The sequence below is a fragment of the Grampus griseus genome (assembly GCF_964374135.1).
Source record: "Grampus griseus genome assembly, chromosome: 1".
NCBI classification, from domain to species: Eukaryota; Metazoa; Chordata; class Mammalia; order Artiodactyla; family Delphinidae; genus Grampus; species Grampus griseus.
In genome coordinates, this window is record NC_139017.1 from 41,203,436 (window position 1) to 41,264,383 (window position 60,948).

Below are 60,948 nucleotides of genomic sequence, written 5' to 3' on the forward strand. Positions count from 1 at the left end.
TGTCCCCCTGTCCCGATTTGTATGTTAGAGACCTAACCCCACACTGTGGCTATATTTGGAGATGGGGACCCTAAGGAAAGAATTCAGGTTAAATGAGGTCATAGGGTAGGGCCCTGACCCAATAGGGTTAGTGTCCTTATAAGAAGAGACACCAGATAGCTTGCCCTTTCCCCGAGCACATGCAGTGAGGAAAGGCCACATGAGGACATAGCAAGAAGGTGGCCGTCTACAAGCCAGGAAGAGAGCTCTCACCAGAAACCAAATTTACCGGCACCTTGATCATGGACTTTCCAGCCTCCACATCTGTAAGCAAATAAATGTCTGTTGTTTAAGCTATCCAATCTGTGGTATTTTGTTACATCAGCCCGAGCCAAGACAAGCGCTATCAATATTTCCATCTTATAGATGAGGAAATTGCAGCATAGGGAAGGGGAGTGGTTTTCTTAGGTCACCCTGTTTGCCTTTGACTTCGATCTTGTCACTTCGCAGGGTCCTGCTTTTCTTATAGGAAGGGGGTAGGAGGAAATAAGTCAGGGGCCATAAACTCAATTGTCAACAGAGGTCATGCAGGTAACAGAAACAGGTGAAGCTGGCAGAGTGGGGACCCTGGCACGCTGGAGACCACTGCCCTCTCTAAAGAGGAGGGAGGCCCTAGCCTGCTTCCACCAATCGTTGGCCAAGTGGTTACAGTTTTTCAAGACAAACTCAGAAGTCTGGATCTTTTGGGGAAATGTTCTGGTTTTTCAAATACTGGCAACAAATTACATCATAAAAGAGTGTGCAGGCCAATTAAAACATGTCTACAGGCCATGTCTGGTGTACAATGTCCCCTCTGGACTAGGTGATTTTTTTACCCTCCCTTCTCTTCCTTCCTCTCCATTATTGGCCATGATTCTCTGCCTTTGGAGATATTCCTGTGGTGTCTCGAAGTCCCTTGTCTTCAGGAAAATAACCACCAGCATGATCCAGAAGTGTTTCCAAGCACAGTCCATGCAAAGAACGATGTGCAGACTTGGCTGAGCCATGAAACCTGAGCCCATTTCCTCTTCTGAAAACTGGTCCAATGATACCCACCTTGCAGGAGTTGTGGCAGGATTAAATAAGACGCTGCAGGAGGAAGCCACTGGCAGATGATAAATTAGCTGTGTGGGGAGCCCCTGCTGGGTTCAGAGGCACTGTGCTCAGCCTTCCCATACATCATCAGGTGTCTCAGTGTTGTGTGTGAGCTCCTTACCCACAGGATACTGTTGGCTGTAACATGCTCGAAAGAGAAACCATCCGCCAAGTTCTACAACTCAGCAGAGGGTGACCTGGAGAGCCCAGGGACCTGGCTGGGAGGTGGAGAAATTGTCAGGAATGAGAGAGCACTGATTTCACCCCCGGAAGACAGCCCTCTTCTGCTCGGGAGGGCTTGGGAGAATTAGTAACAGTGTTTGCAATAATGCACTGAAAGTTCTACTTGTGCTTAATAGCTACCTGTAAAAATTCCAGTGGGTCCATTTTGAGTTGGGGCTAATGAGGGTTAAAAACTCTCCAGGCTGCTCAAAATAGTCTCAGACAGGCTCCCCTAGGAAGGGAGTATTTACTGAGCTGCTGATTAAGGAACAGTTTATTTACTTTGTATCATCTTTCAGCAAAGCCTCTGTCAGTGTGTGTTTTTGGCTGCTGGTGGGGGGTTTTTTGTTTGTTTGTTTTGTTTTTTTAACAAATGAGAGCCATTATGTGTGTTCCAGGGCCATGACTCAAGTTAGCTGTTTGCCAGTTGGGAGGGAGACAGAGTTGGTTTTCTGGGGCCAGCTCTCCCTTTGCAGAGCTGGAGGGGAGTCACCAAGGAGGAGAAATGCAAAAGAAGGAGGCAAAACTCACTCTCTGCCAGGTCTTGCTGGTGACAGCTTGGGACTGGGGGTGGGGGAAATGCTCTGGTGAGGACTTTGACCTGGAGAAGAATGAGTGGGTTAAAGGCAGGTGAGGTGGAGGAAAGAAGGCCAGAAAGGAGCTGGGCAGCGGAGGCTAGTGGAGCAGACCCTCCCGGAGAGGCATACAGGGAGACCTCTCCCAGAAACGGAAGAACCTGCAAGTGGTCATAAAGGGAGGACCTCACAGAGCAGGAAGGAGGACCTAGGTGAAGCTGCGTTGGGGGCTGCACTGAAACTCTGTATTAAAGCTAAATCCACTCTGGGCAGATCAAGGAAAGGCTTAAAGTTCCTCACCTTGGGAAGAACTTTCGGCCACAAAAACCGGGAGATCGAAAAATGCATTTTCAGAAGAGATGATGGGGAGGCCTTTGAAGCAGAGAAGAGAGCTCACTGGATTTGGGGCTCATCCCTGCCACGAACTGGCTGAGTAATCCTGGGCACCCCCCCCTTCACCTCTCTGACGCTCAGTCTATAAAACGAAGGGATTGTATTAGATCCCTAGTTCTAAACCTCAGCTGCACATTAAAAGTACCCAGGGAGCTACTAAAACTTCTGATACCTGGCGACAGCCCAGACCAACTAAATCAGAATCTTTCCAAGAGCAGGTCCAGGCATCAGTATCCCATAAACTAAAATCCTGTATGGATCCAAGTTTGAGATCCACAGGGCTACATGGTCTCTCAAGGTCTCAATCAGCCCTGCTGCCATATATTACGTCTTTAAGGAAAGGAGAGAGGGGATGATTGGCAGGCAGTCCTCAGTGGAAGCAAGGCATGGACCAGATGGCCCCTTGAGAGTTCCACTGCCCATAGCATTCAATAATTTGAAGCTCCAAGTGGACAGGCTCTTGCTGCCAAGTTCCAGCCAGCTGTTTCTCCTTATCAATTCATTCCACAAATACTTATTGAGCACCTACTGTATGCCTAGCACCATTCTAGGGGCTGGAATGAGACAGACCCTCTTCTGTGTTCAACTCTTGGGACAGACCTGAAATCACAAAGCTAAAGAGGAGGGTGTAGGATGGTGCACAGAGTGGGAAGGAAATTTTGGGAATGTGTTGATTCATACAGAGTTCCCAAACTTACACATTATTTCATCAAACTCCTAAGGTTATCAGGGGTCTGTCCCTGTTGTATTAATCCCATCTTCCTTTACTCCCTACCTCCTCCTACAACTGTGGGATCATCATATCTGCAGTTAGCAAGCAACCTTAGGGCCAGAAAAATTCTTTTGCATGAGCCCAAATCCATACTCCCAAGTACACACCACGTCTTCCCAACTCAGCTTAAGCCCCTCACAGTCGAGGACCGGGGCTTGAGTCTTTGGCGGGCTTGGTGTAGTTTGGAGTGTGTGGGCTACAGACAGGCAGTCTGGATTCAGATCTTGCCTCTGTCCTCCTACCAGAGGTTATCACTACATGACCTTGGGCACATACTTAGCATCCCAACCACCCACCTCAGATGTGCATCTGCAGAATGGGTGTTATCATAGCACTGCCTTTTGCATTGTTACAAGGAACAAATGAATTCATGAAGGGAAAGCAGTGTCTGGCCCATGAGCACACTCACTAGGTGGTGACTGTTGCTATCCTAGAGCAGGAGATGTTAAATGTGCTTGTTCCGATCAGACTTGATGGAGCGACCAGCAAGGTTGTAGGTTGTATGTGGTGGCATCTGCTGTCTTTCTCCCTTCCCATGTCTGACACATTGGTTGGGGAATGCTACATCCTGTTGCAGGTAGAGCCTGAGATCTCAGCAGCTTAATTCCGTGGGAGTTCATTCTTCTCTCATAAAGTCTAATGGTAGTGGGGAAGGGGGTGCTCTGCCCCATGTAGTCATTAAGGATGTTAGAGGTTCCATCCTCTTCAAGGTGTGGCCCCCAAGGCAGCCCAGGGCTTTGACAACCACATGGCACACAAGCTAAGAGAGAGAGAGAAAGACTGTCTTGGGAGCTTTTGTGGGTCATGTGGGAATGGCGTCACTTCCACGGGCATTCCACTAGCCAGAACCCAGTCATGCCACAGGGAGCCTGGGAAAGGTGCTGTGAAGAAGGGCTGGAGGGCTTCCCTGGTTGCACAGTGGTTAAGAATCCGCCTGCCAATGCAGGGGACACGGGTTCGAGCCCTGGTCCGGGAAGATCCCACATGCCACAGAGCAAATAAGCCCGTGCGCCACAACTACTGAGCCTGCACTCTAGAGGCCGTGAGCCACAACTACTGAGCCAGTGCTCCTAGAGCCCGTGCTCCACAACAAGAGAAGCCACGTCAGTGAGAAACCTGCTCACGGCAACAAAAAGTAGCCCCTGCTCTCAACAACTAGAGAAAGCATGTGCGCAGCAACAAAGACCCAACACAGCCAAAAATAATTAATTAATTTAAAAAAAAAAAAAAAAAAAAGAAAGGCTGGAGGGAGCCAATAGGATTGCCTCCCATCTCAAGCCCTAGCACAGGTAGTGGTTATCCCGTCTGGGGCAGCACGGGGACCACTGCGCATGTGCAGGGCTCGTCTTCTCTCTCTTTTCTCTCTGACCTTCTCCAGTTACTTTCCTCCAATTCCTGTTCTCTCTCCAATGGCGCCTACCCTCTGTTGGGGTTCTGTGGTTGCAGAAAGGTTGATTGTTTGCCCACTGAGGGCTTCAGTGGAGACATGCTCTAGGGACAATGACAAAGGATGTTGGGAGGGGGATAGGGCGAGAAATGCCGGCACAGGAGCCTTACAGGAAGGACAGCCGTGGCCACCTCCACCCACCTCCTGTGAAATCAGAGAGTTTGATCCCACGGGGATCAAAGGCGCTGGGCTCCCAGGGGCCTGGAAGGGGTTCTTAGCCCCTGACATTGTCCCCTGACCAGCAGCCGCCATATCACCTGGGAACTTGGTAGAAATGCAAATTCTCAGCCCCACCTCAGACCTGCTGAATCAGAAAATCGGCTCAGAAAGATTAGTAACCTGCCAAAGTCACACAGCTAGTAAGAGGCAGGACAAAAGCAACTGAACAAGCCCTTGGGTGATTCTGGTGCACACAAGTCTGAGAATCCCTGCTGTAGTGGTGGAGCCCCAGGTGGAGGGCGCCGACAGGACAGTGCTTCACTCTGCCACCCAGTGGCCGCGGCGTGAACAACAACCCAGCTTCCAGCGCAGGACAAACTTGGGGTTGAGGAGGCAGCACTGCTAATACACAGATTAGGAAGCAAGTTCTGGAAAGCACTGGGGAATCCACAGGCTCCGCAGGGGATTCACCCAAGGCTGCCTCACAGGCACTTTTTAAGACTTAGAGAGTCCAGCCCAGAGACAAACCCAAAGTCTGTTTCTAGAAGGGCAAACTCACCTGGGGCTTTCATGGGGAGTGGGCACAGCTGGCTGGAAGAGGCCTTTATGTTCAGACTGATGACCCCATTAGGGGTCAGGGTCCAAAAGTTGCTGTCAAGTTCAGGGGGTGCCAGGAGAAGCAGAGCCCCTTCTTCCCTGGGAGAGCACACAACTTCAGCCGGATCCTGTGAATTAGGCCCCCAAGGTCCCAGGGCTCACCTGGTTTGGCCCTCCCTGGGTCTCTGCCAGGAGCCTGGGGGGAAGAGAACAAGAGATGATCCCTCAGGGCGCAGCCACCTCCAGCCTCTGTGACCAGCACTGCAGAGATGCGGTTCGCCACCTGAGCTCAACCAGAAGGAAACGTCCAGAGACAAAGGTCTCTCGCTGTTTCCCTTGACCCCACCCACCCACCTCAGACTCAGCAGGGCAGGAGGCTTAGTGCTTGGGGGACTGGCTCTGATTTTGCATTTTTATGGCAGGAGCTGGCAGCTGTGGTGTTCTGGGGGGAGGTGCCCGGCTTGCTGAGTAGGATGTTCATTTGGTCCTGACACATCTGGCTTGTCCTGACTGTGCTCTGGAGACTCTGAGGGAGGGGGAAGGGCACGAGAACCAGTGTCTGTAGGGCATCCTGTGCTGTGTGGGGAACCCGTGATCACCGTCTCATTTAACCCACTCACACCGAATTCCCAGCAAGACTCAGCTCAGAGAGGTTAGTAACCTGCCCAAAGTCACACAGCTAGTAAGCCCCCAGCTAGTAAGATCGAACACCAAAGCCTTTGTATTCTCTGTCCATCTCCCTGCTGCCCACTTCCCCACCGCAGAACCCTTCTGGGCTGGCTATCATGCCAGGCAGTTCTCACACCCAGAAACCTGTGGGATCCAACAGCAAGAGAGCATCCTTGCTTAGCTGCCCTGCCCTCAGCTCCCAGGGCCCTCTTTGGTGGCTCAACAGCAGCTCTGACAAGGGAAGATGCTCCAACCAACTCAGAACCAGGAACACTGGCCTGTGTTCCCAGGTCAGAGGGAAAACCTTCTCACCAGGGCAAAGCTACATGCGGAGGGTGCCCGTCTCCACCCTCAGGGCTCCCAGCGGGGGCTGCAGAGCAGAGCCCAAGGTGGGGAGGGTGGAGAATGAGGAAAAGCAATAGCTCAGCTCTTCCAGAGGAGGGACAGATGAGGCCCCTGGTGCAGCACGGAGCAGCCTGGCCACCATGAGCCCCAGGTGCGGGTGCCCAGCCCAGCCGAGCTGAGCCTGGGATGGTGATGTGATGCCCAGATGCCCCACTGTTCTCCTGGGTCCATCAGGTGGGCCACAGCCACCTCATACTACAGGTCACTTGAAACCAAGGTAGCTTTTTAAGATACATTTTCTGCTGCAGACTCCAAACTACATAACTATCACTAAAATAAACACATGAAAAAACACAGGAAAAGCATGAATGGATTTATACTTTAAGCTTTATTCAACATATGGATGTCATCAAAGAGCCTAACATATATGAACCTCCTGCCCCCTCAGGGTGTCTGACTCAGGAGCAGGTGGGTGTGGCTTGTTGGAGCCCCAGGATCCCCAAGGGAATCATCAGCGTGGCTTACAATCACTGACATAATTCGCAGCTCAGAGTGTCCACCGCCATATGCCTGACTTCGAGGCCCAGAGGATGGAGCGGGCATAGAAAGGGGACTGCCTGGAGGATGCCAGCAGTGGCTGCCCCAGACAGGTCGGGTGTGGGAGACCTTCCTAGAGAGTCTGCACGGGACCGATGCCGGGGAGCAATCCAGGCAGCTGTCCCGTGGGTGTTGGAAGGCAGGAGTGCCAGCAGCAGATTCGTTCCAGGGCTAAGAAAGCCAGCCCCTGATGCCCCCCAAGCCTGACGATCAGCGCTGACTTCTCCTTAGAGACGTGCGTCCCTCTGGGTCACCGGGGTGGGCTGGTGCCCGCCTGAGGCAGGGGCAGCTGCCAGCATCTCCCAGCTTGGGTTTTCTGACCCTTCTTTTCCCAAGGAGGCAGCACGGAGCAAGGGAAAGGCCTGCCTTGCAAATCTTTCCTAGTCCCAGCTCCATTCTTTTCTAGCCCTGCAACTTTTCGCAAGGCTGAGTCTGAGTTTACTCTTCTGCAAAATGGTTGTAATCAGTGAGGCTCCAGAGTTCTTTATAGGAGGCACTTATGGGCCCTAAGGAAGGAGGTGTGGGAAATTGTCGACAAGCACATGTACATTTTGCTTAGCTTACAGGCTTTTTGGGGGTGGGCTGGGGAACGGGGAGCCAGGGCGATGCTGAAGCCTCCTCCAGCCATCTTTTAGCGCTGCCATGGTTATAGGAATCAAAACCTGCCTCCCACACGTGGTGATTGTAATGGTCACATGAGATCATGCAGTGAAGCCCTCTGGGAATTGTAATGCTCTCAGCAGATGGAGTATGTTATTGCCTCCTCCTAAAGAAGGACCTTAGCCCTTCACCAGGAGCCTGATCAGCGTTGCTTGCTAATGGATCAGTGATGTTGCTGTGGACCCTCCTGCAGCGAGGCCTCCAATAAGCACTTTTCCCAGCTGTGGACGATGCCCCAAGTGGTTATCTGGCTCCTTCTTACGCCTCCCAACCCCCCCAAAGCATTGTTTTCTGGAGGAATCTCCCTACTCATCAGCAGCCCAAGTAGTCCTCCAAATAGGTGGTAAGAACCTTCAGAGGCAAAGGCGGCCAATTGCTTCCGGAACCAGTGCTATGCTTGTGAAAAATTCCACAGCCGCATCCTTGGTGTAAGGAATTAATTTCTGGGAGTGGGCTGGAACAATCTGTAAGGTTTTTTTTTTTGGTTTGGTTTGGATTTTCATCACAAGCATCCCTGGTTATTGTTGTACAAACTGAATTTGAGTTTTGGAAAGGATTTTGCATGGGATCTGGTGCCCTGCCCAGACAGAGTTCCTGCAAACCGTTCAAATTCGGGAGAATCTTTCCCAATTTTAAAGTACTCGCTTAGTCCCTGGGAGGTGATGAAGTGACAGGAACACACTACATATACCAGCCACGTGTTCCTTTTGGAAAAGTCAGTTGAAATAGTGTAGAAGGAAACTCGAGAATAAAAACAGAACTAGGGAGATAGGGTTTTAAATGCATTAGGGCAGAAGCTCCTGACTGGAAAAGATAGAAAACTAGGGAAGGTCTCACAGGGGGCTAGGGGATGCTCCTGGAAGACTCAGCTCAAACAGCAGCTCTACCCCGAAGCCTTCCCTCCCGAACTCCCTGCCCACCGCACCGGCACCTCCGCCCACAGAGTTCATCCTGGCTAATGTGCTTCAGCACGCGGCACAGATCCCCTCCTTAGCACTTTCTCACCATTAAAATTCTCCATACCAGACTATGGAAACTGGCCTCAGGTCTTGCTTGGCTCTGCAACCCATCCACTGGCCCAACGTACTGTTTAATGTTTGTTGAACGAATAAACAAACAAATCCCATAATTAACCTGTGAGACAGAAACCCAGAGAAGATCTTGAATTTTAAGAGAGAATTTAAAGAAGAAGAAAAAAATGGAAGTCTAATCATACAATTCATTATCCTCATAAATAATAGAGGGAAAACATAAACAGGCAGAGGAAGGGTTAGGCAAACCTATACTTGAGAGTTTTAGAAGTGAATATGTAATTCAGGGAAGTGGTTGTCTTGTGTGGGTCTGACCCAGTGTGGCCATCCCAGATCACCATGTGACTCCTAGACATTAAAAATCAAGACCTCAAGCATCGCTTTCCCTCCTCTAGTCTCTCGGAAAGAGGCTGTAGCATCAAGCCTAGGAGGTTGCCCTGTTGCAAGTGGTGGATTTTGCACGCAGTTTCTGGGGCAGAGCCTCTTCTCTCCTTTGCTATCTTTTCTCCAAACCAGGTAAGGGTGATTCTTTTCTTTTTTTAAATTTGTTTATATTTGGCTGCACCAGGTCTTCCTTGTGGCATTCGGGATCTTTAGTTGTGGCACGCAGACTTCTTGGTTGCGGTACGCATGCGGATCTAGTTCCCCGACCAGGGATCGAACCCGGGCCCCCTGCATTGGGAGCGCGGAGTCTTACCCACTTGACCACCAGGGAAGTCCCGGTAAGGGTGTTTCGTGCCTCCCTCCCTTAGTGGCTGCGGGAACAGGGTGTGTGTTCGTGCTGTCTTCACCAGGGAGAAAGCAGCTTTCCTGGAAGCTGGTTTTTCCAACCCTCCTTTCCTTGAAGCAGAGTCCTTCGCTCGCATCTCAAATCCACCCTGTTCTCTGAATTGGTCCAAAAGCAAGGGGAGGGGAGGAAGATAAACGTCTGATTGGGAAGAGCGCCAGCCGACGCTCTCCAGGGACCAGCCTGGCCCTCCCCATGTCTCCCGTGGGTGCTCGGCTTGTTTCTGCACAGAAGCAGGTGCCTGGCGGTGGCTTGTGTCCCGGGCAGGCTGGAGATGGGCCCCCTGCGCCATCTGCGTGCCTTCCCTCTGCAACCACAGATGCACCCGCCCGCCTTGGAACTGTCCAGGTGGCTAAGAAACCCAGTCTCTACCTTGTTCCTCTTCACCAGGGGAAAGAAAAAAGCCTCCCATCCGGATCATGAAAGAAACAGCTGGGGCCTGTTTCCAGTGAGGCTGGAGGAAGCATTTCTGGGGCAGCCAGGAGGCGCATGCGTGGGGAGGGAGTGCTGAGCCAGGGGACGCCCCCCTGAAGAGGTGATGTGCGCTCAGCCCACCCAGGGACGCGAGGCCAGAGGCAGCTACTGTAGGGTGGGAGTTCTCAAAGAGTGGCCCCCAGTCCTGGAACCAGCATCTACATAACCTGGAACTTGTTAGGAACACCAATTCTTGGGCCCCACCACAGACGGGCAGAATCACAACCTCTGCGGTGGGGCGCAGCACGCTGTGATTTAACAAGCCTTCCAGGGGATTCTGAGGCAGGCCCGGATTGCCGGGCCGCCGGGGAAGGTCTGCCAGGATAGGGAGCCCTGAGCCCTGGTGAGGGAGGCAGGGTCCAGGGGCTGGGGATCCCCCCAGAGGGCCTCCAGTCAGAGCAGTCTCAACCATCTGCCCCAGTGTGTTGTACAAAGAGTATCCTTTTCTAGGTGTGCTGGCAGGTGAAAAACGTTTGAGAGCCCGCTGAGAAGCACATGACAGGGAGAAACGCTGAGGAAAGTCACCTACTGAAGGATGCCTTCCCTCTTCCAGGTGCAGATGACCGTTTATCCCAACTTGGAGAATGTGTTTCCACAGATTCCCTGGTAACCTGGCTTGGAGACTAACAGTGTGTGCAGATCCTTTTGCCCAACATAAAGCTGTCGTGTTTCATTCAGCACAGGCCCGCTACTTCTTGATATTTGGTCAGCAGGTGTGGAGAAGGGAGAAAGCCCACGGCCAAGCTGAGGGGTGTCAGTGGAAGGAAGCCCACCATTGAGCTAGCGGGCTGGGTCTGGAGCAGTGTGGCCAGAGGTACCCCGAGGGCCACTGGAGCAGCCTCCAGTGAGAAAACACTGTGGTCTTCCCAATCTTAAAGAAATTGTGCAGGACAATTAACAGAAGTCAGCACGTTCACCAACCATCCCATTATTTGGCTTGGAAGCGTCACTGGAAGTATGAGAGATTGTTGTTGCCCCGTGATGTGATGTGTGTGTGTGTGTGTGTGTGTGTGTGTGTGTGTGTCTGTGTGTGTGTGTTTGGGTTAAGTGACTCCTGCTGGCCTGGATATGGTTGAAATGAACCCGCACATCCTATCCCCCACTCCCCAAACAGCGAAATTTCTGCATTGCCTGAAACGGTTTGTGAGACCACCCAGTAGAGGGCGTGCTCGCCCCAGTTTGGGGCGGACCCGGCTCTCCGGGCCCTGAGCCCACTATGGGTCTAGCAGGCAGGCTTTCAGTGCTAAGGAAAACCCAGATTGACTCAGAGGTCAAAGAGGTACCAGCCTAACGCAGAGTGACTTCAGGGACAAAGGCTCGCATAGTCTGTCTTCCCAGACAATTGAGACTGTCTGAGGTTTATCCATTTAAAATGCAAATATAATCCAGGATTACACTTCATGGCTTCCTGTCTCCTTGAGATGGAGGGAGCTGAGTGGGTTTTGACAAACTAGAAAGTGAGGGTGAGTGAGTGCTGGGGTGCGCAGAGAGGCGTTCGGGGCATAAAACAATGAGATTGGGGCCTTGCAAGCATCACAATCCTCTTCTGTTCCAGAGAAAAGAAAAGCCTTGTGTGATTCCCAGGGTGAGAGCTGAGTCTGCCTGAGCGTCTGCGTCCCTCAGGAGGGACGCCGCCTCCTTGCGGGTCCGTTATTATTTGCACGTGGACAGTCTCTGATCAAGTGCTGTGGATCCTGATGATTTATTTTCCTGCCTTTGAGCGTTATGAGAACGGGACACTGCTTTGTATTTCCAGCTCCTGTCATAAACCCTGACACAATTGTAAATGGTCAATAAAAGTTGACCTAATGAACAAATGAATGGCCACGAGTAGGGAACTGTTAAGTAAATTATGGTGTATCAGCCTTATTGGAATATTATTCAGTGATTTAAAATAATGGTTGTTTCAGGGACTTCCCTGGTGGTCCAGCGGTTAAGACTCCACGCTCCCAATGCAGAGGGCTGGAGTTTGATCCCTGGTCAGTGACCTAGATCCCCCATGCCGCAACTAAAAGATCCTGCATGCTGCAACTAAGACAGGCACAGACAAATAAATAAATAAATGTTTAAATAAATGAATAAAATAATGGTCATTTGAGAATTGCTAAAAGAGTAACTCTTACAAGAAAAAAAAATTGTAACCATGAGAGGTGATGGATATTAACTAAACTTACTGTGGTGATCATTTCACTATATATATAAATCAAATCATTATGTTGCACACCTTAAACTAATACAGTGTTATATGTCAATTATATCTCAATAAAACTGGAAAAAAATAAAATAAAATATTGGTTACAAAGGCCATGTAGCAACGTGGGAAATGCTTATGATATTATGTTAAGTATACAAATTGCTTTATATCTACGGAAGATTACACATTCATGTGAACAAAAAGAGAACAAGGAGAAATGGAGAGTTGTGGCAGGGCAGTGGACTTGTGGGTAGCTTCCTTCCTAGCTTGTGATTTAATCTCCTTTGTTGTGGGTTGTGCAATAAACATAAAAACCTTTTTTTCCTGCTCACAAGAGCGTCTCAGTTTTGTTCTTTGGTGCCAAAGTACCTTGACTCCCATCCTGTTTGCTCAGATCTCTGTCTCTTCAGAATTCATTTGTTCCATGTGCTGGTCACAATGCCCGGGGCTGCACCCACATGCACACAGAAGTATCTAAATCCTTTGGATGTTAATGATTTTATGGCAGCTGCTGTGAATAACATCGAGTTCAAACACTTAAACTGAAGTTCTCCCAAATCACTCAACTGCTTCTCAAGTGTTATCTGTAGCAAGTCCCTATATGCACCATTTCTCAATGAGAATAATAATGGATCTGAGTTTTTCAGAAGCTACCGTGTGGCTTCTACATAAATTTAATCCTCACCACAAACCTGCAAGCAAGGAAATATTATCCCATTTCATAAAGGAAGAAACAGAAATTCAGAGGGTTTCAATTACTTCCCCAAGACCATAGGCAGTTGGGTTTCATACCTCAGACTAGGCTCCCAAAGGCTGTGCATGTTTTTACCCACCATACCATGACGGATGCTTTCAAAGGGCTCACAATGCAGCAGAGGCAATAAAATAACACACATGAATAATACAACCTAACTATACAAGAAAACTGTCATGAATAATAGTACCAAAAAAAAAAAATAATAGTACCGAGCACTGCATAGGTTTGGAGGCAATGAGTCTATGCCTATGGGTAATGTCTCCAGGGACCCCTTCTTTAATACTGAGCTGCTGATTGTGTAACAGGAAGCTCCGTCCACCCATAAATCGCGCCCTAGCTGATGATCTGGAGCTTACCTCTCTTGGTTTTCGGTCAAAATATGTTTTGAAGGATTAGGCTTTCCACTGAAAAAGAAATCACTGTCACTCTTTTTATTTATTTATTTTTGGCTGCGCTGGGTCTTCACTGCTGCCTGCGGGCTTTCTCTAGTTGTGGTGAGCAGGGGCTACTCTCTTCATTGCGGTGCACAGCTTCTCATTGCGGTGGCTTCTCTTGCTGCGGAGCACAGGCTCTAGGCGCACGGGCTTCAGTAGTTGTGGCACTCGGGCTCAGTAGTTGTGGCTCTTGGGCTCTAGAGCACAAGTAGTTGTGGCGCACAGGCTTAGTTGCTCTGTGGCATGTGGGATCTTCCTGGCCCAGGGCTCAAACCCGTGTCCTCTGCATTGGCAGGCGGATTCTTAACCACTGCACCACCAGGGAAGTGCCCACTGTTACTCTTATTTCAGCTTCACTCTTTTGCATTCTGAAGCGTTATGAAAATTTATTCTATCCATTCATCTCAGGGGGTTAGGGGTCACTTCAATCCCTGGAGGAATCAGATGTTTCCCTGAGAAAGGTGAACTCAAGCAGCATGTGTCAACCGAAACCTGGCGGCTGCAACCAGGAATCAAGGGTCTACTGGCTTCTGACATTTCTCTTTAGAGTGACCATTTCACCATGGGCTTAAAATAATAGGAATGAAGGGAAAAGTGCAAATGAATACATGGAACAGAACTGGGCAGAAGCCTGATCTGTCATTTGTCTAAATAGGAAATGAAGCTCATATACGTTACCTTATGAGTCGTTTTTTCCTCTCTCCTGAATCCCATTCTCCTCTTTTCTCAAGGCTCTAGGGCCTCCAGACCCATGTCCTCCTTCCTCCAATTCAAACCTGCTCACAGGACATCTATAGATCTTAGTACAGATTTAAGATAAGGTATTCTTCCTTGATGGTCAGTGCACTTTGACACCTTATCTCTCTTTAGGAACCCAAAGGTATTTTATCTCCTGTGAGATATTAAGAATCTGCCTTCCAATGCAGGGGATGCGGGTTTGATCCCTGGTCGGGGAACTAAGATCCCACATGCCACAGGGCAATTAAGCCCGCATGCCGCAACTACTGAGCCACAACTAGAGAGAGGCCCGTGCACTGCAACAAAAGATCCCGCATGCCGCAACTAAGACTCACCACAGCCCAAAATAAATAAATAAATAAAAATGTTTAATTCTAAAATTATTAGTTTTTAATTGGCCTTGGCCTGTTTCAGCTCCGCAACGCTGGGTAGGGACGGAGGTGACGGGACCCGAAGAGGTGCGAGAGGAGGGGCTGTCCCTGCGGCATCGAGGCGGGCCTGAGGTTCGGCGACGCCGCTCAGGGTGCCCCGCGCCAGGCCCGGGAAAGGGACCGCCGTGTCCGCGTCCCGCCTCCTCTCCCGCCGCTACCGGCCCCGCTCCGCCCACAGAGTCCGATGACGGCGGCGGCGCTGAGGGACCCGCCTGAGGGCAGTGTGACTTTTGCAGATGTGGCCGTGAACTTTTCCTTGGAGGAATGGGGTCTCCTTGACGAGGCTCAGAGATGCCGGTACCATGATGTAATGCTGGAGGACTTGGCACTTACAACTCCCCTGGGTTGTTGGCGTGCAGAAGAGGATGCGAGGCACTATCTGAGCAGAGTGTCTCTGATCAAGGAAGCTCACAGATCAGAATTGTTAAGGCGGGTCAGTCTCCCCAGAAGGCCAACCTCTATGAGATGTGTGGCCCGATCTTGAGTGACATTTTTCACTTGGCTGAGTACCAGGCAGCACGCTGTGGGCAGAAACTACTCGCGTGGGGCCTGTGAGAAACCATTCTATTTCAGAGCAAACCTCCATCACCAAAAGCAGCACACTGTAGACAAGCCATTGAGAAGTGATGTGAGGAGAGCATTGTTTGTGAACAGCTGCAAATTCTATGTATCAAGGAAGCCCTTTACCTTTGGGGATGTCAGGAAGGACTTCCTGGGCAACTCAGGATTTCTTCACCAACAGGCCACATGCACCTGGGAGAGAAGTTGAATAGTGGAACTGGGGCTTCCCTGGTGGCGCAGTGGTTGAGAGTCCGCCTGCCGATGCAGGGGACACGGGTTCGTGCCCCTGTCCGGGAAGATCCCACGTGCCGCGGAGCGGCTGGGCCCGTGAGCCGTGGCCGCTGAGCCTGCGCGTCCGGAGCCTGTGCTCCGCAGTGGGAGAGGCCACAACAGGGAGAGGCCCGCGTACTGCAAAAAAACAAACAAACAAAAATAGTGGAACTGAGCGTGAGGCTCCCTTTCCAAGGGGAAAAAAATCATTATAAATGGGGAGTCTGCCCAGAAACTTTCAGTGGCAAACACACTTGTTCAGCACCAGAGAGTCCTCACTAGAGGAAGATGTTACACGTGCAGCGAATGTGGGAAATCATTTAGCAAAAGCTCCCATCTCATTAGACATGAGAGAGTTCACACTGGAGAAAGGCCTTATGAGTGCAGTGAATGTGGGAAATCCTTTAGCCAAAGCTCTAACCTCATCACACATTGGAGAGTTCACACTGAGAAAAGGCCTTACAATTTGGGGAATATGCTGAATTCTTTACCTACAGTTCCAGTCTCTTCAACCACTAGACTGTTTACACTGGATCAAGGCCTTGTTAATGCAATGAATATGATAAGGCCATTAGCCCAAGGTTTTGACTCTGGAACCGCAGATTTCAGAAGGAAAAAAACATCTTACATGTGCAGGGATGTACAATTTCCTTTTTCAGTATATCAACACTTGAGATCCCTCCTTGTGGTACCATCTGAATTGAACCTCATACATCCAAACATCTGCAGACATCCCAGGCATGTGGGAGCTGCACTGTACTTTTTAACCTGCCCAGGCCCCTTGCCAGATTTCTGTCACTGCCAGTTTCTGTGGCCAAGCCATTTCACCTCTCCCACCTGGCAGGTACTCACAGTGCACAGCATTGACCCACCACAGTGTGTTCAGGAAAAGAAACCTTGGTTTTTCCCATTCACAGGAGGGACTGTGAGAATCCTGAGCACTCACTCCTTTCTCATGTTTTTGATGAGTTAAGTCACTGACCTGACCCATTTTTGGCCCAAAGGACTCTGCTTGTGACTTGCAAAAATGGACGACCTTATTCAGGGATATTGTTGGCCTCACATTAACTCCTATGATAGGATTTTCTAGCCATCAAGTCACCAGTCCAGGAGTAGCTTCCCTCCCATTGCTCTGGTTTGTGCAATTATAAAGGTCTCACTGTTTAAGCCACATTAAATCTTGAGGTTCCATTCACTGTATGGGATGATTTGAAAACAGTTGGGTACTGCTAACGTAAAGGAGTGATCAGCTTTTGTTGGGAATCCCATGCTTTGTGTGCCTCAAGGGCACAGTATGATAGCAGATATACCTCTCTCCATTTTGGCCTTGTTTGCATTATGGCCCAAGGCTTCCAAGGGAAGCCTGAGTGCCATATTTTCTTGGTTCAGAGGTCAGCCTGGGGAAGGAGCAATTGTTGTGACAACCTTCGTTGCTTCTGAGAGTAACATAAAATTATTGTCTTGTTCACAGGGGATATTGCCTTGAGCTCAGCATTAGTGAGGAAAATATTCTCCCAGGTCCTTCAGTAGAGCCATGTGCCCTTATGTGCAGAATTCTGTAGCATAGCATCACTGGTTGTAAGATTATAGGGGGAATGATAATTGTTACAGAAAACATTGGATTAATAGTGGGAGGAGGACACTATTACAAGCTGGCTGGAATGTGCCTCATTTAAAGGGGCATCCACAATGACAATGTTCCAGTCATTGTGGCTGTGAAGGATGAGCATGTACAGAAATTCTCAGATCTCCTGAATTGTGAAGCTTGTATAGCAGAGGACATTACAAGAGAAAATAATCCGAAGGTTTTGTGGATTTCTGTAGCCTCTGTGGGCTATCCTCCTCAAGGCCATTTCTGTGCAGACAGAAAAATGAGAATAGAGAGAGGGGATATCTTTTCATCGAGTAATGGACTTTGTGACCCAGACAATATTCTTGTTGAATCAGGTGAGAACAGTCTTCATTGCTTATATATATATATATATGTTTTTGTTTGTTTGTTTTGTTTTTGCGGTACGCGGTCCTCTCACTGTTGTGGCCTCTCCCGCTGCGGAGCACAGGCTCCGGACATGCAGGCTCAGCGGCCATAGCTCACGGGCCCAGCCGCTCCGTGGCACGTGGGATCTTCCCGGACAGGGGGCACGAACCCGTGTCCCCTGCATCGGTAGGCGGACTCTCAACCACTGCGCCACCTGGGAAGCCCTGCTTATTTATATTTTTGACCACTGAGGCAAGGTGACCCTCCCAGGGGGTGTGGCACAAAGTGGTGATGTCAATATAGGGGATTTTACAAAAACAGTAAGAAATCCAGATTTTTATTTTGGATAATATTTTTAAGCTTTAATAAGGTATAAATACATGCAATAAAATGCACATGGTTAAAATAAAAAAATATGTTAAAAAAGAAAAAAAAAGAAATGTGCTACTTACCTATATATCTTTGCCTGCTGTGGAAAATGAGAATGGTATTTTTTTTCTGAAAGGAAGTCTTTTTTTCCACTGAAAATCTAAATGTAATTTTAGTGCTTTTCAATAGGATCTAAAAAAGGGCTTAGATTTTGAAGTCTCTGTTTATTATAGGGTAACTAATAAAACTACCCAGTTCTGCCTTTCTTTCTCACAGACTCTTCTGTCTCCAATGATTCTCCTTTCTTCTGTCTCCTTATTAGACACCTTTGATCCTTGACCCCCTCTTACTCTCCACTCTTCCTTTTTTCTCACACTGTCAATCATTGATTGAAAGCCAATCTCTTTTCTAGAACAGTGGTTCTCAAAGTGCAGTTGGCAGAAACTTGGGAGTCCCCAAGACCCTTTACAGGGAATCCATGTCAAAATTCTTGTAATAATAATAATACAAAGAAGTTACTTGCATTTTTTACTGGGTGACATTTGCAAAAAGCGGTAACTGGTAAAACTGCTGGCATCTTAGCCCGAATAGGGCTGTGGCACCAAACTGTACTACTGGTGGCCATTGGATCCTTCACCACCACGCATCTGCAGTTTAAAAAAAGTCAGTTTCGCCTAAGAATATCCTCAGTGAAGGAGTAAGAGCTATTGAATCCCGATCCTTGGGTATATGACTTTTTAATATTTTGTGATGACATGGAAAGTATGCATAACACACCCTGCCACACACCAGAGTATGAAGGTTGTTTCGCAGAAAAGCACTTGTACAGTTATTTGAGTTGCAAGCTGAACTAGAGCCTTATTTTCACAGAAAATCATTTTCACTTGAAAGAACGATTGACATAAATTACGGTTACCTAGACTTGGGCATTTAGTAGATATTTTCTCAAGAGACAATGAAGCGAGTCACTTCAAGAAACAACTGACAGAATATTTTTGCCAATGATAAGAATCAAGTTTTCAAACTAAAATTAGTGTTTTGGAAATCCTGCCTCCGCCAAAACAAGGTTCAGAAGACTTGTATGAACTTGACTGCTTCCCAATACGTGAAAGACTTTCTGATGAGATCAGAGGTGATCTGTCTGGCATCATATAATTAAATATATCAGTATTTGGAAGAGCTGCATAATTCAGTGAAATCCTATTTTCCAAATGTCAATGCATAATATTACAAAATCATGCATGGTTATAGATCTCTTTAAACAAGAAGACAGACCATTAGATTTTAATGTAACAAAGTTTCAGATTCCACATAGCAACTAACTTTTAAGACACTACCAGTTCGAATTTTGGTATAGTATTAAAGAATATCCACAAGTACCTGAAAAGACTAGTACGTTTCCCTTTCCAGCTCCAGATACCTGCAAAGCTTTCCTTCAAAAATGTCAAAATAGCGTATCTTTACAGATTGAACCCAGGATCTAAGAACCCAGCTGTCTTCTATAAAGCCAGACATTAAAGTTTTGCATTCTTTAAACATTTAAAAGAGTCACTCTTCTCACCACCTTTATTTTGGGAAATAGTTATTTTCATAAAGATGTAATTCATGTTAAGATATAATGAAGTTATTTTTAAATGAATAAAGTAGTTTTGTTTTAGTTTCTAATATGATACATATTGATTTTTAAGTGTAAAAGAATTTTGAGATCAAAACCTTTGGGAGTCACTGCCCTAGACCAATCTTTCATCTGGCCTCCAGTCTCTATTACAGTTTCCTTAATAGACACTAACCCATTTATTAGTACACAAGACTAGCTTCGGGAGGATTTGGAGTGGGCAGCACCCTGCCCGGTTTGATTTGAATGGTGCAGGCCATCACTTCCCTTCTCCCCAAATATCTTCTCTGTTGACCCTCCACAGGACTTCAGATTTTCCTCATTGGTATTCTTTTGATATGTCACTTGAACGTCTCTCTTCAAATTTAAATACATGTAAGTGGTAGTCGTTGCTAGTTACCAGTCATTAATGTATTAGAATAATGCCCCTTTTTAAAAAAGAAAAATCTTTTGGCTGCACTGCGTGGCATGTGGGATCTTATTCCCCGACCAGGGATCGAAACTGCACCCCCTGCATTGGAAGTGTGGAGTCTTAACCACTAGACTGCCAGGGAGGTCCCAATACCCAACTTTTGAGTGTTGACTATGTCAAGCTTAATTCTAAACACTTTTCATGTATTATCTCACTTAATCTTATGAAGAATGAACATTTATCCTATCCTATTTTCAACGAACAAACTTGTAGATTGATATTATTACATTAATCAGCAAGGCCTTGAGGAACAGTGACACATACTCTAGGATATAAGGTCCCATACAGGCACATGCTACCAGGAGAAAAAGGCAGAGAACAGTCTGGAGCTTAGATGTAGTGTCCATGATGGCTCATGGCGGGCCATCCATCTGGCCAATGAGAGGCAGGCACCAAAGTAAGGGGAAGAGATTGAGCCCTGGCTACTTTGCTGGTTCAGCCCTGAACCTGATCTGGACCCTGACCCTGGTGGGCTTTGTTACCTTGTACAGTTAAGTCCCCTACATACAAATCTTCAAGTTGCGAACTTTCAAAGATGCGAATGTGCATTTGCATGTCCAATCACGTGCTTTTGTGCACCTTACTGTACAGTACTATGTAGAGTACAGTAGTATAGCGTATTTACTTCAAGCCTAGGATGTCTGGAAGCAAGCGTGAAAGCAGCAGGGATGTAGCTGGTACTACTGCTAAGAAGCGCCAAGCAATAACAATAGAAACAAAACTGAAAATAACTTTGTTGGACTTACAAACAAATTGGACTTAGGGATGAGCTCTGGGAAGAGAACTCGTTCATATGTAGGGGACTTACTGTATTCCACAAACCACCTCTCTCCCTTGGCCCATTCTGAAATGTTATAATCCCTTTCCATTCCCCATGTGTACTAAAACATCATAACTTAAAAAGAAAAAAGCCACACAAAATTAGCCTTAAAAAAATAAATTTATCTCAAGTCTGAAATAACTGAAGAACAAGAATACAGCTAAATAGTACAAAAAGCAAAAATCAGAACATGAAAAATGACTTAAGACCGACAGGCATTCTTCTGGCAATACTCTATGTTTACACATATTTTTAAAACACATTTTTAAAGACATTTCTCCAACATTCACAAAAGGCAAAAGCTATATTTGCAACATTTATAAATACAAGAGCTTTTGAAAGCATCCAGTTTCTTTCTAAAATCACTTGATTAAAATTTACACAAGTGATAGTTACCAACTCCATATTCCAAAGCTACGACATAGAATTACACGACATTCTTGTTTGATGTATTACAGACAAATTTAATTCAAAATACAGAAAAATTATCAATTCATTTTGTGTTTTGTCACATCATATTTCATTCTTTTTCTAATCAACAAGGAAAAATACATATGACATATATGTATATATGCTTTTTAGAAATAAAATATTCCAACTTTTATCTGTAATTTGTTCAAACCTCAGGAACTTGACAAGTATATGATTATTTGAAATAACACTGACTGTTTAAAAGTAAAAACAATTATTTAGAGGAGGTACCTTAAAATATATTTTTGGCCATAAAATCTGTGACGTAAATATCTAAGGAAGTTAATGATTCAGCATATTCTGCCTGAGCTATCACCAACTGAACAAAAAGGCTAAAAACAGATTTGATTTTATTTTTTAAAAATTTTGTCATGCATATTTTTTAAATTAATTTATTTTTGGCTGTGTTAGGTCTCGTTGCTGCATGAGGGCTTTCTCTAGTTGTGGTGAGCAGGGGCTACTGTTCGTTGTGGTGCACAGGCTTCTCATTGTGGTGGCTTCTCTTGTTGCAGACACAGGCTCTAGGTGCACGGGTTTCAGTAGTTGTGGCTCGCGGGCTCAGTAGTTGTGGCTCGCGGGCTCAGTTGTTGCAGCTCGCGGGCTCTAGAGCACAGGCTCAGTATTTGTGGTGCACGGGCTTAGACGCTCCACAGGATGTGGGATCTTCCCGGACCAGGGCTTGAACCCATGTCCCCTGCCTTGGCAGGCGGATTCTTAAACACTGTGCCACCAGGGGAGTTCTAAAAACAGATTTTAAGTTCCCTGTATCTACAAGGTAACAACGACAGTTGTTTATTCAACTGTCCAGGGAATTTTTCTACAGCTAGATTTAAGTTCCTGTGGTACAATGATTTGGTCTATCCCCCCATGAGTGCATTTAAAATTCAAAAAAGATCTCTGAGATCAAATTTTACACATTCATTATACGGATGAGGAAAGTGCTGCCTGATTTACAGGGAAACTAGAAACAGATCCAGGACATAGACCTGAAGTTCCTGATTCCCAGCTAAGTTCTTCTGGTAACACGTTCTCCAAGGTAAGATTCCACATAATTTACTGTCGTTTGGTTACAGAGAATGTTATAATTTCAGTATAAAGCGATGCATATAGTACACCCAAATCAGAATTGCTAATTCACTTCAAGGATATTCAAGGGAATACCTGATTGGCTTTTTGTGTTTCTGTGGACATAATATAAATATTATGGCTGTTTAAATGCCATTACTCTAAAGATATTCCCTATCAGCTTAGAGAGCCAGGACATGAACAACATTGAGATTCTCACTGTAAACAAAACGCAGTGGTAGGCACTGTGGAAATGCATTTGGTCCTATTCTCCTTACCCTGAGCATGTAAAAGAGCAGATGTTCCAACAGTTTGGAGCCTATGCACATTCTGTGGTGAAGAAAAGAATCCACTCCCCCAACACACTGAGGGAGCACAGACCTGGGCACAGGATTCCTCAAAGAATGATAAAGATTCCATAAAGAATGATTTTCTGAATTAGAACAGACAGCATTTCAAGAGGTCTCCACTAAATGGGAATACCTAGGCTACCTGAAGTTATTACAGAGTTCCTTATCTCAGGAATCTTCAAGGCAAAAGTATAAGGTGTGATACAAAAAATCATGAAAAAGCCAGTAACACATAGGATGAAATTTTCTTACTAGAAAGTTATATATTGAAGAAAAAAAGAGTAAAAAAAGGTAGTGGATACATAACTACTCTATATCAAGTTGGAGTGGAAAAATATAGTGTTAGCATTCTTACGATGAATGGGAAGGCAGCACAAAGAAGAACTCAAGGTAATGAGTCTGTGTCTGAGCTACTTCGCTTAATGAGAACATATGCCTAAGACCAAAGTTATGGGTTCCGTCTGCACACAGAAAAGTTTTTATGGTCACTGACAGTACCTGTTACAAAGTATTTTCTAACAAGAATGTAAGAAATGGGAAAAATCTTAAGAGGTCATCTGGAAGTCTCATCCCAATAGTGTCATTTGGTGGGTTAGAAGTGTCATATTCGTAGACTGTATTCACACTGAGGGGGCTTGGAAAGCTGGTCTGAACAATGGAAAGGGAGATAATTAGGAATACGTTGTACACTTGGTTCCACTGGATAGTTTTATATAAAAAAATTGCATGTACTCCTATGTGACCTGAAGGGATTGGACCTCCATATGATCATTTTAGAAAGCCTTCTAAGCTTCCATTTTCTACAAAAAGAACATTCACTTTTAAAAACCAAATGTAAAGAAGCTTACTTTTAGGTCAATAATATAAGATGGGACACTCATTAGATAAATGGTAGTGTTAAAATGAGGTAAACAAAAGTATTTTAAGCAAAATATTGCTTAAATTAACAAATAAGAACAGTAACTGCATACAGGAGTCATACAATAATTTTCAAGTAAGTGTCCATTCCCCACAACCTATAAACTAAGCTTTATTACTCAATTATCACATGATATTAACTTTTCCTTTCACCTCAAATTGCTGATTCTGATTGCTTGGACATCAGAATAGTTTTTGATTCTTCATCTGTGGGGCTATCAACTGGTACCTGTAGAAAGAATAAGAGGATAAAAAATTTACAGTACGTATCTGGCATATGCCATTATGACAGAGCCACAGGAATTAAAAAAACAGCTGATGGGGCAGACGGGTTTATACTCACTCTAGGCACACATTTCCCAATAGTATAATCATAAAAATATTCACTACTTACAGCTTTAATATCGCCATTTGTAATTCCTTTATTTATATTGTGTCTTTTCAGATCGGACTTGATTAATGCTGCAAACAGAGAAGCATCAATGGAGTTACCGTAGAGTATGTATAAATATACTTTTTTCTAAGCAGTACAAAGTCTTTTTTGATACTGTCAAATTTAGCACTCTACAGTACCATAATATGCCATAACATTCTTGTAGCCTGAAAAAATAACAGTATCTCTCTAAGCCATTAACTTAATTAGCAAGTCATTCATTAGTGAACAAATACAGGATGCTAAGAACCAAGACACAAAGATGAAAAGCACCATTCTTTCCCTAAAGGACACTCCAGGCTAGGGAAACACTGACATGCAAACAATTATAACACTGTATAACAACTCCAATAATGCAGGCATGCACAGTGTAGCGGAAGTGTGGGGAAAAAAATGCCTATGTCAGAAGGAAATCAGGAAAGGCTTACCAGAGGAGATATGTTTGAACTGAAACTTGAAAAATGAGTTGGAACTTGTCAAGCAGATAAGAGGAGAGGGGAAGGCATTCTAGGCAGGCGGAAACCAGTACATGCCAAGAGACCAGGACAGGAAGAGTACAGCCTATTCTTGGCACTAGAGGTAGTTTGGGATCATTGGAACATCAAGTACAAGAGGCAGGTGGCAAGATGGGAGGCTGGGTTGGCAGGATGACATTGCGTCTGAGTAGAGGAGGACATGATCAGGTCTGTGCGTTAGGGAACTCAGTCTGGCAGCTGTGCGGGGGATGTCATCAGCAACAAGGCTAGAGGCAGGAAGGCAAGTCAAGAGGCTTTCATCCTGCCGAGAGGTGGGAAAGCCTGCATGTGTGAGAAATGGTGATATAAGGACAGGTTTCAGAGATATTTTAGAATCAAACCAATAAGACTCAGTGGTTTGAGGGACTTCCCTGGTGGTCCAGTGGTAAAGAATCGCCTTCCAATGCAGGGGACACTGGTTCGATCCCTGGTCGGGGAACTAAGATCCCACATGCCGCGGGGCAACTAAGCCCGCATGCCAGAACTACTAAGCTCGTGCGCCTCAATGAGAGAGCCCGCGTGCCGCAAACTACAGAACCCACATGCTCTGGAGCCTGTGCACCACAACTAGAGAAGAGAAAACCCGCACGCCACAACTAGAGAGAAGCCCAGCGCCGCAACGAAGAGCCCGCATGCCTCAGCAAAAGCCCTGCGTGCCTCAAATAAGACCCAACGCAGCCAAAAAATAAATAAGTAAATAATATTTTTTAAAAAAAGACTCAGTGGTTTGATAGGATATGAAAAATGGGGATTAGGGAGGGGGAAGTGGGTGACTTGCTTGGGCAATTGAATGGATGGAGGTCCTAGTTATTGAAACTGAAAATACAAGACGAATTGGTGTGCTTGGAAAGGTGGTGAGTTCAGTTCTGCATAGGTTGAGTATAAAATCCCATGGGACATCCAGGTCCAGAGATAAATAGATGATTAGACATATTGGTCTGAAATGTAAAAGCGATCAGGGTCTGGAGGTACAGATTAATGTGGTAGTTAAGGCCACAGACTGCAAAAAGAGAGTGTAAAACAAGAAAAGATAAAAGTCTGTGGGTAGTTAACTAATCTAATCAGTCATAAAGCAAAGTCTGAAAGGTGAAAGTAAAACCAGTCTTAAAAATTAGACTAATGCTTCTTTAGAAATCCACACTGCCCCTTAGAATTCTGTTCCATTACTGATACCAATATTTTAGAAATTCAGATATTTACGCTGAACTAATTGGACATATGTAAAATGGCCTTTCTGAATGCATTTAAATGATTTTAAAGTGATGTTGTATAACAAGCTCATATTTACAAGCAGCTTGATATTAAAACGGCATGCTTTAAATTGCAGCAATGATCGATATCGGCTGATCCGTTCGACACTGTTGTATAATCCACCAAATCAAAGAGGCTACTTAGGGGGAAACTGTGGATTTCTTTACCATTAATATTAATCATAGAATTTAGAAACACTGTGAAGTGTTTAGAAACATTTTTTTTAATGGACATAAATGGGCTAAGGAGCCTATATAATAGACTTTACAGAGAGCTGTCAATACTGGAAAAGCAGAATGCACTGCATTTAAATGGTAATTCCCCTGTCAAAACAAGATCTGCCAACAATTCTCAAAAAAATGTAAAAAGAAAAGGTACCACCTTCACCACACCTCAGGAATTTCCCAGCCTTCTTTCCTCTGTCTAAACAAATAACTACTGGATACAAATCCATCATCTCTCTCCAGTAAAACATTCAACATATGAGAGACATTAATTAGTATTTTTAGGTGGCAAAAGTATCAATGTAAAACTAATTTTAAAGATCTTTTTTTCACTTCTTAATTAATTTTCTGTACTTCACCTGTTTGAATGAACATTTATGAATCTTACTATAAGATAATGTGAAAAGAGAACACAAAACTGTTCCCTTTTTTGGTGCAACAGAAACACTCTATTTGATAGCTAGGTGTTACTTCCCTGGAAATTAAGAATAAATATGGAATTATTTATGACAGATCAGTAGTTAAGACAGTTAATGTATTAAATTACATACATTCAGTTACAGAACATTCAGTTTTGTACACTTTGTTTTACTAACTGAAGAGAATAAGAAGAAAACACTTCCGTGGTAGGATGTTTTTCTTTGAGGAAATGGTACATTTAGTCCCTTTGAGTGTAATGAATGAATGATAGTGACCTTAGGTGGTTGTGTATTTCCAAAATAAGTGCTTATCACTGGTAAGCATTTATCATATTGGGGGTTTCAAAAAGAATGATCAGGTATTCAAACGAATATAAAAAGAAGCCTTGATTCATATCTTTCTGCTAGATTCTATCCTTGAATCAAGTTATAGCAGATCAAAAAAATAATCCCTCTTCAAGTCTCCATGGCTTCTGTCTCTCATGTTGACAAGGGGACTCTGAAAGAAATTAACAAAGTGAAATAACAGTTGAGGCCAACATGGGCCTGGAAGCACTACTGGATGTAAATCTTGCTTTTTTTTTTTTGGCCACGCCCCACAGCTTGTGGGATCTGTGCTCCCTAACCAGAGATCGAACCCGGGCCCCGGCAGTGAAAGCTCAGAGTCCTAACCACTGGACTGCAAGGGAATTCCCTATAAATCTTGCCCCGAAATTCATCCTTACACCCGTGTGCCTGGACAAACTATGGATAAAAGTTCTTTTACATGCTCTTTTTCTGGAGATCGGGCACTCTATTCTCTTTCCTGCCCATGTCTATTCTGACTAAACCTAAGAAGAACTGGCAAATAATTCCACACGCTATTTCCACCACCACCATTTGACTTCATCCCATGGTTACCACATTATAACAGCCTGGGACTTCCCTGGCGATCCAGTGGTTAAGACTTCGCCTTCCAATGCAAGGGGTGTGGGTTCGATCCCTGGTTGGGGAGCTAAGATCCCACATGCCTCGCAGCCAAAAAAACAAAACATAAAACAGAAGCAAAAATTCCATAAAGACTTTAAAAATGCTCCACATCAAAAAAATCTTAAGGGGACTTCCCTGGAAGTCCAGTGGTTGAGAATCTGCCTTCTAATGCAGGGGACATGAGTTTGATCCCTGGTCAGGGAACTAAGATCCCACATGCCACAGGGCAACTAGGTCCATGTGCCGCAACTACTGAGCACACAAGCCACGGGCCACAACTAGAGAGAAGCCAGTGTGCTGCAACAAAGAGCCTGCACGCCACAGCGGAGGATCCCACATGCCACACAACTAAGACCCGACGCAGCCAAAAAAAAAAAAAAATCTTAAGAAAAAAAAAAGCAGGGCTTCCCTGGTGGCGCTGTGGTTGAGAGTCCGCCTGCCGACGCAGGGGACACGGGTTCGTGCCCCCGTCTGGGAGGATCCCACATGCCGCGGAGCGGCTATGCCCGTGAGGCGTGGCCGCTGAGCCTGCGCGGAGCCTGTACTCCGCAATGGGACAGGCCACAGCAGTGAGAGGCCCTCGTACACCAAAAAAAAAAAAAAAAAAAAAAGCAGCCTATGTGATACATGATCAGGCATGTCCTAGGTGCCAGACACTATACTAGGAGCTCTTCATCAACCATCTCAGTTAATCCTCACAGCAACCCCCTAAGGCAGCCTTTTTTTGTTATTGTTTATTTTTTATTCGTTGCTCTAGGGAGTACACTGTGCATCTTTAATTTATCACAATCTTCTTAGACTTTATATAGAATTACTTCAAGAAAGATGTAGAAATCTTGCAATAGTATAGTTGCATTTCCCCCTTTCTTTTTGCTATTTTTACCATATTTATATTACATCTATATACATTTTTTTGAGATACAATTCACAATGTATACAATACAGTGTTTTTAAAATTATATTCAAAAAATTGTATAACCATCATAAAGCAGGCTTTTAATACCCTATTATATAAATGAGAAAGGGAGGATGTGAGAGGTTGAGTAACTTTTCAAAGTCACACAGCTAGTGAGCAGCAGAATCACAACTTGAGGCCAGGTCTGTCCATTCCAGGCCTTTACTGACACTTGTTACAATGGTTTTATTTTCTATGCATAGTAATTGCATTGAATTTGAAACCCGAAAAATGAATTCATAGATTCATCTCCTTGAAGGGAAACAATAATATCCTGCTTTTTATCTCATTTTTTTCTTGAGTTCTGTCAAGCCTTGAGAAGCAATATAAATGAAAATTAAATATAAAGACAACATGACACGAGTACTTTGGCAGGCAAATTCCCTAATTTACCTGTTAAAATGATGCCTACAAACATCCAAACACAGAGGAAGATGTTCCCTCCCGTAGGACTATAGTCTGATGTGAGCTTTCCTTGCGCCAATGTGAATAAAATTCCAAATATCTAAAATAAAGTAAGAGAAATATTTTTATTGTTTGCTTCTTTAAAACAAATATAATGTTTTCCCCAGAACTTTTCTTAACTATTTTATTCATATGATTTGGCTTCTAGAAACATGCATTGAAAGGTGGAATTTTTAAAACAAAAACTATGGTCAAACTCATTATCCACTAGACTATTTGGTAAACTAATGGTCTCAGATTTAAGAGAAATCAGAGGTTTACCTGTGCAGCAGCATTAAGAAGACCAGATGAAGTACCTTCAGACTCAGGGTAAGTGATTTCAACAGCAAATTCAAAACCCAAGGGGAGGTAACCAGTCATGAAGAAACTAAGAAAATAAATCCAAAATCACAGAAAGAATCATTAAAAGGACAATATCACATATTGATGCAATTGCTTAACTTCTCAGACCTATTCTAATTATCAAGTAAGTGAATGTTTTGAGGTTGGTATGTGAAAGGAAGGCACTATGATGATTCACCAATTAACCCAAGGACATGAGAACTGAGAAGCAAAACCATGAACTAGGAAGCAAAACAGTTTCTCATTTTTTTTCCTGAGAAAAATTTACCCCTAGTTTTCTAAGTCAGTTGTCTTTCTAGCCAAGTAAAGTTACTTGGATGAAGTAAGGCTTATCCATTTTTCACCTACAGTATAGCAAAAAAATAATTTTAAGCTAATTTTTTATAGTTGTAAAGAACTACACATTGGCGTGCACAAGACAGATTTTTAAAGTTTAAAATATTAAAGAACTTTTGAGCAATTATACTCCAATAAAGACGTTAAACAAATAAAAATAAAAAAATAAAATATTAAAGAACTTTTGGATGAACTTAAAAAAGTTAAAAACCACTGTAGTGGTACTTCAGAATTATAACAGCATGCTATCATTCCTCCTAAATACATGTGATGCTTACCCAAGCAACCCTCCAGTGACAAACACGATGATAATGTGTCCAAGGTTTAGTGTGAAAGTAAATATAACCATTCCAACAAAAGACAAAATATAAACTGTCAAAGTAGTATGTCTAAAACAAAAACAACAAAATTGTTAGTATTTTGTCCGATTTTCTTAGGCATATAAAAATCATGTCTAGCTATGCTCTGTCCATACGGTAATAAATTCTTCAGATTTCAAGATTAACCCCTTCTTATCTATGGAAAATGTTTCCACCAAGGCATGGACTTGAAAGATTAAATTTAAGTTTCAACAGCAACAGACAACAAAACTCACATCATATCCAATGCTCAGACAAGAAGGAAAACTCATAAGGATAAAATCATTTTTGTGCCACCAAATGGGATAGTTCCCTATCCGTTATTTCAAGATACAGATCAAATTCCGCCTCTTCCAAAATGCTTTTCCTAACCACTGCAGCTTACAAGATTCTCCTTTCTTCCAAACTCCCTAATCATTTTCTATCTACATAATTGGCACTTGACATCTATTTTAGTCTGTTATATTATTATTTAACGTTACATATGTGAACACCTTATCAGGAACACCTGATCCTAAGGACAGGGATCAAATATTACTTCCCATTGGGCTTCCCTGGTGGCGCAGTGGTTGAGAGTCCGCCTGCCGATGCAGGGGACGCGGGTTTTGTGCCCCGGTCCGGGAGGATCCCGCGTCCTGCGGAGCGGCTGGGCCCGTGGGCCGTGGCCGCTGGGTCTGCGCGTCCGGGGCCTGTGCTCCGCAGCGGGAGAGGCCACAACAGTGAGAGGCCCGCGTACCGCAGAAATAACCAAACCAAAACAAAAAAAAAAACCAGGAACTTGGTGAATGAGTGGCAGTTATCCTGAGAAGAAAGCCAGGGCAACAAAGAACATTTCTATGCCAATCCAGTTTCCTAATTATAAAATGGACCAAAGACTATTAATAAATATAAATCCTTTACATATGCTCCCTTCATCTACAAATTTAATGGGTTTTACTCTAAGCTACCATTACATAATAATGAAGCCATAGTAAGTGCTGTCTTAAATTACACGAGAACTATATTGGAGAATTTCAAGATCAGCAGTACGTTGAAAGGGTTTAGATAATGGTATCAAATATATCTTAGGCCTTGAAAGGCGCAGAGGACATAGTTCCATTACTTCATTCATTCATAGTTCCATTCATTCATTTCTCCCAAACAGATGGGAAGTTTCTGTCTGTTAAGAAATGTAGCTATTCTTCTTCTTTTTTTTGAAATATAGCTATTCTTTTAAGGCCCAGTGCAAAAGATGCTGCCTCTGAAACCCCTTTCTCAGTCTCCTAGTTGGTATTACTCACTTTTTCTTTTGTATTAGCATTTTTCTGGCTCCATATAGATGTACAATTAATATAGCATCTTCATATTATGTATTACAGTATAATAGTTAAGTGGAACTACAGTTTGGGGGCATTTTAGCCAAACAATTTTTACCAAAAAGCCTTTTGATAGGAAAGAACAACTTTTTATTTGTTTGTTTTTAAGTTCATAACATGAGAAAAGAGCAATATAAAGTCTCTGTCAGAAGTCAAATGTTTCTCAGAAAGGGCCCTTTTTAGAATAGAAATGATCCGTTCTGAAGAGGTATATGTGAGTATTATTAGAGGGGAGGAGAGTTCATAAGGTATCCAAGTTCTCAAAGTTGAAATCAACAAGACCGATAAGATAATACAGAGACTACTGTATTCAAAAGTTAAGGGAACCTAAGAGTGTCTAGAATCCAAGTCTTTTAGTAATAATAACAGTTTGTAAATTTCTTAAAATAAAAAGTAAAGGTTCCTTCAAAACCAAAATACCTTAGGTTGTACACCATACATTTGCCTACTTTCACTTACTTGTATGTTTTGGTATAATCCAGCCATAAACCACAAAGAATAGAGCCCACCATTCCAGCTAACACTAGCGTTAGCCCAATCCTTCCAGCATTCACTTCTTCTCCCTTAAAATGTTTTTCAAAAGAAGTTGATCAGATACTTCTAATTCAAACAGATCCTTCACATTCCAATACCTTCTCAAAGTCAATGGAAATAGCAGATAAAATTAAGCATACAATATAACATGAAGAATTCAGTACATGTGTTAAGGTGAATGGGGTAGAGGAAGGTAAAGCACATGTTAAAGGACATTCTACATTAAAACAGAAAAAAAAAACCCTGATATATGGGAGAAATCAAAAAGGGAATTTTTCTTGATCTTCCATGGTTAGAAAGTACAGTAATTTTTGTTAGAATTCTTAAGTAATTCACAGATGTCTGAAAAGGAAGTTAAGCTGATAGCTTTTACATACTACAATTGCATTCTCCTTTCAAAAGCAAAGAGAGATCAGAGCTTGATATTTACATCTTTATATTTGTGTTGGTTTCTTTTAAAGTTTGTTCTTTTTCATATAACCAGTCACATTATCTCTTTAAAAAAATTTTTTTAAAAGACTGAGGTATTGTCAAAGCAATAATGACTTCTGCTTTCCATGTTGTTTTATAAACTGGATCAAATGTATTCTCAGTGAAAACAAATATAAATCATTTACAGCAACAAGGTCATAAATCTTTAGCCTTATGATCATGCTAACAGGAATTATATTGCTAAAGAAAAATTCTTGGCCAGGCATGCAACACAATATAGGCAGAAGCTTACCTTATAGTATGTCAGTATAATTTGATTTAATAATGTTGAGACTGAATAAAACGCTCCAGTCATGATACCTACAATAAATAAAGAGAAAACTATCAATGTACCATGTACTAGTTCATAAAGTAATATGCAACACTCTGTGACAGCTGTGAAAATATAATGTCTTCTTAGACAGTTGACAGAAAAAATTAAGACCTCTTGCTATCCCCTTTCAGGATGTGGACTGATCAACGTAACACCTAAACTTACTAGAGATTGTGATTGTAAAATTCTGTCGTTACATCATTTACTATTATTTAGGTTCAGACAATATGGACCAGAAATCACAGTCCCATGCATAACATTGTATCCAGCAATCTAGCAACGGATTGCTTCCTGAGCGCCTACACAAGCTAATGAATGTTAAAGCATTAAGACAGAATCCCTCTTTCAGAGATCTCACCCCTGCATCGAAGACTTATAAGGCAATTAGTAAGACAATGTTAATTAAAGAATACTTAAAAAGGAAAAATAAAAACAGCTGGTTATCAGGAATCATATGACTAGGTTTGAATCATGGAGTTTCTTCACATATGTTGTAAAACTTTAGGTCTAAGTCTTTTAACCTAGCTGAAATTTAAGTTTATTGTTTTTCTATTATTAAATATTTCAAGCATACAAAATAGTACAGAGACTAATTTAACAAATACCCTTACTCATCACCCTCTTGCTAAACATTAACATTTTGCCATCTTTGCTGTAGATTCATTTTTTTAGACCTTCCTTAATCCTATTCTTCCTCAGAGGTAATCCCCATCCTGATCTTGGTGTTTATCATCGTAGATATTATAACATATGTGTATCAATATACAACAGTTAGAATTATTCTGCATGTATTTAAATTTTATATAAATAATATGGTATTAGTATCCATCTGCAATTTGCTCATATCACTCAATATCATGGTTTTGAGATTTAACCATGTTGATACTTTTAGTTCTAGCTCATCAGTTTTCTCTGGTGTATAATAGTACATTGTGTGAATATACTTCCATTTAATTATCTCTTGTCCTAAGTCAATAGACATGTTAAGGCTTTTTCCAGTTTTTTGCTATTTAAAACAATGTTGCAATAAATACTATGTTTTTGTTCTTATGTATAAGGGTTTCTCTAAGTATGTACCTAGGAGTAAAACTTCTACTTTCTAGATATAGCCAAACTACTCTTCCAAATGGGTGTGCCAGTTTATATAGTAAGTCCCCTACATATGAACGAGTTCCGTTCCGAGAGTGGGTTTGTAAGTCCAATTTGTTCGTGAGTCCAACAAAGTTAGCCTAGGTACCCAAGTAACACAATCAGCTATATAGTACTGTACTGTAATGGGTTTATAATACTTTTCACACAAATAATACATAAAAAACAAACAAAAAATAAAGAAAACATTTTTAATCTTACAGTACAGTACCTTGAAAAGTACAGTAGTACAGTACAACAGCTGCCATACAGGGGCTGGCATCAAGTGACAGGGAAGAAGAGTTACTGACTGGAGGAGGGAGAGGAGGTGGGAGATGGTAGACCTGAAGGATCGTCAGCAATAGGAGATGGGGGATAAGCTGCAACTTCACTCACACCTGACATTGACGGAATGCACGTTTGCATCTTTGAAAGCTCACAACTTGAAGGTTCATATGTAGGGGACTTACTGTACTATCAACAGAGTTCCTTTACTCTATATCCTTGCCAAATTTGTTTGCATCAGATTAAAAAAATTTTTTTTTTTGCCAATTTGAATGTGTGGGATATTGTATCTTACTTTGGTTTTGATTCGGATTTCCTCAATTACTAGTAAGGTTGAGCATCATACATGAGCAATATACACACACACAAACATATAAATGCCGCCTTCTGATTTCCCCAGACTGCTTGCTCTTTTCTTAGTGATTAATACGGGTCACTTTTATATTGTGAGTACGAAGCCTTTGTTGGTTATATGCATTGCAGACATTTTCTCATAGCCTATGTCATGTCCTTTTAGAAAATATCATTAGTTTAATGTATATATTTATCAATCTTTTTATTTAGGGTTTATGTTTTTTGCATTAGGAAATTCTTTTAAGAATACTAAAGATGTTAAAAAAAAAAAAAAAAGAATACTAAAGATGGTTCCCTTCCCTTCCTTTTATTGCTTCTAAAACATTAAAGTTCTGGGAACTTCCCTGGAGGTCCAGTGGTTAAGACTCCATGCTTCCACTGCAGGAGGCACGGGTTCAATCCCTGCCCTGGTCAGGGAACTAAGATCCTGCATGCTGTGCTGCGTGGCCAAAAAAAAAAAAATTAAAGCTCTGATTTTTACCCTTTGATCTTTAATCCACAATTCATTTTCTAATTTCACCTTATTTTTCCTCTATGGCTAATTGATTGTCCCAGGACAATTTACTATGTAGATTCTCTTCTACAAATATCAAGTTTTCATATATGCATAATGTTCTAGTCATCACAGCCGTCTGCAAATATTCTAGTTTTTCTCTATACAGGCACTTAGTGGCATGGCCATATGACTTTAAAGGTGAGTAAAAGTGACACTTCTCATTTCCTACCTGAGTAATCATGGAGACATGTGCCTGGATCCCTGAGTAATTTGCTGCCTACTCACAGTGAACAGGTAGCATTGGCAAGAAATAAACTTTTGATGTGTTTGGCCACTAAGATTTTTTTTGGTGGAGTTTCATTGCTATAATACAACCTAGCCTATGCCAACTGATACACAGGGCTAGGTTCCTGGGCTCTCTATTCTGTTCCAGTGATCTAATTGCCTATCCCTTACTAATACATGACATCTTGATTACCACTGCTCTATAAATCTTGATATCTGAGAGTTAGTTCCTTACCTTGTTCTTTATCAAAATTACCATTGTTGTTCTTGGCCCTTACTTATCTCATAGTAATTTCAGAATTAGCCAAGTTTTATTACAAACCCTGTTTAAGTTGGAGATTGCAAGATGAGGCCTAGGTCTAAAGATGTTATCAAAAACCCCTGGGTAACTAGCCTTTGTTACTCTCTTCCCACTGAGCTCAGGAATGCACAGGGACCCAGCGAGGTTAGCCTGAGGAGGCCAAGGAAAATAAAGGAGGCCTGTGCTGAGGCTTGAGTGTACTCTACTGCACTGTACCCTACGGTGATCTCAAATCTATTCCAGACCTCAGTGAGGATAGCCAGAATCTGGAGAAAGAATTACAATAGCAAAGAATACTGTTAGCTGAATCTAGAGTATGGTATTTGTCTGAGTTTCAGATAGCAAGTAGCTACAGATGGGAACAGTGAGGGATCATGCTTTCTCCAAATAGCCCTAACTCAAAAAAAAAAAAAAAAGTTTCTTGGTTTATTTGGTTCCTGAGTTTTGGACACTAAAATATCCTGAAAACCTGTCCTAGGAGTGTAGTGCCTATCCAGACTATCCCATGTACAAGTCTGCTCCAATCTTTTGTATATAATACTAGGCATGGAGGGGGACAGGTACAATTCCAAAAGGTGTGATATGACTCTCACTCATTCAGACATTATGATCCCTAACTATGCACCCCTTCGGTGACGAATAAGTCAAGAAACTTCTCCAACTGTCCTGGGGAATATTATTGAACTCTCCACAGGGTTTCCCAACTCCCTCTTTCTAATTCCTTCAACAAGTAAACTCTGTTCAGTTTCTGAAGACTGTGTCTGTGTCTGGCCTTTCCATCAGTCCAAATCCATAATTGACATTTGTTAATACAGTGGTCCTGTAAGGTTAACTGACATTATTACAATCTTGAGTCTTCCAAAAACATGGTATATCCCTCCACTTAACTGAGGTCTTCTCTTATGTCTTTCAATGTTTTATAATTTATAAAGTTATTTTTTAACATTTAAGTATAGCTGATTTACATTAAGTTCTTTTTGGTAGATTTATTCCTACACATCTTATACTTTTGGTTGCTATTATAAAATGTATCTTTTTATAAGAATGCAATTGATATTTTCACATTGTTAGGTATCTCATAATCTTTCTGAACCCATCCTTATTAGTTCTAATACAGTCTGTAGGTTCTCTTGAATTATTTTGTAGACCATGGGGTTAGCAAAAACATTTTCTGTAAAAGACCAGACAGTAAATATTTTAGCTTTCCAGGCTATATGGTCTCTGATGTGGCTACTCTGCTGCTCTTGTAGTTCAAAAGCAGCCATAAACAATATGTAAGCGAACACAACTTTATAAAAACCGGCAATGGCCAGATTTGGCTCCTAAGACAGTTTGCTGACCTCTGGTATACATAATCATATTATCTGCGAATAATAGCATCTTTTTTCTTTCCAATTCATATACTTTTCATTTTTCCTGTATTAGTGGGCCAGCCAGGACTTTCAGTTGGATGTTGAATAGAGGTGGTGACAATAGGCATCCTTGTTTTAAGGGCTACTTCTTACTGATTTTTTTTTTTTGTTTTTTGCGGTATGCAGGCCTCTCACTGTTGTGGCCTCTCCCGTTACGGAGCACAGGCTCCAGACGCGCAGGCTCAGCGGCCATGGCTCACGGGCTCAGCTGCTCCGCGGCATGTGGGATCTTCCCGGACCGGGGCACAAACCCGTGTCCCCTGCACCGGCTGGTGGACTCTCAACCACTGCGCCACCAGGGAAGCCCTTCTTATTGATTTTTAAGGGTAATGTTCCTAAGGTTCTGCCTTTGGAATGATGTTTGCTATAGGGTTTTTGTAGATAAACTTTATCAGGTTCAGAAAGTTCATTTTTCTCACAATTGGTTAAGAGTCTTTAACCAGTGGGTATTGTATTCTATCAAATGCTTTTTCCTCAGCCATTGGGTAAATTTTCCTCTTTGATCTCTTACTGTGGTCAATTATATGCATACATTTCTAGTACTAAATCATTTCTCACTCCTGAGATAAACCAAACTTCGTCAGGATGCACTGTCATTTTTATAAATAGCTGGGTTAGGTTTTCTAATATTTTATTTTGGATTTTTACGTCTAGGTTCATAGGTAAAACTGGCCTATAATTTTTCTCTTACACTGTCCCTGTCTGATTTTGATATCAAGGTTATACTAGCCTCACAAATAAACTGCAGATGATAAAAAATAAGTTGCAGGTGGTAACAGTGATTCCTTCCAGGGAGTGGATGACCTGGGGATAGAGATGGGAGAAGACTGACTTTTCATTGTATGTCCTTTGTACCTTTTAAATCTTATAAAAATAAAATTTAGAATTAAGAAATGAGAACTCAGGGGACTTCCCTAGTGGTCCGGTGGTTAAGACTCCATGCTCCCAATGTAGGGGGCCCTGGTTCGATCCTTGGTCAGGGAACCAGATCCCGCATGCCACAACTAAGAGCCCACATGCCGCAACTAAAAGATTCCCGCATGCCACAACTAAAGATCCCTCATGCTACAATGAAAATCCCGTATGCGGCAACAAAGATCCCACGTGCCACAACTAAAACCTGGCACAGGGACTTCCTTGGCGTCACAGTGGTTAAGAGTCCGCCTGCCAATGCAGGGGACATGGGTTCAGTCCCTGGTCTGGGAAGATTCCACATGCAATGGAGCAACTAAGCTTGTGCACCACAACAGCTGAGCCTGCGTGCTGCAACTACTGAAGCCTGCACGCCTAGAGCCCATGCTCCGCAACAAGAGAAGCCACCGCAATGAGAAGCCTGCACTGAGCAATGAAGACCCAATGCAGCCAAAAAAAAAAAAGACCTGGCACAGCCAAATAAACAAATATTTAAATATATTTTTTTAAAAAATAAATGAGAACTCAGAGTCTTTATTTTTAAAACAAGTATAATAATCTTTCTATCTCAAAAATTTAGCTGAAATAATATATATGGAAGTCCTTTACAAATTTCAAACAACTAAACAAATTTTTACCTAATTAGTTATGCATAACCAGGTGCTAAATAATGTGCTATAAAACACATAAAAGCTCCACAGAAATCAGAATAGTCAGAGACGGTGCCATCTAAGGCCCTTGCTCATGCCATTACCCTCTTCCCCCTTGTCTATCCAAATCTAACCTGTCCTTCAAGGCCAGCCTCAACCACCATCTTTGCTGTGATGCCCTCCCTGCCACCCACACCCCTTCCTTTCTTGTATCTTGTCCCAATTATGTATTCTGAAGGCCTTTAGCATGCACTTGCCATACAACTTCTCTTATGTTGTTATCTTTCTGATAAATAACTTTTACACTATTGTTTACTTTTCAGAGGTTTACATAATCTCCTCAATTGAATTATAATTATTTCAGGGTGGAAATCATGTATCATTCTTCTTTCTAATCCACACAGCATCTAGGGCACTGTTATATATTTAGTAGATACTTGATACTTATTGGTAGGATAAATGAATAAATGAATGAATAATACAATGAACAATAAGTGAGGTAAACGTTAAGCTAGCTCTTATAGGACTGCTTAAGGAAAAAAAGGACACATTTCAGGTAGAAGAAATAATGGCACAAAATGTATTACAGAGATGAGAATTAACAGTGTATGTGCATGTGAAGGCATGTTTGTGTCTGTGTATGTGACACAGGGTTGGTGATAAATTTGGCTAAAAGAGAATTTTGTATTGGGAAACAATGAGGTATAAAAGAAGGAAAGAAGCCACCTTAAATGATAGGCTAAAGAAATGAATTTGCTCTACTAGATAATAGTGAGCCACTATATTTTCTCTGCTTCCTAGTTATGAATTTTAGGTTTAAGCTAAGCAGTGGAGGTAACCAAAATTAAGAAAAGGAACTGAAGTATTTAATTATGAGATGATATAACATCTGGTATTTGCTTTAAAATATTCCAGGGAATTCCCTGGCTGTCCAGTGGTTAGGACTCTGCGCTTTCACTGCCAAGGGCCCAGGTTCGATCCCTGGTTAGGGAACTAAGATACCACAAGCTGCAGCGTGGCCAAAGCCAAAAAAAAAAAAAATTAAAAAGGTAAAATATTCCAGGAAAAATGCAGAGGAAATAAAAGCAAGATTGGTGAACTGTTGGTAATTGTTGAAGCTGGGTGATGATGGGTACTTAGGAATTCATTAAATTAAATGTTCTACTTTTGTGTTTAATAATTTCCACTAAGAAAAGGGGTGGGGGGAAGTAATCCCAGTAAAAGGGTAAGAGTTTAGGTCACAGCATAACTTGTTACAACTTATAAAACAATTACGTACTCTTGTGTGCACTGCCCCCCAAAAATATAAAGAAAAGAATAGCAGTGAGTGACTTCTGAAGGCAAGTAAGACAGAAATAGGGGGTATTGGTTAATAAACAGTGTTAATATAAGGACAAAAGAATACTGTGTCACAAAACTCTGAAGGGAACACAATGTGTTGGTGCCTGCAGTCAAAGCTACAGTGTTAGGAGGAATATCTGTCTGCTATGCTGAAAGACCTAGAAGGATGAGACGTTGATACAGTAGTCAAAATAGATGACAGTTTGCACGGGGTCAAAGAAAGGAATTATTGATGACACTTTCCATATGCTTATGGTGGTCACAACTATAATTTATAAAGGACCTAAAGTACCCTGGGAGAACTCACAAAAGAAGACAGCGCTGGCAGACAGCAGAAACAAGAACTACAATCCTGCAGCCTCTGGAATGAAAACCACATTCACAGAAAGATAGACAAAATGAAAAGGCAGAGTACTTTGTACCAGATGAAGGAACAAGATAAAACCCCAGAAAAACAATTAAATGAACTGAAGGTAGGCAACCTTCCAGAAAAAGAATTCAGAATAATGGTAGTGAAGATGATCCAGGACCTCGGAAAAAGAATGGAGATCAAGAAGATGCAAGAAATGTTTAACAAGGACCTAGAAGAGTTAAAGAACAAACACCTAGAAGAATTAAAGAACAAACAGAGATGACAATACAATAATTGAAAAGAAAAATACACTAGAAGGAATCAATAGCAGAATAATTGAGGCAGAAGAACAGATAAGTGAACTGGAAGACAGAATGGTGGAATTCACTGCCACGGAACAGAATAAAGAAAAAAAAAAAGAAAACAAATGAAGACAGCCTAAGAGACCTGTGGGACAACATTAAACGCACCAACATTCTCATTATAGGGGTCCCAGAAGGAGAAGAGAGAAAGAAAGGACCTGAGAAAATATTTGAAGAGATTATAGTTGAAAACTTCCCTAACATGGGAAAGGAAATAGCCACCCAAGTCCAGGAAGCACAGAGAGTCCCAGGCAGGATACACCCAAAGAGAAACATGCCGAGACACATAGTAATCAAACTGACAAAAATTAAAGACAAAGAAAAATTATTAAAAGCAACAAGGGAAAAACGACAAATAATATACAAGAGAACCCCCATAAGGTTAACAATTGATTTCTCAGCAGAAACTCTACAAGCCAGAGTGGAGTGGCACGATATATTTAAAGTGATGAAAGGAAAGAACGTACAACCAAGATTACTCTACTCGGCAAGGATCTCATTCAGATTCGACGGAGGAATCAAAAGCTTTACAGACAAGGAAAGGCTCAGAGAATTCAGCACCACCAAACCAGCTCTACAACAAATGCTAAAGGAACTTCTTTAAGTGGAAAACACAAAAGACAAAAAGGACCTACAAAAACAAACACAAAACAATTAAGAAAATGGTAATAGGAACAAACATATTGATAATTACCTTAAACGTGAATGGATTAAGTGCTCCAACCAAAAGGCACAGGCTCACTGAATGGATACAAAAATAAGACCCATATATATGCTATCTACAAGAGACCCACTTCAGACCTAGGGACACATACAGACTGAAAGTGAGGGAATGGAAAAAGATATTCCAAGCAAATGGAAATCAAAAGAAAGCTGGAGTAGCAATACTCATACCAGATAAAATAGACTTTAAAATAAAGAATGTTACAAGAGACAAGGAAGGGGCTTCCCTGGTGGCGCAGTGGTTGAGAGTCTGCCTGCCGATGCAGGGGACACAGGTTCGTGCCCCGGTGCGGAAAGGTCCCACATGCCGCGCAGCGGCTGGGCCCATGAGCCATGGCCGCTGAGCCTGTGTGTCCGGAGCCTGGCTCTACAATGGGAGAGGCCACAACAGTGACAGGCCCACGTACCGCTAAAAAAAAAAGAAAAAAAGAGACAAGGAAGGACATTACATGATGATCAAGGGACAAATCCAAGAAGAAGACATTACAATTATAAATATATATGCACCCAAAGAGGAGCACCTCAATACATAAGGCAAATGCTAACAGCTATAAAAGAGGAAATCGAGAGTAACACAATAAAAGTGTGGGACTTTAATAACACCTCACTTACACCAATGGACACATCATCCAGACAGAAAATTAATAAGGAAACACAAGCTTTAAATTACACAATAGACCAGATAGATTTAATTGATATTTATAGGACATTCCATCCAAAAACTGCAAATTACACTTCCTTCTCAAGTGCACACAGAACATTCTCCAGGATAGATCACATCTTGGGTCACAAATCAAGCCTCAGTAAATTTAAGAAAATAGAAATCATATCAAGCATCTTTTCTGACCACAATGCTATTAGATTAGAAACCAATTACAGGGGAAAAAACATAAAAAATACAAACACATGGAGGCTAACTAATACACTACTTAATAACCAAGAGATCACTGAAGAAATCAAAGAGGAAATAAGAAAATACCTACAAACAAATGACAATAAAAACACAATGACTCAAAACCTATGGGATGCAGCAAAAGCAGTTCTAAGAGGGAAGTTTATAGCAATATAAGCCTACCTCAAGAAGCAAGAAAAATCTCAAATAAACAATTTAACCTTACACCTAAAGGAACTAGAGAAAGAAGAACAAACAAAACCCAAAGTTAGTAGAAGGAAAGAAATCATAAAGATCAGAGCAGAAATAAATGAAATAGAAACAAAGAAAACAATAGCAAAGATCAATAAAATTAAAATATGGTTCATTGAGAAGATAAACAAAATTGATAAACTTTTAGCCAGACTCATCAAGAAAAAGAGGGAGAGGACTCAATCAATAAAATTAGACATGAAAAAGGAGAAGTTACAACGGACACTGCAGAAATACAAAGCAGCCTAAGAGACTACTACAAGCAACTCTATGCCAATAAAATGGACAACCTGGAAGAAATGGACAAATTCTTAGAAAGGTATAACCTTCCAAGACTGAACCAGGAAGAAATACAAAATATGAACAGACCAATCACAAGTAATAAAATTGAAACTGTGGTGCTTCCCTGGTGGCGCAGTGGTTGAGAGTCTACCTGCCGATGCAGGGGACACGGGTTCATGCCCTGGTCCGGGAAGATCCCACATGCCACGGAGTGGCTAGGCCCGTGAGCCATGGCCGCTGAGCCTGCGTGTCCGGAGCCTGTGCCCCGCAACAGGAGAGGCCACGACAGTGAGAAGCCCACGTACTGCAAAAACAAAACAAAACAAAACAAAACAAAACAAAACAAAACATTGAAACTGTGATTAAAAATCTTCCAACAAACAAAAGTCCAGGACCAGATGACTTCACAGGTGAATTCTATCAAACATTTAGAGAAGAGCTAACACTTATCCTTCTCAAATTCTTCCAAAAAATTGCAGAGAAAGGAACACTCCCAAACTCATTCTATGAGGCCACCATCACCCTGATACCAAAATCAGACAATGATACTACAAAAAAAGAAAATTACACACCAATATCACTAATGAATATACATGCAAAAATCCTCAACAAAATACTAGCAAACAGAATCCAACAACACATTAAAAGACTCATACAACATGATCAAGTGGGATTTATCCCAGGGATGCAAGGATTCTTCACTATATGCAAAGCAATCAATGTGATACACTATATTAACAAATTGAAGAATAAAAACCATATGATCATCTCAATAGATGCAGAAAAAGCTTTTGACAAAATTCAACACCCATTTATGATAAAAACTCTCCAGAAAGTGCGAATAGAGGGAACCTACCTCAACATAATAAACGCCATATAGGACAAACCCACAGCAAACATCATTTTCAATGGTGTAAAACTGAAAGCATTTCCTCTAAGATCAGGAAGAAGACAAGGATGTCCACTCTCGCCACGATTATTCAACATAGTTTTGGAAGTCCTAGCCATGGCAATCAGAGAAGAAAAAGAAATAAAAGGAATACAAATTGGAAAAGAAGAAGTAAAACTGTCACTGTTTGCAGATGACATGATACTATACATAGAGAATCCTAAAGATGCCACCAGAAAACTACTAGAGCTAATCAATGAATTTGGTAAAGTTGCAGGATACAAAACTGATGCACAGAAATCTCTTGCAGTCCTACACACTAACAACAAAAGATCAGAAAAAGAAATTAAGAGAACAATCGCATTCACCACTGCAACAAAAAGTATAAAATACCTAGGAATAAACGTACCTAAGAAGGTAAAAGAGCTATATTCAGAAAACTATAAGACACTGATGAAAGAAGTCAAAGATGACACAAACAGATGGAGAGATATACCACGTTCTTGGATTGGAAGAATCAATATTGTGAAAATGACTATACTACCCAAAGTAATCTACAGATTCAATGCAGTCCTTATCAAATTACCAGTGATATTTTTTACAGAACTAGAACAAAAATCTTAAAATGTGTATAGAGACACAAACGACCCCAAATAGCCAAAGCAGTCTTGAGGGAAAAAACGGAGATGGAGGAATCAGACTCCCCAACTTCAGACTATACTACAAAGCTACAGTAATCAAGACAATATGGTACTGGCACAAAAACAGAAACATAGATCAATGGAACAGGATAGAAATCCCAGAGGTAAACCCACGCACCTATGGTCAACTAATCCATGACAAAGGAGGCAAGGATATAAAATGGAGAAAAGACAGTCTCTTCAATAAGTGGTGCTGGGAGAACTGGACAGCTACATGTAAAAGAATGAAATAGAACACTCCCTAACACCATACACAAAAATAAATTCAATATGGATTAGAGACCTAAATGTAAGGCTGGACACTATAAAACTCTTAGAGGAAAACACAGGAAGAAAACTCTTTGACATAAATCACAGCAAGAGCTTTTTGATCCACCTCCTAGAGTAATGGAAATAAAAATAAACAAATGGAACCTAATGAAACTTAAAAGCTTTTGCACAGCAAAAACGAAACTATAAAAAAGACAAAAAGACAATTCTCAGAATGGGAGGAAATATTTGCAAATGAATCAATGGAGAAAGGATTAATCTCCAAAATATATAAACAGCTCATGCAGCTCAATATTAAAAAAAAAAAAACCCAATCAAAAAATGGGCAGAAGACCGAAATAGACATTTCTCCAAAGAAGACATACAGATGGCCAAGAAGCACATGAAAAGCTGCTCAACTTCACTAATTATTAGAGAAATGCAAATCAAAACTACAATAAGGTATTACCTCATACTGGTTAGAATGGGCATCATCAGAAAATCTACAAACAAATGCTGGAGAGGGTGTGGAGAAAAGGGAACCCTCTTGCATTGCTGGTGGGAATGTAAATTGATACAGCCACTATGGAGAACAGTATGGAGGTTCCTTAAAAGACTAAAAACAGAATTACCATATGATCCAGCAATTCCAGTACTGGCCATATACCCAGAGAAAAGCATAATTCAAAAAGACACATGCACCCCAATGTTCACTGCAGCACTATTTACAATAGCCAGGTCATGGAAGCAACCTAAATGCCCATAGACAGACGAATGGATAAAGAAGATGTAGTACACATATACAATGGAATATTACTCAGCCATTAAAAGGAATGCAGTTGGGTCATTTGTAGAGACGTGGATGGATCTAGAGACTGTCATACAGAGTGAAGTAAGTCAGAAAGAGAAAAACAAATATCGTATATTAACGCATATATGTGGAACCTAGAAAAATGGTACAGATGAACTGGTTTCAGGGCAGAAATAGAGACACAGATGTAGAGAACAAACGTATGTACACCAAGGGGGGAAGTGGCGGGGGAGGGTGGTGGTGTGATGAATTGAGAGATTGGGATTGACATATATACAGTAATATGTATAAAATGGATGACTGATAAGAACTGCTGTATAAAAAAACTTTTTTTAATTAAATAAAATTTTTTAAAAAACGAGTGCTTCAGGCTTCCCTGGTGGCGCAGTGGTTGGGAGTCCACCTGCCGATGCAGGGGACACGGGCTCGTGCCCCGGTCCGGGAAGATCCCATATGCCGCGGAGCGGCTGGGCCTGTGAGCCATGGCCGATGAGCCTGCGCATCCGGAGCCTGTGCTTTGCAGCAGGAGAGGCCACAACAGTGAGAGGCCCGCGTACCGCAAAAAAAACACGAGTGCTTCTCTAATACCCACCAATTTTTTTTGTTCTAAAAACATGTAAGGAAATCCATTCTGAAGTTTTTGCTTTTGGTTAAAAATTTAAGTTTACGACTATGCTATTATTATAGAGTTAATAAACCTATCTCATTATCTCATTAATTAAAGCTCAAACCACTAGATTATAAGAAAATAATAATAATATAATATAATATACATTAATGATATACTATTATTATTATTAATATATTATTATATATTAATAATATTATATAACAATAATAATAATCTAGCTCAAACCACTAGATTATAAGAAAATAATCTGTAATGCTCAAAGGTTTACACAGACATCAACAAAAATAAAACCACTTACCATAAGTGATCAATAGAAGGACAAAAGGAATATTTTTAAATAGGTTCCTTATTGATTTCCCATAGGAATACTCTCCAGGGGGACTGTCTTGGAGAACTGCTTGAGCCTGGCTTGGTGGATACTGAGGTTTTTCTTTGAATGCTGGAAACATACATGAAAAGATAATTCAATATACAAGTCTTCTTTAGTGAGCAGACTAAATTAAGTTTAAAAAGGTAGTAAAAGTCTTTTATAGTAAGGCTTTTCATTTTCACTAATTTCTAAGTGAAGAATAGTTTGATATTATCATCTCAACCCTCTGAGATGGACTAAAACTCAGAGATTTGGCCAATTCACAGAACTGAACTGTAAAACCATCAATACTATGTCACAACTTTGCCCAGTGATTATTCTGTTTTTAGTTAAGCAAGATTAATTTTTATTATATTAAGTATTCAACAATTCTATTTCTAAATTTGGTTCAATCCGTAATTAGAGGTAATATCAGATATGAGCAAGCCAGTAAATTGAGCTTTTAGAGGACTGTCTTGAGTTAGTACCTATTTTCTTCTGAAATTTGATAGAAAGTTTATCATCTGATGCAATTACCCCTCTTGAACTGAAAAGGTCCATGTGGATTCATGGGAGCAGAGCTAGGTCCTGCTTGCTGACTCACTTCAGCTGCATATGGAAAATCTAGGGGTAGAGCTGGGAGACATAAAAGTGTGATACATAGTTTCTGATACTGTAAGTTCTAGCACTGCCCATTACTATGTAGTTAGAGAAAGATCGCACAGCCTTCTCAGCCAGATATTTAGAGACTGCCCTTTTGCTGGGCAGGGAAGGATCTACTAATTTCCTGCCATAGATGGCTAGGCAGAGATTTCTGTAGGGTATGGCTAGCCAGGAGTCAAGACTTTCTGATAGAAGAGCTGACCTGCTAAGAGTGGTACATCAAAAATTAAAATCCAGTTTTAGTACTGACTCAAAATTTTAAACTCAAATACATACAGGAAAAATGCTGTATTTCACTGAATCTAAAATGGTCTGAGGCTGGCACTTAATGATCTTGGCAGGCATCAACAGAAGGTTTTCACATAACCATACCTGAATTGACACCAGTGTTACATGCCATTGATTTTTTTTATTGTGATAAGAACATTTAACTTGAAATCTACCCTCTTAACAAACTTTTAAGTGTACAATAAGTATTGTTAACTATAGGCATAATGTTATACAGCATATCTCTAGAACTTATTCATCTTAGACGCCATTGACTGATTACTAAAGGCACCTCAATTTCAGAGACGCCATGAAAAACATGTACACTTTAGAATCAATAAAGTAGGGTAAATTCAAAAGCCAAAAAGAAGGTAAATGGATTCAGAAGAAAGTAATATTTTCTAAAATATTAGAATTTCCTCCTTCTCTTTCTCTCTCTCTCTTTTTAAATAGTGGCTATTTCTTTCTTCCAACAAAGCAGCCTGCTTTGTAGTTTGAAAGTGGTCTAGATCTGATGGACCTGACTGTCAACTGTAATCATGTAGAAATTTTTTAAAAATACAGATTTGGGGATTCTAGAGAAGGCTCAGTGAATCAGAACCTCCAGAACAGAACCTTAGAACTGTATTACACAAAACTCAACGCTCAGCCAGGTTTGAAAATCACTGCAAAAGCAAGAAATGATTCTTAAAACTTGCACACAATATTGTAATTCTCTTAATTCTCCTGTTTGCTGCTAAAAATAAAAAATTACAGCTCTTTGCTCACCAAAACATGGATTAATTATGATATAAATAAAACAACAACTAGACTTCTATTTTTATAGGTCTTACAACTAATTGAAGCGGAGACATAACTCATATTTACTTTTTAATATCCTTATATTGGAGGACTGGTAGACATAAAACGTTTTAAGTGGTTGCAATCCCTCCCCTTCCTTTCACCCTATCTGCTCCTTGCACTGTTGAGGACGCCTGTTGTCCTCTCCTGAAAGTCTCTTTGCATCCTAGTTAAGATAGGAGATATCTCTCTTTATTAATATTGGTAAAACAGAACTCACATGTTGTAAAACAAAGTTTCAGAATGTAAAAACTATGCTTACAACGTAGTCATGGGTATTGAATGAGTCCTAAGTCTCTTACTTAGATTTTTATTTACTACAATAAAATAAGTCTAAATGGCTCAGATCTGAACTCAAATGCAAAATAAAAACAAGTTCTGGTAGTCTTTAATTCCATTAGACTTGTTTTCTGAATACAAGTGTTATGTCTTAGTTTCAGGAAGTTAACTGCTTTCTTGGACAAAATCAAGATTTTATCTACCAGTTACACAATATAGTAAAGTCAGGCTTAAGTCTATAAAGGAAAAAAAAAAAAAGAGGAACAAAAAAACCATTGGTCTATGACCCTGTTTACGCCTCATTGCTCCTTTCAAAGGATGAAATGTGGCTTTTTCTTTCTCCTTTGAAACCGAAAAATAGACTTCTAACTTCTCTTCTCCCCACCAAAAAGTTGTGCAAATAAAATAATTAACTAATAAAATAATTAATTAGTAAAAGTTATTCTCCACCCTTAGCAATAGGAATGGAAAGTAGCCAAAGGATTTTGGGCACCACATTCAAACTTTTTCTCCCATGATGAATAAATAACAAATCTATTGTGTTTAGGACCACTTCTATTTTTTGAAATCAGGTTATAATATTATCTTTTGATTTCATTATTTGTGCTTTTGTGATTCAAGCGGACATTACACATATTAATTTATTATAAGACAAACACAGGTTTGAATCCTGGCTCTGCCTCATCTCACTATATGACTCGAAGAAATCAATTCCTGCTTCTCAGCTATTGCTTTCTCATTCATAAAATGGAGATAATAACAACAAGCTGGTATGAGGACTACATGATATGTGTAAAAGAATTTTGTAATTATTGAGTACTACACAAAATACATTGTCTTTTTGAGGAATATTTATTTTTAAAAATCAGAGACTTTTCAGGGAATTCCCTGGCAGTCCAGTGGTTAGGACTTGGCTTCCACCGCAGGGGGTACAGGTTGGATCCCTGGTCAGGGAACTAAGATTCCACATGCTGTGCAGTGCAGCCAAACATAAATAAATAAATAAATATTTAAAAATAAAATAAAATCAGAGACTTTTCTCAGGGCTTGAAATTCTTATACACTAAGTAAAACGTACTTCTATTAACAATTTATAATAGGAGCCAATATATAAATATCCTGAATATAAGAATCAAAAATAAAATTATACATGCATGTTTTATACTCATGTATTTAAATACCTTAATATTAAATATTTTGACTGCCATTACTTTTGGTTTCTGTCATCCACTCATTTTAGTGAATCAGGATGATAAGGATTTTAACTGACATACTTAAGTGATATAGTTTACTGCTCTGCATAAAAAGAACAGCTTTCAAATACAACGGCATTACCACTTATACAAGAGGAATTGAAACAAATAATCAGACTAAGTAAAAATTAAAATGATATATTTGTATATGTAACATTTTATTAATGGAGTTAGATTGCCCAGGCTCAAATTTCATCTTTAGCATTTATATACTAACTGTGACCATGGGTAAGTTAAATTTACTTAAATTCTGTGCCCAGTTTCCTCATTTATAAAATGGGAATGATAATAATAGTACCGCCCTTATAGGGCTTTGAGGATTAAATGAAATATAGCATGCAGTTGTGCTTTTAAACATGTTTGGTACATATCAATCAAATGTTAGAGACTGTAATAGTATTCTCCCAATAAGAATGGGGTATTAGCGTGAAATTCAGTGGAAGGTTGGGCTTAATTCCTAGAAATGTTAGATGGATTACACTTAGGGAGGGTAATAGGATTACATGACATGAACCCTCCTCAAGTTAGTATTTTAGGAAGACTTCTGAATACCAGTTTGGTATATGTCACATTGCTGAAAAGCATCAGCACAAAACTAAATTATTTTATAAGATTTGATTGGGCTTCCAAAATATGTATGGGTAGAATTTAGAAGGAAGTAGCATTGTCTCTTCGTAATTAAGGAACTATAAGAAAGTTAGGATTTTTAAAATAATCCATGTTTTCCTTAATAGCAAATATTTAGGTATAAGGAAAACAGGTAAATTTTTAATTTAAACGTCACAATTTTCAACCTAGACTTTCATATCACAACTGTATATTATCTTGCTTTTATACTATGCTTAGTATCATAAGATTAAGTTTATAGGTCACCAAGCAAAACTTGACAATGAGCTTTTTTTTTTCCTATTCTATTTCCATTCCATTCACCCCCCATTTCCATTTCCACTGTCTACTCATAAGCCATGAGTATGTAAATAATTATGTACATGAATAGCTCTCTTTTATTTCTTAAATAATACAGGGTGATACGCCAATGGTCATACCTATGTTTTTTGTCCCACTCCTTTGACAAATAAAAATCTTATATTTGTAGCATCTCATATATATATATATGTTTAAATACATGTGTCTTATATATAATTTTTTTTCTTATATATAATTTTGTATCTATAGATATCTTATATACAGTCTATTACTCTCACTTCTTCCAAAGAGACAAGCAATTGAAGACGATAAAAAAAGGAAAACCAGAATTTATGCAAAGATACATAGCAATCAAAGGAAAGAGAATTATATATATATATATTTCTTTCTTTTTTTTTTTTTTTTGTGGTACGCGGGCCTCTCACTGTTGTGGCCTCTCCCGCTGCGGAGCACAGGCTCCGGACACGCAGGCTCAGCAGCCATGGCTCACGGGCCCAGCTGCTCCACGGCATGTGGGACCTTTCCGGACCAGGGCACGAACCCGTGTCCCCTGCATCGGCAGGCAGACTCTCAACCACTGCGCCACCAGGGAAGCCCGAGAATTTTATATTTTAATAATCCCTATTGCTAATGGAAGATCCATTTATGCAAAATGTATATAAACTATATCTCATACTTCATCTAGCACATCAAATATGGCTACCAGAAAAGTAGATATAGGAATTTGTTTTTTAAAAATATAGATTTCTTTTAAAACCTTGTTAAACTGACAAAATAGTACAAGGGATAATTTATCCTTTTTCAGTAGTCAGCACACAGCAAATATGCCACTCCCTAACAGAAACATAAAAACCAATCATAGGTAGATTGGACATGTCAGAATATTTTAAATGCTACCATGAGAATATTTTGTTCATTATCTTAAGGAAAATTAAAAATATGTGGGCTGAGTTTCCTATCCCTGGGTCCAGCAGTTCATCTCTAAAGGCATCTGTGGTGGTGCAGTGGTTAAGAATCCACCTGCCAATGCAGGGGACACCAGTTCGAGCCCTGGTCCGGGAAGATCCCACATGCCACCGAGCAACTAAGCCCGTGCGCCACAACTACTGAGCCTGTGCTCTAGAGTCCACGAGCCACAACTAGTGAGCCCACGTGCCACAACTACTGAAGCCTGCACGCCTAGAGCCTGTGCTCCACAACAAGAGAAGCCACCACAATGAGAAGCCTGCGTACCGCAACGAAGAGTAGCCCCCGCTCGCCACAACTAGAGAAAGCCCGCGTGCAGCAATGAAGACACAAATCAGCCAAAAATAAAATAAAATAATTAAATAAGTAAAATTTAAAAAAATAAAGGCCTCTCTATCAAAACACTCCATAGTCTTTAACATACATTTTCTTTGAAAACTGAGGATTTTATATCTGGTGATCATAAAAAAAAAATTGCATTTTTCATTACTGTTATAACCATGGTAAAAATTAACATATAAAATTTAAAACTCCAGCTATAATGAAATTTAATTATAAATTTTAATGATTGAAAGATGGCCTTTCAACTTTAAAGTTCCTTTCTTCTTCAAATCAATTTAAGATATACTGAGTGCCCACAAGGCAATATTATAGTTATGTTAGCAGCTCTATTACTTAAATAAGCCTCACCTATTCTTTTCCCTGAAATCAAAATTGTTTCCCATTAAAAATGAACTTTAAAAAGCAGACCTTCCCAAACCTTCTTCCAAACTGATGATGGCTGCTTGCAGCTGATTTTGACTGACTGCTTCAAGAGACAGGCCCGGACGAGAGGACTCGGGGACGAGTGGTGGCAGCAGTGCTTTGCTGGAGTGGCCTAACAAGCAGATAGTTGCCACAGTTTGAAATTCTGCTGAACAGCTTGCTGCTGCCCAGGATCATTCACTGGTCAACATTTTCAGATCCAGTTAACTGTTAAATTGGGGATCCCTAGAAGGATTTATCATTTAAAGGAAGGTTGTAGCCTATTCGCATCATTTCAAAGCACGACAAGAACTTGTTCCTGGCGAGGTTAGTGTAAGATGCAGACACATAGACGGATAGGCAAAGAGGAGGCAGGTAATATGTTTGAAACCAACAGTTATCAGGAAAGAAAAGTTAGTAGGGAGACAAATGAGATGAATTAGTCTTCAAACCCTTTACAATATTAAAACGGATGTAGCGGACCATAACATATCCTTAGGCGGTAGCATTCATTACCTAAACAAGAAAGTGAACAGCAAGAATGAAACAAGCAAATAGCACTTGAGATATTACCAGTACAAATTTTCAGGGTTGGTTATTTTTATTTTCATATGTTTGTCATGCACTTATCTATATAAGCTTTAGGGAAAATAATTCACTTACCAATTACCGTTAAAATAAATAAAAGTGTGGAGACAGCTGAAGTTCCATAAAACATGGTACTGATATTACAAGCCAGCAGTTGTGTGTTATTCTGTGTGTTCGGCACCAAAACTGGTGGCAGCAAAAAGCCAACTGCAGTTCCAAGCTGTAAAATAAACAGTCCTGTTAATTCTTTCTTCTTCTTATAAGAGAAAAAAAAGTAATCAACATAAAGACAACCACTATTGCAAGGTCCTTTCGTAAGCTCTAAAGCACCATGTTCTAATGTCTTTTTACCATACCATTAAAGGAAAATTGTTGTCAAATGTCTTCCCTAGTTAATAAACATTTACTAAGCTCCAACCATCCAAATGATGCTGCTATAACGTTGTGTAAGACACACTCCTTACCCTTTGGCTACTTACAATAAAAAAGGAGAATAAGGGCTTCCCTGGTGGCGCAGTGGTTGAGAGTCCGCCTGCCGATGCAGGGGACACAGGTTCGTGCCCCGGTCCGGGAGGATCCCACATGCCGCGGAGCGGCTGGGCCCGTGAGCCATGGCTGCTGAGCCTGCGCATCCGGAGCCTGCGCTCCGCAGCGGCAGAGGCCACAGCGGTGAGAGGCCCGCGTACCGCCAAAAAAAAAAAAAAAAAAAGGAGAACAAAAATACACACATATACACAAAAAAATGCTGAGAAAAGACAACATACAAAATGGGAGAAAATATTTGCAAATCATATATTTGATAAAGATCTACCATCCAGAATATATAGAGAGCTCTTACAACTCTACAACAAAAAGACAAATATCCCAATTCAAAAATGGGCAAAAGACCTGAATAGACATTGCTCCAAAGAATATGTATAAATGTTCAACAAGTACATGAAAAAAATGCTCAATATCATTAGTTATTGGGGAAATGCAAATCAAAACCATACCCGCTAGAATGGCTATAATTTTTAAAAAAAAACAGAAAGTAACAAATGTTGTCATGATGTGGAGAAATTGGAACCCTTGTACACTGCTAATAAGACTGTAAAACAGTGCAGTCACCATGGAAAACAATTTGGCAGTTCCTTAAAAAGTTAAACATAGAATTACTGTATGACCTAGCAATTCCTCTCTTGGGTATATACCCCCAAACTGAAAACAGGTATTGAATATTGTGCATGAATATCCGTAGCAGCCTGATTTGCAATAGCCAAAAGGTGGAAAACAGCAAATTGTCTATCAATGAATGAATGGATAAACAAAACGTGGTATATCCATTCAATGAAATATTATTTAGAAAGAATGAAATACTGATAGATGCTGTAACATGGATGACCTTTGAAAACTTGCTAAATGAAAGAAGCCAGACACAAAAGGTCACATACTGTATGATTCTATTTATATGAAATATCTAGACTAGGGAAATCCATAGAGAAAAAACAAATTAGTGGTTGCCAGGGGCTAGAGAGCGGGCAATGAGGAGTGACTGCTTAGTGGGAACTGGGTCTTCTCTGAGGGTAGATGAAAATGTTTGGGAACCAGATATAGGTGATGGCTGCACAACATCGTGAAGGTACTAAATGCCACTGAGCTGTACACTTTAAAATGATTAATTTTTTATGTGAATTTTACCTCAGGAAAAAAAAAATTAGGCCGACTATGATCATCACAACAAGAGAAATAAAATCAAAGTATTAAAGGAGGATCAGTGGAGGGAGATTTCAGATTCTTTGGGGGACGGAGGTGAGACAGAAGGGCCCAAGATAGGTTTCAAAGAGGAGGCTGAGGCAGAGAAGTAACATTTACCAAATATTGCATTTGCTCCCTATAAAAAGCTGGATAGAGACAGTTAAACCGGTAATTACAAGTGTAGTAAGAGCAGTACTGTGATGAGAGGTAGAGTGCCATGACTGGGAAGATCATGTAATTGATCATTCAAGCAAGAACACTAGTTAGAGTGAAAGGGACCCCATGAGCAGTTGTACTGGACAAGATGTACACCTGGACTATTCTAGGCCAGTTGGAGCATATGGTCACCTTAGCTAAGAGAGTACTTTAGAGGAGCACCCTGTATAGATGTGGGGTTCAGGAAAAATTTCTGAAGGCACAAAGATCTGAATAAGAAATTAGAGTTAGCCAAGTGAAACAGAAACGTTCCCAGTCAAGTAAGTCAGAAAGAGAAAAATATCGTATATTAACACATATATATGGAACCTAGAAAAATGGTACAGATGAACCGGTTTGCAGGGCAGAAATTGAGACACAGATGTAGAGAACAAACGTATGGACACCAAGGGGGGAAAGCGGGGGTGGGGGTGGTGGGATGAATTGGGCGATTGGGATTGACATGTATACACTGATGTGTATAAAACTGATGACTAATAAGAACCTGCTGTATAAAAAAATAAATAAAATAAAATTCAAAAAATATATATATGTTCCCAGTCAAGGGGACATCATGTACAAAGGAAGGAGAGAGCATGGCCTTGTAAGAAACTGTAAGTAGTGCACAAGTCCCCTCAGAGCAGAGCAAGTCTGTATATGAGGAATGGAGGCTGTGCAGAGAGGTGATGCTGAGGAATTGGCAGGAGGCAGAACTGGAAGGTCTCACTTGACACTTAAGAGAGTTTGAATTTTTTCCTAAGGGCAATGGAAGACACTGCAGAGGGCAAGGGAGTGTCCAGGACAGATGTGCACATTAGAAAGACCACAATGGATGAATGTGGAGAATAGAGGGAAGAGAGCAAGAACTGCAGATAGGAAAATCAGTTAGCAAGCTCTAGGTGAGAGCTACGGGTGGCCAAGGCTAAGATGGTGGCAGTGGAAATGAAGAGTAATGAGCTGGGAGACAAGGTAAATTTTGATTGGTGGGGTCATATGGGATAGTCAAGTGGAAATATCCAGCTGACCAGTATCTACATAAGTCTGAAGCTCATTAATTTATTGAATAAATTTTTATGGAGAATCTACAACATGCCAGGCACTCTAATGAATGCTGGACATTCAGACGATGTGCCTATTTCATGAAACTTACAACCTAATGGTGGGGATCGGAGAAGAGTAATAATTAACAGTTAATATATAAACATAAATATATCAGACAGTGATAAGCACTACATAGAGGATTAAAGTACAATGATGTAATAAGCCAGTGACTGGGCAACTCTAAATGGGATCCTCAAGAAATGCCACTGAATGATATTTAAAATGAATTTAAACTGAGAGCTGAATGATAATAAGGATATAACAATGTGATCTTAGGAGGAAGAACATTCCAGACAGAGAGAATGTTTTTGCAAAGGCCCTTATGAAAAATGCAAGCTTAGTGTTGTTTAAGGAAGCAAAAACATGTTAGTAAGGTTTTGTAATCCACAGTAAGGAATTTAGATTTTATTTTAATTACTATGGGAAATCATTGGAGAGTTCAAAGCAGAGCTATGACATGGTCTGATCTATGTTTTAAAAGGTTCTCTCAGGAATTCCCTGGCAGTCCAGTGGTTAGGACTTGGTGCTTTCACTGCTGGGGCCTGGGTTCAATCCCTGGCTGGGGAACTAACATCCTGCAAGCCGTGCGGCATGGCTAAAAAATTAAAAAAAAATTTTTTTTTAGAAGGTTCTCTCAGGTTAGAGACTTGGCACAGTAGATGGGTAGTTAAAAGACAGGATTCAGGAATCAGACAGACCTAAGTGTGAATTCTGCTGCTAATTAGCTGTGTGACTTTTGGAAAATAACTTTATCCCTTCAAGTCTCAGCTTCTGTATATATAAAATGAGGAGACTAATAGTTCCTACCTTACATAATGAAATTAAATGAAACAATGTGTGTAAAGTACTTAGCATGGTGCCAGGTTTAGTGAATGCTCAATAATGTTGAATATTACTATGAATGACCACTCCATAATCTAGGCTAAAGATGCATACTTGGGGGTCGTGAGCAAGTGCAGAGCTACTAGAGTCAAGGAAGGATTCGAACACTTAGGGAGAATGTGGGAGGAAGGCCCAGAGGTGTGCCAAGTGTTAGAGGGAAATCTGCCTATGAGAAAACATTTCCATTTATTATCCATGAAATAGATAATCCATAGATATGGAGTTGATAATATTTCCATCATGCTCAATGAAGTATTAATCTTGCATATAATTTCGTAAATGAAAAAATAGTTGAAGGAAACAGTTCCTATCCAAACATGTGGAAGCAACCAACTAAAATATCAGTCACAAATTATTTTGGATATACAACTATATTTCAAGCTATTCCTTCTTCTGTACTTTTAAAGGAAATAAATATAAAGCAATAAGCCCACATGTAGAGTTAGTCTTTACATGGAATTTAAATAGATCTTACTGTGATCTTGAAACAAGTGTTAGACCAGAAGTAAAAGAGTAACATTCTTTTGTTACATAGCTACATGATATATGTATAGAGAGAGGTAACATTTTTGTTATACAGGTCTTTTTTTTTTTTTAAGCAATTTCTTTTAAAAAGTCTTTATTGAATGTTACAATATTGCTTCTGTTTTATGTTTTGCTTTTTTTGGCACCAAGGCATGTGGGATCTTAGCTCCCTGACCAGGGATCGAACCTGCACCCCCTGCATTGGAAGGGGAAGTCTTAACCATGGGACCGGCAGGAAAGTCCCTTGTTATACAGGTTTTTAACTTGATTCTCCTCGAGCTGAATGAACACTCGATATAATTTACATAAAGTATCATAGGACTTCATATGCAAAATTTAAATTACAGTAAAAGCACCATTCTGCAATTAAAACACACACACACACACACACAAATTCTACCTAATAATGCTACTGGAACGCTAATGAATTTGAACCTATGGTGTTGGCAAGTCTAGGAAACAGTTTAATGGAGACTTGGCAAAATAAGCCACGCTTTTGCAATGGATTCTATGATCTATGATTTGTCTTGCATTTTCTTACCGTTAAAATTTGGTAATAGGACTCAGTAATGCTGTGAAGTCTTTATCACTAGATTTATTTAGGGATCATTTACAAATGTCTGTTATGTACCAGGCACTCTGCTGACTGCTAATATATAAAATTAAACAGAAGCTGTTTACATGGACCACTCAAAATAAGAACAAACTTCCCAGAACACAGCACCTTCCTTTTGCAAAGAATACACTGATGACAAAAATAATACCTACTTTAGACTCATTCATTATTGCACTGACAAGTTTTCTATGATGTTAGGCCTAGATATGGGCCTGTACAGTTAATTACTTTACAGGTAATTCTCAAAGATGACCAGGTAGTCATTTTAAACTGGTTTTGAAAGGTCTGTCTTCACAAATAAATCAAAACCCCTCTTTAATCCAAGACTGCTTCCTATTTTATGACTGCTCACCTCCTGCCCTTCATTTATAGAATGCCTCCTAAGGGTCCATCCATATACCTAGCTCACATGGCCTATGACGTTTTATCCGGTCCTTCGGGATCCGATTTTCATCTATTACCCTAGTCCTTACCTGATTACCTAGCACGGCGGTGGCGCAAGCTGTGGACACCTCCTTGGGCCCAAACCACACTGAAGCGATGTGGGAGGGCAAGCCGAGGATGAACACCTGGGCCACAGAGCACAGGCACTGGCCCAACATGGTGACCCAGAAGAGATGCTGCTGCACGCTGCCGCACTTGATCCAGGCGCCCAGGCAGTTGAGGCCGGAACCGAGCAGGGCGGTGAGCCGCAGGCCTCTGGTATCCAGCAGCCAGGTGGCCGGGAAGATGAGGGGCACGTAGGCCAGCATGTATACCATGGACAGCCAGTCAATGTGCAGCGAGGAGACGTTGTAGAAGCCCTCGAAAACGTTGCTGATGATGCTGTATTGGATCCACTGAAACGCGTTCACCATCGAGTACAGGCTGAAGATCAGTAGCACCAAAAAGCGCCGCGCGGAGAGCGCAGTCCGGGGCACCAGGGTGCCCTCGACCGCCGGCGTCTGCTCGCCGGGGTCCTTGGGCAACAACCGGGCCTGGGTCTCCTCCTCCGGGGCCAGCGGAGTCTTCGGCCTGTCCAGAGCTCCCGAGGGGGCCTTGGGGCTGTCCCGACAGACCCCATTCAGGGCCAGGCAGCCGGCTTTGGGCCCGTTCTGCGTCTCCGCGCTCACCTTTCCAGCGGGCGCGTCCCCCGGGACCGGGAGGTATCCGTTCGCGGGCGGGTGCCCGTTCGCCACCGTTGTCCCCTCCTCATCGTCGGGCAGTGCCATGTCCCTGGGCTCCCCGGAGCCGCCTGGCGCCCCCGCCCTCCTCCCAGCCCTGCACCCCCAGCCCAAGACCCGAGGCCCTCCCTGCACCCCAATCCCTACCCCTCGGCCCACTGCTCCTGCGACCCTCTCCCCGGCCGAGTGAGCCTCGGTCTGAGCCGGGAGCTGCAACCCGCGCTGCCTGAGCCCGCAGGCGAAGTCCTCGTTCCCGTGCGCTGCCCGGCGGGCGGTCACTCAGGGCCAGGCCGGGCCGGGAGAAAGCAGCGTCACTGCGCGGTGAAGGCCCGCTGGCCAATCAGCGGCACCCTCGCCCGCCGGAGCCAATCGGGGAGCTTCCGGAGGGGCGGGGCGGGAGTGAGTGTGCGGGGCGGTAGAGGAGGAAGGCCAAGCTGGAGGTCTACGCTAGGTGTTCTCCTTCTGGATGGATGCTGTGGCCAGAAGTCCTCCGACCTGGGCGTGGGCGGGCGGGAGGCGAGCTTTGGATTGGGCAACTCGGGACTGCGAACGAGGGGCTAGGAGAAACGGGGGAGACAAAGAGGCAGACATGAGTCTCTCCACCTAGGGGGGCTCCTCTAGGGACAGGTCTAACACTGGCAGAGGACAAACTTGGCCTCTCGGCCCAATGCAGCTCTCAACATCGGACGCTGCCTTTAGAGCAGACAGGAGCACGTTTCATAAATTCGTGCTGTCTCGGCAGAGGGAGAGCACCGGAAAGCATTTTGATCCAAATAAAGAGATTTCTTCAGAAATCTGCCCTTGTGAAGTTGGAATCTCTGGGACGTGCTGTGCCTGAGCAGGCCCTGTTGCTCAACATTCTCCCTTGCACCAACACTTGCAGTTAGTATTTACTGGACACACATTCAGTGGCTTCCAAGCACCACACTTGCTTTGAAAGGTATGTGCCCCACACTGTCATGGACTCTGGGGAATAAAAAATAAAAATGAGACATATTGCCTACTCTCAAGAGCACACGTAGCCTTGTAAGTGTTCCTGGACTACAGGAAAAGTCAGTCCTGCTACTTCTTGGGAAACTAAATTTGAAGGAAAAAAAAAAAGACTCCAAGTATTCATTATTAAAGTGGAATTGAAACTAGGGGTATCTCACAATGGATTTAATCTTAAACGGTAGGGCTTCCCTGGTGGCGCAGTGGTTAAGAATCCGCCTGCCAATGCAGGAAAAAGAGGTTCGAGCCCTGGTCCAGGAAAATCCCACATGCCGCAGAGCAAGTAAGCCCGTGAGCCACAAATACTGAGCCTGCGCTCTGGAGGCGGGGCCCCGCAGCTACTGAAGCCCATGCGCCTAGAGCCGGTACGCCACAGGAAGAGAAGCCACTGTAATGAGATGCCTGTGCACCTCGACGAAGAGTAGCGCCCGCTCTCCACAACTAGAGAAAGGCTGCTCGCAGCAATGAAGACCCAATGCAGCCAAAAATAAATAAATAAGTTTATTTTTCTAAAAAAGTGTTGCTACCTAGAACTCTAAAACCCAGTACACTTTCTTTTTATTGCCTCTTAACATCATTATTTTGGTAGCATATAAAAATATATCAGATACGTCTCAGTGCAGGTGAAATACTACATAATCCTAAACCTGAAGAAATATGTGCATTTTATGTCTTCCTTGGTCATCCTATATAAATTGCACATTCCACTCCTAATCCCCTTCATTTTTCTTCTTAATGCTTAGCACTCTAAAATGTCATTTTGTTGTTGGTGGTGGTGGTTATTTCCTCCTTCCCCACTAAAACGTCAGTTCTGTGAGGGCAGGGCTGAAAGTTGTTTTGCTTTGCTGCTGTTGCTGTATACTGAGAACCTGAAACAGTACTTAGCAGTAGGTGTTCAATAAATATTTACTGAATGACTGCAACTAACAAGCATTGGACATTTTAAATAATTACTTATTTTTAAAGTGAATCCATTTCTTTTTTAAAAAAATTGTAAAGTTCCTCTGCAAATATGATTTTCTAAACACTGATTTAGATATTATTTTAGATGACTGAGTGATGTCCTCTGAATGAACAAATAAATGTGGAATCCAAAGGACTTCATTCTTAGTTAAGATGTCTATTATATGGATTTCTGAAAAATGAACTAATTGCATTGCTTAATATTCAGTACAACTCACTATTCATTATTCTGAGGCTTTTTTTTTTAATACCTTCACGAACCATGAAACCTTCTACATAGCTCACACACACACAACAAAAACCTGTTCAGAAAGGGAATCAGGGACTTCTCTGATGGCGCAGTGGTTAA

The 60,948-nt window shown here is 41.7% G+C and overlaps 1 protein-coding gene across 1 annotated transcript; it reads right to left on the reverse strand.

Annotated features, from left to right (window-relative positions):
* Positions 1–23,374: 23,374 nt before the first annotated feature.
* Positions 23,375–58,867, reverse strand: FLVCR1 (FLVCR choline and heme transporter 1). Its single transcript, XM_082669934.1, has 10 exons — positions 57,957–58,867; positions 52,506–52,650; positions 45,853–45,993; positions 32,166–32,233; positions 31,367–31,470; positions 29,472–29,582; positions 28,777–28,882; positions 28,444–28,555; positions 23,679–23,746; positions 23,375–23,513 (listed from the first exon to the last, which is right to left on the reverse strand). The coding sequence occupies exons 1-10, from the start codon at positions 58,692–58,694 to the stop codon at positions 23,439–23,441; spliced, it is 1,668 nt and encodes a 555-aa protein (XP_082526060.1). The 5' UTR covers positions 58,695–58,867; the 3' UTR covers positions 23,375–23,438.
* Positions 58,868–60,948: the final 2,081 nt, after the last annotated feature.

What these genes read in the sequence shown, in the direction of transcription:
- FLVCR1 (XM_082669934.1), bottom strand. Translation starts at nt 58,694, where the DNA reads ATGGCACTGCCCGACGATGAGGAGGGGACAACGGTGGCGAACGGGCAC. An exon ending in CCGCCGTGCTAGGTAATCAG is followed by an intron (nt 52,651 to 57,956) that starts GTAAGGACTAGG and finishes TTTATTTTACAG; the next exon opens with CTTGGAACTGCAGTTGGCTT. An exon ending in TTCTTAATGCTGCTGCACAG is followed by an intron (nt 28,556 to 28,776) that starts GTAAACCTCTGA and finishes ACTTTATTTTAG; the next exon opens with ATATTTGGAATTTTATTCAC.